The 65,505-nt window shown below is 45.4% G+C and overlaps 1 protein-coding gene and 1 non-coding gene across 3 annotated transcripts; one reads left to right on the forward strand and one right to left on the reverse strand.

Annotated features, from left to right (window-relative positions):
- Positions 1-5,267: 5,267 nt before the first annotated feature.
- Positions 5,268-60,687, forward strand: Etv5 (ETS variant 5). Of its 2 annotated transcripts, XM_028779682.1 has the most exons (13): positions 5,268-5,388; positions 5,532-5,619; positions 5,748-5,795; positions 5,888-5,938; positions 18,550-18,603; positions 27,896-28,025; positions 28,926-29,213; positions 39,002-39,261; positions 41,674-41,733; positions 48,157-48,225; positions 48,391-48,560; positions 55,283-55,384; positions 58,258-60,687. In XM_028779682.1, exons 1-13 carry the CDS (start codon positions 5,344-5,346, stop codon positions 58,477-58,479), a joined length of 1,587 nt encoding a protein of 528 aa, XP_028635515.1. In that variant the 5' UTR covers positions 5,268-5,343; the 3' UTR covers positions 58,480-60,687. The 2 variants fall into 2 exon arrangements, with proteins under 2 accessions (XP_028635515.1, XP_028635516.1); XM_028779683.1 differs by lacking the exon at positions 18,550-18,603.
- LOC114631384 lies at positions 33,226-33,332 on the reverse strand. Its single transcript, XR_003712949.1, has one exon. It is a non-coding gene; the product is annotated as a U6 spliceosomal RNA (small nuclear RNA).
- Positions 60,688-65,505: the final 4,818 nt, after the last annotated feature.

Consider the following 65,505-nt stretch of genomic DNA (forward strand, 5'->3'; position numbering starts at 1 on the left):
CCCTTGGATCTCACTCATCTCTATAACTTCTTATTTATTTATTTATTTATTTATTTATTTATTTATGGCCCAGCACAGGATCTGGTTGAATATTTGGTACAACCTAAATGTTTGCTGGATGACTAAAATATTAATTACCAACAGCTTTAATGAAGCATAATTCCCACATAGGATACTGTAGCTATCAACTTCTCTCTTTTCTATGGTGTTGGGACTATAACCCAAGACCTTGTGCCTTCTAAGCAAGTTCTCAACGATCTTCCCAAACTACCATATCCACCCAGAACTGCTGGCACATAACTGCATTTCCAGCACTTAGGAGGAGGGGAGAATAGAGAACTAGAGCTGAGTTTGGGCTACATAGTGAGTTCCAGGCCAAACTGGCTACATATCAAGGTCCTGTCTCAAAAAGTAACAAATAAATCAAGTATGACACACAGTACTTCTCCTCATTCCAGTTAGGCCCTGTTTGTTGATACACACCCTATAAACTTCCAAATTTCTCTTCCCAAGGAGGAATGGAGAGCTCTGGTCTGAGGCAAAGGTCAGAAGAGCCACACTCCAGGCATGGAGTGTGGGCATGTTAAGGAAACACTGTGATGTGGCCTGCACTGGAGCTTATACAGCGAGCCTCGAGCTTTCAGAGGCCTGAGACCGGAGACAATTAAGCAAAGGGGAGTAGTGAACTCTTGAAGAAATTTCAGCCAGACAGGAGTTGGCCTGGGATAAGAACAGGGAGGGATGATGGTGGGAAGTAGACTAAGCTGTTGAAGGAGGATCTGGAACTAGTGTGGGCCTTGCAAGACGCTGGGTTGAAAGTCTTCAGGAGATCAGAAACAAGCTGGGAACACGGGTACAAGAAGACAAACTCTCCAGCCACCAACTAGAATAGGAGCGAAGGGAAGCACAGTGCGCAAGCAGGAAATTAAATACCAAGGAACTGCTCGTTAAAAGTTCAAAGCACCTGCCCACACTTCAACTGTGCCTTTCCGGGTCTCCGGCAAAACCGATAACTTAGCCCGCTGAACCTAGGTCCAGGGTCTCATCCAAGCATTCAAACTGGTCAAGGGCCGCAATCAACACACCAATTGCCGGCTCTGATACACAAGCGTAAGGGGGAAAGACCTCGGACACTAGAAATCCACACCGCGTGTTCCACTGTGGGACACTGCGCACCCGTAGGCTAACAACTTAGAACCTAATTTGCTGAGGCTCTCCGAACTTTGACACCCTACTCCCAGGATAGTAGAGAACAGAACTCACTCCCTAGCATCCTTGGGGAAAAAAAAAAGAGAACGGCCGTGGTTGGTGGCAGGAGCAGGAGGAGGTGGAAGGGGTAGAGGATTGTTTTGTTTCCTGGAACATTCTGTTAAGAATCTCAGCAATTGCAGTCGATGCCCGATCCTTTGGCAAGCAACGCTGCTTCTCCCAGTTCCCAGCTGCACGGGATCTAATTCGCAAACACACCATCTTGCATTCAACACTTAAATGGAAAACAAGCAGCCTGGGAGGGAAGCAAGCGGGATTTGTGCTTCCAAGGCCCTCTACCGGTCCGGTGCAGTCCACGAACCGGATTTCTGGCTGTAGCCTCCTGCCTGCAGAGCTCGGAGCAAATTAGCCCGAGGAGACGCGATCGGGTCGGGCCTTAGGCTTTGCCAACATGAAATATCAACTAAGATCTGGAAAAGCTCAGGTTTTAAAAGGAAGATAACTGCTTATTCTTTCCACTGGAAACCTGGTTTAAAAAAAAATTAAGGCCTCTCTTCAAGGTAGCTAAGATTAGAGGGCTCGGTTTCCGTTTTTTGTGTTTCTATGGGCCGAACGCCCAGGCGGGTCAGCGAGTTTCTGTGTGTGGAATGACGAATTCCTCTCGCCTGAGTTCTAAAATGATAACTTAGCTCGCTGCTGCAGCTGCGAACGCCTGGCGCCAAGCGGCCCCGCGCGGGGGTGGCGGGAGGAGCGGCGCAGGCCGAGGCCAGGGGGAACTTCGCGAGTGGCCCCTTTAAGAGCTTCACTGACTCAGCTAAGCTCCCCCTCAGGTCGCGTTTTTTATGAATGAAAAACGTCCTTACATTCATTATATAAACAAGCCGGTGCTGATTGGTCAATGGCGCCCAGCGCATAAATTATGTAAAACAGATCTCTGAGGGCGTTGAGGGAGGCCAACCGTTAGCCAATGGGGGCCGCAGTTGATGGGGCGGCCCAGCTGGATTTGCCTGAAGACAGGGTAAACAAGAGGTGATGGGCAGCCGCGGGGACAGCTGCGGACCAATGGGGACGTGTGTGCTCTGGGCCGTGGGCCAATGGCGGCGGGCGGAGCCGGCGGGGGCCGGGCCAGTGCTGCAGCGGGTTGCAGGGCGGCGCAGAGTCCGGAGGCCGGCGCGCGGAGCGGTCCTCAGCCCCGATCGCTGCGGCCCAGCCCGCCACCGAGGCGCGCAGGCGGGCGCGCGGAGTGGCCGCTCAGGTGCGGGCTGGTTCTGGGTCCTCAGTTGGGCGTGCTTGGGGTGACTCCCGGAGCAAGCCGCCCCCTCCCCCCGAGGCCCGGTTCGGTTCGATTCCTGGGAGGCATCGGGCGGGGGCGGCTAGCGGTTCCGGAGCGAGCGGAGAGCGGGTTTCCGCACGTCGCGGAGGAGGCACCCGGGGTGCTGGAGCGGATGCAGAGAGCAGGGTGCGGGGCGCAGGCTACAGAAGCGGGGTGCAAGAATGGGGTGCGGGGCGCGGAGTTGTGGGCCCCTGAGGGCCCTGGGAGGCTCGCGAGAAGAAACGCTCCGCGACTCTTATGTGGGAGGGGGGGCGAGCGGCAGTTTCAGGGGTGCTGCTTCAGAACCCCGAGAGTTAAATGACACCGACGTGTGCAGCCTGCGGGTGCAGGATCTGCCCGAACTTCTGCAGGCCTGGCAAGTTGGAGACTGGGCAGGGGGCCCGCACCCCATCCCCCGCCGGGCTGAGGGTGTTGGGGCCGCCTGAGCCACGGCCTCGGGAGGAGAGAACCGGTTCCGAGTTGGCCGAGAGTGATGCTGGAGCCTCGTGCACTATTCTGCACTATTCGGGGTCTGCTTCGCAGAGAGGGTAGTGATTGAGTGGGGGGGGGGGGTGATGAGGAGAGAAGCGTGTGGGATAGGGAGTAAATTAGAGGCGGCTGGTATCGCCCAGTGCTGCACCTCGTTTTCTGAATGTGGGTGACTTTATGAATGAAGCAGGTTTCTTTCTTGGGCTCTGAGCTCTGAGGCTTTTTTTTCTCCCTTTTTTTGTGAATGAAGCATTGAGCTTTCTTCCTAAAACGCTGGGGTGAGGGGCCTGCGTCGGAGGCTAAGCGTGCGTTGGGAGTGGGGGCGGGGGCGCGGGCGCAGCTGAGGAGTTTTCATGAATGGGAAGGCTGGGAATTGGGTGGAAGTGTGTCTTGTTTTGTGAATGGGGCCCGGCGCGAGGGATCCAGTTACAGCTTCTACCTGCGGTGGCGGCCCCGGCTCGTTCTCCCATTCATAAAACCAGGCTCGCTACGCGCCACGGGGAGGGGCCTCGATCCGGTCGCTGCGCCCAGTTAAAGTTTTCCTGGGGGCACCCGGGATTTGGGGGCTGGGGGGGGGGGGCGACTACGACGACACAAAGGAAGTGGTTTAAACTCCAGGATGAACCGAAGCCTTCCCTGCAGGCTTTTAAAAGATACTTTGAACACGATGTTTCCAGCTCTTGAACTCTAAGGGCTACTTAGAAGATCCTCGATGCTGCTTTTGGAATCTCTTAGGGCAGTTTCTTTTTACCAATTTTTTCAAAGGATATTTTTGCGCATCATGAGAATCTAAAAATATTTTACCCTCTGGTTTCCTACGCGTTGTTCTTTTAACCCATAACAGACATTTATGAATTTCTGAGGCCACAATTTAGTCAGGCAGATTTAAAAACAACAACAACACAGAATTCTTTCATGCTTCTCCACTGTCTACTAAAGCTTCTCAGATTTGGGTACTGGTTGGTGACATTCAAGAGAGGCCTCATTCTGAACGATGTTTGCACTGTGTGGAAGGCAAGCTGGCACGAATGTTTTTCTAGGAAGTTGTGAACTCTCTTTCCTTTGACTTTGAAAATATCTGATTACTTGGGCCAAGTGCTGGCTGTGAAGGGTTTTCTTGTATCCTACTCACTTACGAAAATTTGATACGGTGCTCACAGCGTGAAAAACAAGTCAGATAGAAATGGCTGCTGTAAAAAAGTTCCTTCCTTTGTGTACAACTTAAAAACTGCCAGTTAGGCCTGTCTATTTAGAACTGAGGTGAATGAATTCTTGTTATGCCCCATTATTTTGACCTGAGTTTTTACTTGGAAAATTAAATGTTTAGGAAGGTAACACCTAAACTTACTAGTTAATCCCTCCCAAGTTAGAATCATGTCTCCCTGTTGATTTAGTTATCCTCTTCCAAGCCCAGCGCTTACCAGTGTTTGACTGGTTTTGTTGAAGATTTGAGGTCATTGAAGAACAGGGAGTTGTCTTTATGGATCTTTTTGCATTGAAAGGTTTTTATGGTTTTTGTTTTTGTTTTTGTTTTTTTGTTTCTTTTTTTCTTCCCTTTTTTTTGCCTTTTGGTAGAGATGTTTAAATATGTGCAGTGGAGTTGAATTTCCTTTATCTCTCATTTTTATAGATGTTTTATTTTAGAAGTTGAGTAGATGGCAGCTAATCTTTGTAGGTTGCCATGGAGATGCTATGTCATTTCAGGTATACACACCTGTTTGGACAGAAGGTTTGGGGTTTAAATAAAGAATAGTGTGTGAAGAAAGTATACTTTTGATCAATTTGTTCCTGGAACTGTACCTAGTATTTTTACCATAGACCTACAAATAGACCTACAAAATGCTTTAAGAAACACCATGCTTGTTAGTTTCTTAATTACCAATAATTTTGAATACTTAATACCTAACTTCTCTAGTTCTTGTCACATAGTGGCAAATCTTAAAAACTTATCTTAAAAAAACAAAACAAAAAAACCCTGCAACAAATGTCCTGGAGGGTCATATTTCAGTGCAAGTAAGTTGAGGGATTTGGTTGGTTGGTTTTGGCTTTTGTGGTAGACAATACTAAAGGCAATACTAAAGAGTGTGTGTGTGTGTGTGTGTGTGTGTGTGTGTGTGTGTGTGTGTGTGTGCACACATGTATTGTTTAGAGATCCCAGAGGAGTGAGGTGGCTACAGAGGCAAGAAGGAAAGAATTGTATAAAATTACTCTACCCTACCCCCACCACAGTTTAAAATCTCCCCAATCCATGTTACAGGAGGATCTCTCCCACCCCCAAGAAACTACTCAATGCTGAAGCCTTTCAAAGTGATATCAGAGACTTTGGAAGCACCATGGATGGGTTTTGTGATCAGCAAGTCCCTTTTATGGTCCCAGGGGTGAGTTGGCTTCTGTCCTGTTTTGTCCTTGACCTCTGTGGTGTGTGAGTCTTCTCCTCACTGGAGAAATGGGTGAACTCTCTCTGCACCTCTTTCCTTCTTGCATATGAATCTTCATTTTTTTTTTTTTTGGCCTCTTTCAGAAATCTCGATCAGAGGACTGTCGAGGGCGACCTGTGATTGACAGAAAGAGGAAGTTTGTGGACACAGATCTGGCTCACGATTCTGAAGGTAGTGGAGCTTTCCCTGTGCGCTGTGGCTTCCTCTGATCACAGAGATCACTGATGTGCAGACTCCTAGATGCTCCTTAGCACAAGAAATAGCCCCATTTTGAGTCTTTTTTTCTTCTTTGTTTACAGAGTTGTTTCAGGATCTTAGCCAACTTCAAGAGGCTTGGTTAGCTGAAGGCAAGTTTCTTGACTGTTGTATTTTCCATGCAAAACATTTTACTGTGCCTGTTAGTAAAATGCAAAGATCTAAAACAGAACTCTCTTTCCAGCTCAAGTTCCTGATGATGAGCAATTTGTCCCAGATTTTCAGTCTGATAACTGTAAGTACCTTTGTGTTGGTGGCACATTTGTTCTGAAATTGTTTGGCCTTGGATTATTTCCATCTACGATATGTTCATTCTTCAGCAATAGCCAGAAGATTTGGGCAGTGGTATACATACATTTTAATAATTCAGGGTTAGTCCTGAAGACTTGTCTCGTTTTTTTTATTGATATAATTCCTGGCTCTGTTGAATGCACAACTTACTCAACATAATTTCAGTAAAATATCTTTTTACCTAAACAGCTTGAACTCCGGAATTTCAGGTTGAGATACTAGCTAAGATTCTGTGTCAAATATCTGCTTGCTTTTAGATTTGTCTAGGTTGGACACACACACACACACAAATACACACCGAGAGTACTATGTGGGGTGTAGGTTCTTGCAGAGCCCAGAAGAGGATGTCAAGTCCCCAGGAACTAGAGTTACAGGTGATTATGAGTGGCTTTTTGTGGGTGCTGGGAACCGAACTCAGGTCCTCTGGAACCAGAGCAGCAAGTGCTCTCAACTACTGAGCCATCTCTCCATCCCTCAGTGTCTATAAATCAACTTTTTCTTCAAATCCTTTTTCATCCTGTTTTTTAAATTAAGTCTTTGGGCTGAGGATATAGCTAAGTGGTATAGAACCTGCCTAGCACACTCAGCCCACTAGTGCTACAAAAGAAGAGTTATAAATTAAGGCAAAGCCAGTGATGAGTCAGACTTTTTTTTTTCCCCTTTGAGAGGAACTTCCTGGAGAATTCCTGTTGATCATGGTTCCACCTAACATGTTGGTTCTGTTTCTTCTAAGCTAATAATGGGTGGGCACAGAATGACTTGACTTACTCTCATTTTTCATTTGGTTTTTTGGGACCTTACTGTTGAGTAAAGCCTTCTTCTTAATCGTCTTTGGGTGCTCATTTCTTAAGAGAGGTAATGGGTGCCTCGAGGAGTCCTACAGATGGCTGGCAGGGCATACTTAGCTTGCCCTGCTCTGTCTGGGCTCTCCTCAGCACATCCAGGAGCTTTATGGTCCAGGCACAGCTACCAAGGACAAAGCTGGATGATGAAATTGGAGCCGCACAGGGCTGCTCTAGCGAGCATTAGTCACTGGCGAATGAGCAGGTTTAAGAGCGGTCTGGAGAACGCTGCCTCTCTAGAGAGTTGCATCATAGAGAAATTCATGTCTCTTAGTCATAGTTTATAATAGCAAGCACCTGAGCCAGGCTGGGATTTGATTTCTCAGTTTTTGCACTAACAGATTCTTCTCAGCTTTGTTTTATCTCTGGGGTGTATGTGTGCATGTGTGTAGAAAAATGTCACCGGGAGAGAGGGAGTATCTGGGTCTGTTTAAAAGCAGGGTATTCTAAATCTATTAGCTAAAAGAACAGAGATACCAGCTACGCATTCTGTAATGATAGCCCTCGGGTTCAAGGGCCGTGAAACTTGGGAAAAAAAAAAAACCAAAACGGAATAGGCTGTAACCATAGATGAATGGCTTCTTTAGCTTGTTCTGGAGATTGTCTGTACAAAAGGAAATGCATATTATTGTCTTTTGATTACTTTCAAGTGATTGGCTTGCCATTGAAAGGCTAAATATCGAAAACCCGTGTGGCCGAGGTGGGGGTGAAGGTGGGGGGTTTGGATGATGACCAAATCTAAACTCAAACTTGTTTCTGTCTTAGCAGCTTGGCTCTGCCCTTTGAGTTCTTATCCAGAGCCTGGGGTAAGCTGCAGCCTGCTGGGGAGGTGGCTTTCATGACAGAGCTTCTTTGAAATGCTTTTATTACACTGTTTGTTTCTCTGTGGCCCACAAGGGTTAAAAGAGGAGGTGAGACAGCTGGGCTTAGATTGATTGCCCACTTTGCCTGTTCTTCAAGGAGAGGGATGTCAAGGAGCCTAGCTGAGGTTCTGTCTGCAGAGATTCTTATCTGTGGGAGGAGGCGGGAGCAAAGGGATCAATAATGTGTCTTGGTGCTCTAGAAAAAAATCCCTGCTCAGCAGATAGAATGTGCTAGGTTCTTTAATTAAAATACCGTAGCTTAAATGCAGGTGCTTTGGGAGATCCCCTTGTGTACCAGATATGATGGGTTGGTTTGTTTTTGTTGTTTTATTTGCTTGCTTTTTTTTTTTTTTGTCATTAACTGCTTAAGGTCAAGCTTGTCTGTATTTTAAAGATAAAATGGACACTTGAGTAGCCTTAAAAAGCCTCTTAGTAATTCCCTCCCTGACTCTCCTGGAGGTCCCGAGCTTGGGGAGGGTGGGATCACATAGGCTCAAGATTTGAGGCAGGACCTTCTGTCCCCCAGGAGCCCTTCATTCAGGCTGCTGTGTTTAATTATAATTGAGGTTCAGACTGATACAGGAACCCTGGAGGAGCTGGTCGAGCCCACAGATGTCAGACTACATACCTCGCTTCCCTATGAGCATGTTCCATGTTCTTGTGTGGAGGACAGCTCTCCCAGGTGTCTTCTAGAAAAGCCATGCTGGGGGATGGGGAGACCAGTATAGGCTAAATTTCCAAGAGATTATATTAACGCTTCTAGGTTTGGGTAATATGCCTATAAACATTTACCTATAAATATGATTTAAAGAAATAGATCCATTGTAAGTTTACAGAAACGGCCAGCCTACCCCTAGCTATGCCGAATTTACCTCTGTCTCATGGGTACACACGGTACAGGATGCCTTACCTAGAAAGGCATCCTTATATTTTATTTATTTGTTTGCTGGATGTTTGCTCGTGTAGCGTGTCCATGTGGCAGACTTTCTTACGGTGGTTAGAGGATAATTTGTTCGGTTGGGTCTCTCTTTCCATCCTGTGTGTGGGTCAGCAGGCTTGGTGACAAGCACTTTTATCCTCTGGGCCGTCTTGCTGGCTCCTTGTTGGAAAATTTAGAAATTAAAATCAAGAGGACAGAAAGCGCATCCTCTGTCACAGTCCCTTCCTCGTGATATGGTGACCCAACCTCCACATGCCATAAAATCATTTTGCTACTACTTCATAACTGTAATTTTACTACTGTCTTGAATTGTGATGTAATATCTGATATGCAGGCTATGTGGTATTTGACCACGCCCCCCAAAGGAGTTGTGACCCACAGGTTGAGAACTGCTGCTCTGGCGCCTGGGAGCTCTGTCAGTGCTCCCAACCCCCAATAATAATCCATTGTTTCTAAGATGTGACTTGAAGATATAAGATTGAACTGGAAATCCCTTGAAGAGATGGTTTGAAAATACCGACATGTAGTTGGGTGAAAATGGAAGAATTTGGTGAGACAGACAGAAAAGTTTTTAATAATCCAGTCCTCAAGGAAAGCTGTAGCACTGTTTAGTTTAAGGTCTAGGAGGTGGGCTTCAGGAAAGTATGTTCTGGGGAGGCCGCTGGCCCTCCTGCCCACACTTCAGAGAAGGCTATTGCGCAGAGAAGCAAATAGAGGTTTCCATTTAGGGCTTGGAAGAGATACAGAACAGAAACATTGTTAAAACTGACATAGTTCCTTAAAGGTGCCTTAGTATATAGAAAGGTGTGAAACTGGGAATCCTATGTCTGTGTGTGTTTGTGTGTGTGTGTCTAAAACAGCATGACACAGACCACATGTTACACCACCCCATGAGCTCTGGCGTCTCTGTAGATCTCCCCACCCATTTCCTACATATTTTCACAGAATTCGGTCAAAGCCGCAGGTAGGATTGACACCCGAGTACTTTGGTACTCTGCTGTGGAGATGAGCCAGCTGCCTGGGTACTAATGAGTTTTCTTCCAATGCAGGCTTCGAGTCTGGTTGTTGTTGTTGTTGTTTTTAACATCTCATTTATTTCAATGATGGCATTGTAATAATGACCAGCATCTTGAGTAACTGAAATACTTACTGCTAAGGAGAGGGAGTGTCCAATCTCGTTGTAGAGTCATAGCTTTGTACCAAATTCACAAACTTTGTATTAAAATTCAGGTGACCCCATTTTCCCCTTGAATTAAAAGAAGGGGGAGGGCTATGACTTATGAAATACAAGTAATTTCCCAAGGACCAACTAACTAACGGTTAAAAATCAGCTTCTCATAAGTACAATGCTGTGGATGGCTGGGTTAATGCTTACGCTAGCCCTGGGGCCTCAACAGGAGATAGGGAAGTGATACTGGAGCCCTTACCACAGTGGTCTAGCCATGGCCTGTGGGGACAGCTCTTATTGTGTGGAGTGAGGCCATTTGGAGCTAAAAGGAATCCTGTATGTGTTGTTAGAAGGTAAGAAAGGAAACTGTGGGTGCTCTAGGAAGAGGCCCCTTGGCAAAGTGAAGACTGTTGTTGTGTTTTTCAGGAGGCAGTGGTACTGAAGCTGGGTGGGGGGATGGAGGGGGGAGAGGAAGCTGATGGAGAAGTGTAAGAGAAAACGTAAAGCATGGAGGAGAGATGACTGACCCCCAGGCTTCGTAGAGGCTCTGCCAGCTAGACTTTGCTGCCAACAGGGCCCTAAATGATTAGTGGTCATTCCTAGTTTCATAGCCTCTAGCATCAGGAAAATTGTTAGTGACCTAAGACCACTAATGTAAACGAGGGCCATATGGTATTTAAAACAATGGTTTTTCTCTTACTCTTGTCCAGTAGAGCCCGGAAGCCTTTGCGGTCCTTTGTATTTGGTGAAAAAGCTCTGAGAGGGGGAAATTAATCTGCCTGACAGGCAGATCAGCCCTGTAGGTGCCAGGAGTAACAAAATCCTGGCATCCATCAAGAAATCGCCATTTAGCCCGTGTTCTCCAGCATCCTTCCGTTTTACAAGATGGAGAGGCAGGACTATAAAGCAGAGACCTTGTGCTATCTGCTGCTGCTCATACTGGCCTTATTGTGTTACCAGCTCCAGTAAAGAGTATCCCTCCGAGTGAGGTAGGTTTGGGTGTGTGCGAGACTGTTTCTCATGCATTTCTTGAGTGTTTGTTAATGGTAGTGAAGAAGCAGCCTCAGGCTGACATCCCCCTCTTGGGCATACGCTGCCCTTGAGCAGCTTGGGCCCCATCTGTGCCCTGGCACTCACTGCTTCTCCATTTGGAATCCAGGGAGCTCAGAGTCTCGTCATGTTGCGGCTCCCAGCTCTTGGATGGATGCCAGGCTTGCTGATGCCATTACCGGATTAGGTTGCTTTTTAAAAAATTCATTTTGTGAACCTCATCAAGCTCATTTAACAGAGGCTTTGGTCGTCAGTTCCTATATTGTCCCCTCTCCAGGCTTTTTTCGAAAGAATGGCAGACACTAGGGCCTTTGGTGTGGGCATGTCATAATAAGTCTCAGGCACATAAGGTGAGAGTGGACTGGTGGTCAGGCTTTACCTGGAGAAAAGCTCCCCCCCCAACCCCTTCCCATAAAAAGAGAAGCTGTTAGAGGATTGATTGCTGCACAGGGGAGAGGATCTCTAGATAGGCTAAGATCTAGACCAGGAGTTTTAAGACTCCTCTCAGACAAGCCAGGCGTGGTTTGTAAATTTGATACCCAGGAAGATCTCAGGAGAAGTTGGGACAGGCAGTGAAAAGCAGTAAACATAAGATGTTTAAACATACATATGCTTTGAAGAAAACAGTCTACAAGCTCAATATTATCTTATTCAAATTTCCTGAAGAAATATACTTTGCCTTGAAATCAAATTTGGTTGTCAGACAGGTTCCATCCACTCACCGTTGGGGTAATTACTGAGTGTTTAGGGGAGAAAAAAAAAAGCCAAAGACACCAAACCAGTTTTTAGCCCTGTACCCTGTGACATCTGGAGAGATTTTATCCTCCCAGGCTAGAGCTGCATTCTTCCCTTTTGCTGCCTGGACATCCAGGAGGGTATGCTAACTGCTTCAGGGCCACTCAGAAGCCAAGAAATTGTTGAAATTCGTAGTGTTTCCTAAGACCCTCTGCCTGGGGAGGAAGGCAATGGGCTTTCCATGTTGGCTACCAGGGATAAATGGGGGAAAAGAAGTCTGGTCAGGCTCAGCTCTCAGAGAGATAGAACTGCCCCTTAATCTAAACCAGTTTACCAGGGCAGTAGAACTAGGAATTCTCCCCTGGAAGCCTACATGGATTCTAACCAGCAGCTCAATGGTCCTGCTTCTTTTTTCTTTACTCTTTCCCCTGAGATCAGGTCCCTGCACCTCTTCTCTCAACCTTGCACAGTGCAGCAATAATCTTGGCCATTTGGATCCCAGGGAGGTTGCAGACCCAGCCAGCGCCCCCTACTGCGTCTGAATTTCTTACATAAATATAGCATACTGGGAGAGCAAGCTTCTCCGTGGCCACAGCTGAGCCCTGGGCACCAGTAGTAGGTCTGTCCCAGTTAGCTGGGTTGCAGACTGACTCCCCCTCTTGCCTGAATGGAGCATTCCAAATTGGTTGTGAATGGAGGGCGGGGCCCACTGGCAGACTTTTTCAATGAATAACCAGACCCCATTGTGCAGCCTGTGGAAAAACAACCAACTCCAACAATGCTCTGACTGTTAGAAATCTGCGTGTGATTGGCAGCTTGGAGAGCCTCCAGAATTAGTTTCCTTTGGCTTCCTAACTGCTCCCTGCTCTCCAAGCCTGAGCTTAATGGGGTATGAGTTTTCTTTTAAGGGCTGTCTTTTAACTCTCTCCCTGCCAGGCTGACAACCTGGCCTGAGAGGACTGGTTACCATGTACAGTGGATCCTGGAGGCCCTGAGTCCTCCCTCCCTGCTTTGCCTGCCATTTTCTAGTGTAGCTCTCTAAAGGCAGTGGTGGTAGAGTCAAGGGCGGGCTAGCATCTCCAGAAAGACTTGATTTAAGGATCATCTTTTTATTTCCTCTGGTGCTGTTACTTTAGCTGTCTAGTCAGCTCCACCTCCACTACACCCCAAAATGGCCACCAGCTCTTCCAGACTCAGTTCTTTATTCCAGGTGTGGAGGGTAGGCAAGCCACAAACAGATATATCTTGCTAAGTCTTTCCCAGGAGCCAATAAAAATGTACTTTCTACCCCTTGGTCTCTCAGTTTCATTCTTGTCTATGCTCAGAAAGTATTACTTTCAAATGTTGTTTCCCAAACTTGAGCACCTGGTTACAGGCTACCCCTCTCACTGGCTTCCCTGTTTCCCAAATACCAAGAAGAGGAATGGCCTCCCCAGATGAATACCCATGAGGTACCAGAAAGAACTCCACCTTGGAACAACTCCAAAGCCAGAGGAACCTCCTCATGCAGGAAGTACTTGGGGCTTTAGGAATGCCCAGCTCAGTACTATGCACCCTTAAATATCCTCCAGCATGTTGGCTAACAGCCAGCTCCCAGGACACCCCCAAAGAGCAAGCTTAGTGTTGTAGAGTGCATAGTTAAGGACAAAACGGAACTGGTAATGATCAGTGTGGTTTCCTCGGGATTCTCAAATGCTCATCTAAGCTTTTGCCTTTTTGTCCTCACAACCAACATAAAGTTCTTTATGCTTTGTTATAGGGCTCTTTACCCCGGGAGCTTCCCTGGCAGTTGGCTCTGCGGGTTGTCTCCTTTCTCCTAAGAGAATAGACCTGGGCAGATTGTTGGTAGATTGACAGAGTTGAAACCTTTTAGAAGGTGACTCCCTGCAGGCTGAGGAGGCTGCTGTGGACATCAGCAATTCCACTGCAGCCCTGGAAATACATCCTGATGGTCTGAAGAGCAATTCCCAAGGCCAAGGATACATGCCCACGCACACACACACACAGAGAAAGAGAGAGAGAGATTTATATATTATATATATATAATATATAAATGTATAAGTACATACATTTGTATACTATATGTAGTATATTTATATACTATATATAACATATGTCTATAACAAAGAGGGGATGGGTGTCTGGTACAAAGTCCCCTGTGTTGAAGACCAGATTCTGGAGCCTGCCCAACTTTCCTAATCTGAATCTTAATGGAAGGCAGTTGAGTGGCGATAATGGCCCTGTGTTACATTGCAGGGGTGTGTGTGGGGGGGTTAACTTGTCCTTTATTTTTATGAATATAATCTCAGTCCCTGCTTTCCATTTTCATTCCTGTTCAAGCTGGAACTTCCTCTAGTCTTAGTGTCTCCACAGCAAAGTACTGTCATGTTTCTTGATTTGTTCTGCAGCCACAGACTGCAGACCATCCTCTACATGGTCAGGCACTTGTCACACAAGCAAGAATCCCTGTTCCGTTCTCTCCCACCCCTCCTTCCAGTGCGGCCTCCTTACAGAGGAAGTAACTAGGCACTCCCAAAATCTATGTTCCAGTGATGGTGACCTTAGGACAAAAGGAATGAGGTCTGTTTCTTATTTTCGGTTTCCTCTTTGGACTCATGTAGTGAGGTGTTCCTTGGTTTAGACTGAGCAGCTGATTCCCTCTCAGGAAATCTGTGTGTGCTGGTGAAGCAGGTCCAGCATGGGTGCCTAGGTGCCCTGCCTGTGGGGGAAAGTGCCAGCTGACACGAAAGAATGCTTCTGGGGAGAGACCACTTTCCTAAAGGTGAATTTAAATACAGCCTTGAAGACTTAAGAGTTTATACAGGCCTTAGTTAATACACTTCAAATACTTTGAGCATTCTTGTTTGTTGTCGTTTTATGGAAACAGGGTCTCTCCATATAGCCAAATTTTAATATTTCTCACATTTCACTTCATCTCAGTTTAGATGAGAACTATATAAATTGAGAGAAAATTATTGAGATGGTAAAGCTTAAGGTTCAAGCTAAAGGTTCCGTTTGAGCGCCCCCCCCCTCCCCAACATGCTACGCCATGCCTTGATGCTGTGGGGGCACTGAAAACAGCCTCACAGCCAGGCTTGCTGAGGTCGGTGCGGCCACACTGTTGTCTCTGACTCAGCCACACCAGAGCCTGGAAAACAGGATGCTCTTGAGGCCTCTTTTTCTGTTGTATACTGGTAAAGATTGAAGATGAAATTTCTGGCATAGTTGCTGAGGGAAAGTAATAGTCTGCAGGCCGCTCAGATCCTCCTTGGATGATGAAGCTCGGGTCACTCTGATGCTCCACAAATGCTGTGACTGGGTGCCGTGCTGTGCACTAGGTCCAGATGCTTTAGGACAAGACGTGCTTCCTTTCCTTTTAAAGTGCTTTGGGGTTTGGGCCTATACATTCTGGTAGGTTAATACTCTCCGCTACATTTTTCTTAAAGATGTTTATTATTTAGTTTTTGGGAGTATGTGTGTGTATTGAGACCAATAAAAGCCATGGGATCCCTGGGGTCTGAACGGACCAGGAGGTTGTGAGCTCCCTAACTTGGGTGCTGGGAACCACAGTTAGATTCTCTGGAAGAACAGCAAGCGCTCTTAACCACTGAGCCATCTCTCCAGCCTGCGCAGACTGGTATCTGCCCTACATGTGATCCCTACCTCAATCCAAGTCTCTGTCCTGCTCCCTTTCTTCCCTTCAAGTGTGACTTTCGGATCTGAGGTCCCTGAGTTCACGATTTTAGACCACTAGAGCACTAGTTCTGCATGTTGGTGTAAACACATCCTTGAACGAAAAGGAACCTCACAGGTCCATTCTGTCTTGAGAGATGCTGAACCGTGCTGATAGAGGACAGAATCCAAAACTAGTTCATTTGGGTCCAGCTATCACTGGCTTGGGCAATTGTAGCCCTTGTCATTCATTTCCTTCCTTATTTGAAAACATGTTTTCTTCTTGGAGTTATAAATGATGAAGTTTGATACCAAGAACCAAAGGCAGCCATTCGGTGTTGACCGCAATGGTCTATGAGTCAAGAGGTGCTTGATTTAGTGCCTGTGCCCAAGATGGGCTCCTCTCACTTCCAAGACCAACTTTGAGGAAGAGAGGAAACACTGATTAATACGATGGGCTTTCTTTGAAAATCTGTCATTGTTGGTACTGAAAGAGTCAAAGAGAGACAAAGCCAGTGTTCCCTGATCCATAGCAACTTCTAGTAGATGGCCACGGACAAGACTGGCCAGGTTTTCTACTGTGGCTGCTGCACCTACTGAACCTGAATCTCACCCATGCTAAGTCCTGTATCACTGAGCTATAGCTTAGTCCCTAATCCAGACCTTTTCCCTCCCATACGCAGCATAGTGTCTTGCTCTTAACTACCTGTGGTATTGGTTGACTGTTAAGCCAGGTAGAGGAAGGTCTATCAGGCGTCAATTCTGTGTCTTGGAAAAGAGCCCCTACCCCAGGCAGCTTCATGGGACTATCTCGGACTGTTCTGCTGACTCAATAGGTCTGGCTCAGTTCTTTTATCAGCTCATTTTTTCTTCTTCAAAGTTCTAACTCGTGCATCAGGAGACATCAGGTGTCCATTTTCAGAATGCTAAAGCAGTCTCTCACTGTCCAGACACTTGGTGTGTTTCTGCCATCCCACTTATGATCAGAGTAACTTCTCTGCCCTGCTCCCACACTCCCAGGAATCACTCGGTTCCTCCTGGAGCAGATCTGGCTCTAGTGGCTCTGGTCACTTCCCTCTGTGTGACCTCCTCAGTCTTAGGTGAGTCCTGTTCCTGTACCTATGTAGCCTAGGCTCTGTTTGTTGCCTTTTCTGTACTCCATGCTTTTACATTCAAAGCCTTTCTTTAGCCAGTTTTTATTACCTGGTTTCTAAGTCTGAATCCTGACATTTTTGGACTTCCACTGTTGTTTTGTTCCGAGATAGGGTTTCTCTGTATAGTCTTGGCTGTCCAGGAACTCACTCTATAGCCCAGGCTGGCCTTGAACTCAGGTCTGCCTGCCTCTCCCCACAACCCATCCTCAGTGCTGGGATAAAGATGTGTACCACCAACCACCCCTTAACATCATATTTGTTTTCTATCCATACACTAATTCCTGAAGCTGCTTCTGTTTTCTCTGCAGCAGAGAAATCTGACTCTCAAAGTCAATCAAATGTTCCAGGAACTAGCTTTATTGGTTCTTGATTTGACTATTATGTTATTTATTGTACGGAGTGTCCATATCACAGGGTCTTCTGCAGTTATTCATTGATGAATTTATCCTCTATCATGAGATCCTGAACCATAGCAGGAGGTGACAGTGAATTCTGTAGTACTTGCTGAAATGACATACAGGACAAATAACCCATCTAGCTATGGTGTCAGACATCTGTCATCTTAGTATTGAGGAAGCAGATGCAGCAGGATCATAGATCATAGAAAATCTGAGGCCAGCCTTGGCTATGTAGTTACAATAGGCCAACTGAGACTACATAGTGAGACTTGTTTGGGAAGGAGAGCGAAGAGGGGAGCTTCAAAGATGAAGAGGGAGGGAAACATACAGAGTATATAAATATGCGGTAATAATGAGTACTAAAACTCCCTCACACCACCATGGTTGATCACCAATCTAAATTCCTGAACAATGCACCCAATCCTGAAGCAGCCTTTCCCAGTGCACACAGAGAGCAAATTCTGTCCCAGAGCGGAATCTGTGCTTTATCTGTGTGAGGCTTCATTTGGGATAAATACATCTGTCCTTGTAGTTTCTGACTGCAGAGTGATCCTGCTTAAAATCACAGCCCTTGTGTGACATATGGCCACCTCAGTGCTGATTGGACCAGGTGATTGTCCTGTCTCCCGTTAGTTATGTAGAACCTTGCTGCCATACCAGGAACCCACCGCCATCCTAAGATGTAAATACGCCCTAAGGTGTCACACCTGATTTTTTGATGTGAGGGTGTCTGAGATAAAAATCTCACTTTGTGGAACTGCCTTGCTTGGAACTCTCTATGTAGCCCAGGCAGTCCCCACTCTGCACTTCACTTTCTTGCCTCAGCCTTCCATATGCTGGAGTTGTTAAATACAGCTCAGATCTCGGCTTCACATCTTTTTCTGATCCCCTAGCCCGGTCCATTAGGCTAGGCTAACCAGGGTCCTTAGTAATGCTTAGGCCTCTTGTCTCAAGCTCCTTGAGGGCTCCTTGCTCTTCTGGTCCTAGCCTTGTTCAACCTTTATGAGCAGAAGGGGCGGGCCAAGCCAGCTATTTGGAAAGAGCTGAGGAGAATGTCAAGGAAGAGATTCTGAGTTTTAAAAGTCTTTTTTAATTATCACAGGCTGGCAGTGGCTGTCTGTGCTCTCTTGGACTGTGGGCCTGAAATCTACTGAGCTGTCCAGCTGGTCTGGCGGTGCTAGGAGTCTGTTGTATATATGTCTCACAAGGAAAGGAGATTCTTGTGAATGCTTGTGCTTCTGAGTCGGACATATGCTTTAGTTCCTGCTCTACATGGTTCCATATGTGTATGAAATCACCGATAGATTTTATTTCAGTCATTCTATACTTTGCACCAGGGCAGCAGAGAGTAGTGGTGACAGTGGCGATTTTCATCTTGTCCTTTCTAGGATATCTTCCTTACTTTTTTTCTAAGTGGGTTGGAGCCAACAAAATAATTGAGAATCACAGTCTTAAGAATTAGAATATGATCAACATTTGTTCTTATGTGATTTTAGATTCCTAAGGTTACACTATGCTTCTAATTTGGTGACATACCAAGGTTGGTTTTCTTCATGTGTAAATGAATGGGCTTCAAGGTTTTTTTGTTTCCTCCCTATGTGGATGTGGTTGTGGATATGTGTTGTGTGTGCAGGTGTGTATGTCCACACATACATCGATGGAAAAACAGACTTCAGCACGGGCTATCTCCCTCGGTTGCTTGGCACCTTATTTATTTATTTTTCTTGAGACAGGCTCTCTCACTGAAGAAGCTGGACCTCACCAGTTGGCTAGAGCTGGGATTGCAGGTGCGTACTGCCACGCCTGGCTTTTTACATGGGTGCTGGGGATCTCAGCTCAGGTCCTCCCAGTGGTACAGCATTTTTACCTAATGAGCATCTCCCTGTCTCTAGGTTTAAAGTTCTTAACTCTTGGCCTGTTAGTTAACCACAGATAAAAGACTGCCTCTATCCCTTTCTTTGGGGAAAAAAAAAGATACTTATTCTCTTGATTTATTTTTAAAAGCAGATTGCTACAGTTTTACTTTTGTTTAATTGCATGTGCTCACTCTGCCCTCTTTCTACCTCTCTCTCTGTCTCTCTCTTTCACACACACACATACACGTACACACACACTGAATTGTTTAGAAAGTTTGTAAAAACTGACATTTTCCCTCCAAATACTTTAGTAATTTCCAAAAATTAGGGAAATTCTTCCCTATAATCCAAGGAAAGTAATATCCTAACTCTCCAGTTGTCCATAAGGATTTTTTTTATAGTTAATATTGATACTGCTTCTGATTTAGGATTCACAGATTAACCACCACCCATCAATTGCATTTGTGCGCGCCTCATTTGACTGTTTAACCTGGAACTGTCTTCCTGATTTTTTTTTTTTTTTATGAGGCAGGGTCTGGTGTATCTCCACCCACCCATATTTTCCCCTATAACACCCAATTTTTAAAAGACACAGTCTTGTTATGTATCCGAGGCTGGTTTCAAGTTCCCTTGACTCAGCCTCCCAAGTGCTAGGACTGTAGGTGTATGCCACAGCAGAGTGATTTAAGTTGCTGACCTGGTTAAGGGTGTATTTAAAAAGAGTGTGTAGACTGAAAACAGCCTGCGAAATGCTCATCTCAGGTTCGGACATTTCTGTTGATCCGATCACTCGCACTCCCGTTACTGTGGTGAACTTAGAAGAAGAGCATTAGATGCTGTGACCCCATCAGAAAGAGCTTGTGCATGCTTGAGGAGAAGGCTTTTGGGAAACTCATGACAGATTTCAGCATGAGACTGGGGACATTGCCCAGCTCGCTGTGGGACCACGAGGACCTGAGGTCCCATAAAAAGCCAGGTGTGGCCACTCGTGCCTGGAACCCCAGTGTTGTGGAGATAAGAGAACAGCTGGGCTTGTTGGCCGCTAGTCTAGCTCCAGACAGTGAGAGAGTCTGTCTCAAAGGAGTCAGGTGAAGAGGAACAGAGCAGGAACCCCAGTGTTCACCTCTAGCTTCCCTGTTGGTGAGTCTGTACACACGCACGCATGCATGCACACACGCTCGAGCACATAGATATCACACATACATAAGAAATCAACAAAATCAATTTTTAAAAGTTCAGCATAGCTCCTCCAGTAATTGACTTCACTATATTAAATTTGAGGGCTTGTGCTTACAGAGGTTAGCTATAGTAGATATGGAAATGGTACACTCCTGTACATCCTCCAGTTCTGCCCTTGGGCTTCTGTGCTTCCTAACTGTAATTGGTAATGCCCCAGGCTTTTATTTTTTTAAGACAGTTGACAGACAGAATGAGTATCAGCCACTCTACCCATCTGGAAATGCCTCTTACTGGGTTTGGGAATCTTAGGTGCCTCCTTTTCCAAGTATCTTCATTCAAGTGACAGAACCTGTCTCCTTAGCTCATCTTCCAGTGTGAGGTGTGGTCCACTGTCTGTCATCCACCGGTGCTGCTGCAGCCAATACAAAGTGTGTAGAGGTGATGTTAGTTGTGTTCTGGATAGCCATTGAACTCTGGAACAAATAGCTTTGGCTATCTGCCTAATACCCTCACAAGATCAAGCCAGGCAGTAGTTCCAGCTTGGGTAAGGTAGGGCTCATGAGGCCTCACTGCTACCCAAGGATCTTCGGCAATGATGGCTGCAGTGGAAGGGGGCAGGGATATCCCTTGGAGGTGTAGCTACTGGTAGGGTACAGACCCTCACACAGGACGCACTAGCAGGATTTCATGGGTCAATAGAAAGAAAAACATGAGACTGTGAGAGGCACATGGTGGGAGGGGAGGGAGCAGGGGAGTTTAAGGTAGGGTATGCTCAGGATGCGTTGTACATATGAAGTTGTCAGAGTGCGAGCGCAAGTGTAATGCCCGAGGCAAGTTTCTAATCTGCTCATTCCTAAAATGGAGACATATTTCTGACCTTTCCTGTAATATAACTGAGAAACAAGCCTCCTCCCAACGCTTTGCTAATTAGCGATATGACTTGTGTCTCCTTTCTGACAGTAAGCTCCACAGGTTAGCTTTGTCTTCTAAAATTCTTGGTATGTAGATTGATACAGCGTGTCTGCCTTTGTGCCAGGGTTATTTTGTTTAGCATATTTCTGAGTTTCATCTCTGTGAATAAATGTAATTGTTATATATTCATTCTAATCTCTGTACAGAGCTAAAGTTTAGCCTAGGGTTACATTGAATGCATTGATAAATTTGAGAATTGATGTCTTAATAATATTAAGTTTTTCCGTCCATGATATATCCTTTCATTTTTGCTAGTGGTTCATGGGAATCTTTCATTAGATTGTATTTAAGTAATTGATATTTCTGTTGCCATTGAAATTTTCATTGCATTTTAATTGTGGGGATGCACATGTGCTGTAACATGCATGTGACAATTTTGGGAGTCAGGTCTCTCCTACAGTATGGCTTTCAGGAATCAAATTGAGAGTTTCAGGCTAGTTGACTGGCAGCTTTGCCCAGTGAGCCTTTTTCACTGCTCCTAAATGTATATTGTTTAATTTTTATTAAATTTATTCCTTTTTATGTATGTTTTACTTGAATGTATACCATGTGTGCTTGGTGCCCTCAAATGGAAGAAGAGGGTATTAGATGCCCAGAAACTGGAGTTACAGAGGGCTGTGAACCACCATGTGGGTGCTGGGAATGAAACCCAGGTCCTCTGCAAGAGAAACACGTGCCCTTAAAAGCAGAGTTGTCTCTCTCTAGCCCCCTAAGTAAATTTTCTTATTTCATATTGCTTTGGCTGCTGGATGTAGAAACAGTTCTTTTTGTGTATTGAGCTTGTAACAAAATGACCAGGCCCAGTTAGCTCATCACATTTTGTTCTTTGTATGTTTATATTGTCTGTGTACTCATCCCGTTCATCCGTGAAGAATTACAGTTTAATTTTCTCTGCATGTGTGGCTTTTGTTGTTTTCCCTTCCTCCGTTGTTGAGGACCAGCTGGTTTGTTAATCCTGTGTTCCTTGCAAGGAATTTACTAGTGTGATAGGACAAAAAGCTATGAGCTTAAGTTGGTTGACAGGGAAACACAGTATTTATATTTCAAATGGGGTTGTGGTGGGCTCCAGAACTGCTGAGTTGTAATATATGCCCAGGTGTGGGCTTAATTAAATGTCGTCATCTAGTTTTTATCTGTGTTTGGGCATAGATCTTTATTAGAGTTCTTGTAGTCAAATTGGAAGCCGGAGCACAGATTCAGTGTTCTCGCCTCAGAGGTGACTTAAAGAGAGGGTTGTTGTTGAGATACACTTCTTCCAGCATGTTGGCAGGTATCTAAATGAGCAGAAGGCTTTGGCCAACTGGACTGTAGGAGGAACACTAGAACAGAAGGCACGGATTGCAGAGAATGAAGACTGGGGCCGTGGGGAAGCTTAGCTGTCGCTGGGCGGGTAAGAAGAAGGGTCCTGGACGTTGTGTGTGGTAGTGGCTGGGGAAGGTGTCTGCTCCCTAGTGGGTTAGGTGTCAGGTGTGCACCACCTGGAAAATACTTTTTTCATGCTTTCTGATTTGGCTTTCTTTTCCATCTCTATTTTCATCTGCCTCTCAGCTCATGGTGACCTTGAACCCTCTCCTCCTAACAGAGTGCTAGGACTACAGGCACATCCCACCATGCCTGCCACCATGGCCGACTACATGACTGGCTTTCTTCACCAACAACTAACACCACCACCATCACCCCACCCCTTTCTTGATGGTTTCATACAGCCCAGGCTGGTCTCAAACTTGCTATGTGACTGAGGATGGCCTTGAACTCCTGTTCTTCCTGTTTCTACCTGACAAGTGCTGGTATTACAGGAGTGAGCCACTATGCCCAGCTCCATTCCTTTTTCAAAATAGTCTGTTTTGTTTTTTGTTTTTTTTTTCCTCTGATTACCTCTGAGACTATAATAGGATGCTTAAGAACTGCTTGGTTAGAAGTCCTGGAAACTTACTTAGCTGAGAGACCATAGCAAGCTCCAAGAGCTTTGTTTTCCTGTCTAAATGGAAAGAGTGCAAATAACATTTTCCATTGGAAAGACTGAACGAGGTGAGCTCAGGCCTCTGCCACAGAGGAGGGCTAAGAGCCTGACTGGCTCTCTTTCTTGGTCTGTCTCCTTTATTCTTTTCCAGAATCACTGCTTCCTCGCGTCTATTTTCCTTTGCTCACGAGTACCTTGTGGGGGAGGGGAGATGACTCAGCACTTGCTGAGCAAGCATTAGGAACCAAATTCAAACCTCCAGCACCCAAGTAAAAAGCCAGGTGTGACTGTTTTTGCCTGTAACCCCAGGGCTCTGCGTGCGTGTGCCGGGGTAGGGTCAGAGTTGCTGACTGCCCGCCTTGCTCGCCCCAGGCTCAATAAGAAGATTCCACTCAGCCGAGCAGTGGTGGCACATGCCTTTAATCCCAGCACTTGGGAGGCAGAGGCAGGTGGATTTCGGAGTTCGAGACCAGCCTGGTCTACAGAGTGAGTTCCAGGACAGCCAAAGCTATACAGAGAAACCCTGTCTCAAAGAAAGAGAGAGAGAGAGAACCTCAGAGAAATAAGGCAGAGTGATTGAACAGGATGCCTAATGTCCTTTCCCCTGCTCTCCACGTGTACCCTCATGTACACGTAGCACATGCGTGAGCACGCACACAAGTCCTTTCAGCCAGATATGATATCATATTTTTATTGTTTTTAGGTTGAAAAAAAAAGTATGTCCTCTATTTGTTTCTAACAGACAAAGGAGGTGATTGGAACGCCTCCCATTTCTGACCTTGTGGTAGGAGGCTGAGAGAATGACACGGAGCTGTTGGCTCCTTTTCACCTAGGGCCGCTGCTCTAAGACCCTGAGCCAGTCCCTCAACTCCTTTGGGTTTCAGGGTTCTACATGTAGAGGATTGGACAAAGGCCCCAGCAGCCTCTCAACCACTTCTACAAGAAAAACACTATGGCGTGGCAGAGGTGGCGCACACGTTTAATCCCAGCACTTGGGAGGCAGGGGCAAGCAGATTTCTGAGTTCGAGGCCAGCCTGGTCTACAGAGTGAGTTCCAGGGCAGCCAGGGCTACACAGAGAAACCCTGTCTCGAAAAACAAAACAAAACAAAACAAAAAACACTATGAAAGTCAAATGTAACTAGCGAACTAACTGGTAATTGTGTACCAGAGGACGTGATCTTCCTGTTGTCTCATCTAGTTAGTGCTGAGAGAATATGGTCTCACAAGATCTGAGAAGGGAAGGCAGGGATGAGGCGTTGCTGATGGTGAAGGTGGTACATATTCGTCGGGAGTTATTGTCGAGGTGACTGACTTTGTGGGCCCATCTTCCCGTCCTCTAAACACAGTTTTCTAACGGTAGGTGCTTATCAGCTCAAACAGCCAACCCTTTGAACATTTCAGACTTCTGGGCTTCGAGATCCTTCCCGAGTCTAATCCACTTCTATCCTTTACAGGCACAGATGTCTGTCATTGTTTACGTAGTCCACTGTGGAAAGTACGAGCATGCTGTTAAAATTATGCAACATCTTCACTCCATCCAGGAGATTCTGTGTCGTTTCCTTTACTCAGGGCAGGCAGCATGGCGTGCATCATTTTACATCAGGAAACACAAAAGCAACTGCGTTGGGCTTTGGAACTCCTGATTAAGTTGCCTGGTTTCTGAATGACACCCAGCAGAACTGTGGAGAATGGGGCTTCTTACTTCTCTCAGGGCTCACCTCTCTCCTGTTAACAAAGATCTGTGATCTCTCAAGATGATTGATGGGGGTAGGAGGGGATTTATAGCCAAATTGTACCTAGAATTAAAGAGTAAATATGGACCATGCCTTCTGTGTTAAAAGCTGCTTTGTAATATAATCAGTTTATAATTTATTATGATGGAGGTGGTGTGGGTTTTTTTTTTTTTTATTGGGGGGGCGTGTTCTGTTTTTGAGAGGTTTTGCCATGTAGCCCAATTTGGGCACAAACTTCTGATCCTCCTACCTCAGCCTTCTGGGTCCTGGGTCTGTAGGAGTGTGCCACCGTGCCCGGTACCATTGTGCCTGGCTATTCATCAGATTTCTTAAAATTTATAGATAGAGAAAGTGTGATTCCATTACAAGACAACCAGATGTAGAAGACACTGACTGAGGGAGAGACAGCAAGCAGCATGGATTAGTTCTCCTTGTCAGGAAAACTGATAATTTTAATAAGATTGTATAGATGGAGACATTCCTTAAACCTGAAATGAAAAAAATTGAATATCACCCCATCATTTACTTTCCAAATTTAGATTAAGCAATGATTATAAATGACAATTTTTAGACAAAGAAAAGTTAGGCTTTAAAGGCTACACATAACTTTTGTTTAAAGGGGATTTGGATACTGTTCTGATTTGGTAGAAACTTTTGGCAGCAGGAAAGTAATAAAACAAGTGGTCGTGACTAAGGGGCCATCCTGGGCTGCCAGAACTTCTCACTTACTAGCAAAATGAAGACACAGAAGCTTAGCTACTTTTTATGTCTGAGTATCTGAAAACATTTGATAACAATTGACTCTCGGCTGCCATGATGTCACCATCAAAAACTCATGACAGAGACTCTAATATTAGACTTCTAAATATAATCTGCTAGTTCTCAACTTATTTCATGGATTCAGGAAAACACAGTTGGTATTATGTAAGAAAGGAATTATGAAAACCAGTCTTCTCCAGTCTGTTGGCAAGGCAGCCTTTTCTTTATATATATGGGCTGGGGGTAGACTGCAGACACATACGGGGTGCATACAAATGGTGGAGGCTTGAGGGACACACACGGGTGTGAATACATGTGGAGCCTGTGCATATATAATGGCATTTGTGTGGAGATCGGGGGCAACTTTCAGAAGTCAATTCTCTGTGCACCATGGGATGTGGGGGTTGGAGTTAGTTCATCAGATTTGAAGCTATAAGAGAAACCAGTTGTCTGGAGGGTGGTTCAGTCTTCCTAGATAGAAAAGGATGCCTATGTGGCTAAGTCTGACTAGTAACATCACCAGATCTTAGAAGCCAGAATCTTACAAGTATTTTAGGGATAAACACTTAAGTTAAGAAAAAATTTGGGGAGTCACCAGAGCACTGCCTCCTTTGGTTATGCAGTGAGCCATGTGATGAGGTGGTTAGGTAGTGCTCAGAGAAGTTACCCCACACCCTGCAGCCTGGTAGATAGGCAGAGAGTAGCCATTTTAATATCCTTGTCAGAAGGGACAGCCCTCATGGTACAGTGTTTGTGTTAGGGTTTGTTCTACTTTAGGGAAAGGGGCCTCTTTGAAGCAATTTAGTATCTAGGTAAGGACAGACTTAGCTTTCTGTACTTGGGAATATGGAGGCACTATAACTTCTTCATTTTGAGAAATCTTGTTTCTCTGCCCTTGAGGAATCGGTAGTGGGCTTCTGAACACAGCCCCAGCCACATGGACTTACCTCATGAATTCAGGAGAAAGCATTAGCATTGTCTTAGTCCATTTTCTGTTGCTATAACAGAATACCACAGACTGGGTAATTTATTAAGAATACATAAATATATGTGTGTGACTATATGTATATACATGTGTAGTTTGTAAGTTTATTTTGGTTATGGTTCTGGACACTGAGGAGTATCTGGTGACATCTTCATGCAAAGCAGAGGGAGAGGGAAGTACGTGGGAAGAGACAAGACTGAAGTAGCACACTGTAGAGACGGAGTACAGGGCCTGGAGAGATGGGTTAGCAGAGTTAAGAGCACTGACTGTTCTTCCTAGAGGTCCCAAGTTCAATTCCCAGCACCCACGTGGTAGCTTAAGATGTTTGTGACTCTAGTTTCATGGGATCTGACACCCTCACCAGGACAATTGGGCAAAACACCAGTGCACATGAAATTAAAAACAAAACAAACAAACAAACAAACAAACAAAAACCCAAACTGGAGACCATGCTTCATCCCTTTTCATGACCCAAACACCTCCCTTCTGCACCATTACATTGGGAAACAGATTGTAACATGAGTTTCAGGGGGAATAAACCATCGTTGGGTACCACGAACTGGAGGACTGCTTATGGAAACCTGCCCTTTCTGATAGGTTGCTGAGAAAGGCTCAGAGCAGATACTGTGGACACAAAGTCCTCCACAGACTTCCTGGGCAGTTAGCCTCTGCCCAAAGGGCCAGTAAGTTGTTTTAGTCCTTCACTTTGAAGTGTTTTGTAATTCACCTAAACTCTTAGATCTGAGTGGTTCTTACTCAGATCTACTATTTAGTGATACTTGAAAAAAGACTTCAAAAATCATACTTAATTTGGAAAGATGCTTCTGAATAGTATTGCAGCCAGGTGGTGGTGGTACGTGCCTTAGGGAGGCAGGCGGATCTCTGAGTTTGAGGCCAGCCTGGTCTACAGAGTGAGTTCTAAAACAGCCAAGGCTACAGGGAGAAACCCTGTCTTTTGGGGGGAAAAGAAGAAAAAAGTATTGCCACAGGCATTTGAAGTGTTGAGAAGCTAATGTGCACCGGCTGCCACAGCTTGTTTTCTCCTTGGAGACAGGATTCTGGGTGTCCACACCTCTCAGCGTCTGTTGTCTTTTATTTCATCCTTCAGGATTTTTAAAAACTTCAGAAACTGGGAAACAAAACCAACAACTAAAGAAATGAGAATGGGGGTTGCTCATTTAAAATGTCAAGGGTTCAAAAAAAAAAAAAAAAAAAAAGCCGGGCGGTGGTGGCGCATGCCTTTAATCCCAGCACTTGGGAGGCAGAGGCAGGCGGATTTCTGAGTTCGAGGCCAGCCTGGTCTACAGAGTGAGTTCCAGGACAGCCAGGGCTATACAGAGAAACCCTGTCTCGAAAAAACCAAAAAAAAAAAAAAAAAAATGTCAAGGGTTGATTTCTGGATGAGTTTCACTATGTATCCCAGGTTAGCCACAAGCTCCCATAAGTGCTGAGGTTGCAGGTGTGCACCACCAAGTCCTGCTAAGGAACTTCAATTGTTTTTTGACAAAAGGTTGCATATTTAGATGGGATGGTTTTCCTTGACCTTGAGCTGTAAGAGCAAGATTAGGAAATAGAGTGGTTTAGTAAATAAATGGTGTTTCCCTCCCTCCCCATCCCCCCACTTCTGATTTCAGTGGTGCTTCACGCTCCACCTCCCACCAAGATCAAACGGGAGCTGCACAGTCCCTCCTCTGAGTTGTCATCCTGTAGCCACGAGCAGGCTCTTGGTGCTAAGTATGGAGAAAAGTGCCTCTACAACTATTGGTGAGTGTTGGACCTGGGGTGGGGGGTGGGGGCGTGGGGGAGAGATGGAGGCGTGGGGGGAGGGGTGGAGAGCTGCCCCAAAAGGCTCTGGAAGCAGCATCAGATAGTATCTAGCATGCCCTGGGGCAAAGCATGGCTGCCCTGTGGTGTAATCTAGGTGTAGCCCATTACACTGGGCCCATTATATGCTATGCGTGAAAGGCAAAACTTTCATTAAAATGCTGCAGCTCCACAGGGAGCCATAGACAGAGTCTCGGCCAGTTGATCTATGGCTTTGAGGCAGGTGATATACACCGTCTTCCTGTCTATCATATATGTTAATGTGAACTTTAAGCAGCAAGGAAATAATCTTAAAATCAGAATAAACAAAAAGGCCCCCACGCTTTTGCCCTTTACTTAAGAATATCCAGGCCCCGGGAATGAGGCTTTAATTTTAATCATTCTTTGCACTTAAAGGTAAACACAGATCTTCCTGGAACCAGCGAAGTCTTGTTTAATTTAAGCACTGTTACCTTCCACAAAGGTTTTTGACCAATTGCTGGGAACCCTGGAATATTTTGGAGAGGGGACCAGAGAAGGCCCATAAATCCCCAGCTCCCCCCATCCACCCCTGCACACGCATACACAGAGAATTCTTTTAGAAGGAGGGAAAAGGAAACCGGAAGCAGAAGCTAAAATTATCTTGGAGAAAAATCACACGAAGTGTTAAACAAGTCCTTTGACGCCCCGCGTTTGTCACATTTCAGAGGTACAAATATTCCCCTGGGCTTTAGCAATTTCACTGTGTTAATGATGTCATTTCCTGGCAACAATGGGCTGCAACTGGTGTTCTGCTGGGCCGGGTTACTATGCAAATGCTTCACTTCAGCTTAATGGACCCTTCTGTCTTTCTTTTCACAGTGCCTACGAGAGGAAGCCTCCCTCTGGGTTCAAGCCATTAACCCCGCCTGCCACTCCTTTGTCACCCACCCATCAGAATTCCCTATTTCCCCCACCTCAGGCAACTCTGCCCACCTCAACTCTTGCCCCTGGAGCCGGCCCAGTTCAAGGGGTGGGTCCTGCCCCAACCCCTCACTCACTTCCAGAACCTGGATCACAGCAACAAACATTTGCGGTTCCCCGGCCACCACATCAGCCCCTGCAAATGCCAAAGATGATGCCTGAAAGCCAATATCCATCAGAACAGAGGTGGGTACCACTCTGAACTAACGCTATCTTCCTCTCTCAGCCTTTTCTCACCGGAGGAGAAGCAGTTAGTCATGTTGGCCAGGTACCTATAAAGTTCTCACTCCACTGACGCATCGGTGAAGGAAGAGTGCGGTCGCACTGTGCGGATGGGCTGGTTATATAGAACCCTGTTCCGGAGGTTCTCAGAATGGTTTCTAGGATAGTAGCTTCCTTAGGAAGCCTGTCTTCCTACTTCCGGCCAGGGTGGAGGGATGGCTTGCCCAGATGCACAATCAACCCACAAGTTTCTGGGCTCCTCATGAGATACAGCCTGTAAAACTGAACTTAGTTTATGCTACTCCTCATCACGGTGTAACCATTTTGTTTGCATCCTGGGAAGACTGTGAGTTACGGGAGCCATTATTCTTCACATTTTGCCATATTTATACAATAAATGAGCTAAGGATGTTAATGATAACATCTGCCTTTGAAGTAGAAACTTCCTGTTTTCCCCGTGGGTCAGTGTATATTTCTAACAGTTGAAACATCATGGGAAGTTATCTGGAGTCCTTCATTCATCAAAAATAAAGGTAGAGAGGGAATCCCACTTTCTGAGTTCATTGTAATATTCTAGAAATTTGGCCAGGTGTGGACTTACTCATTGCATGTCAGATGTTCTTCATCTGTGTTGGTAGTGAGATATGGTGACTAATCAGTGGTGTTAGTAAGGACGGCAGGATGGAAACCACCACTCTGTATGTGCTTGGGGGATAGGGGGAGGCGGGTATGGAGAAGGGAAGGGGCAGATGGGTTCTACCCAGTGTCTGTCTGGAGGTTATTTTGCTTGGTTGTGGTCCTTTCCCCATTTCTCCTAACCTGGATGATACAGCTGGCTGATGGTTTATCCCATAGTCAACCCAAGAGCCACAGAGAAGCAATTGTGCTATATAGGGCCCTAGAAATGATCACCAGTTTGGGGATACCTGAGATTTGTGATACGGCAGAGATGCTGGTTCATGAGTTTCTCTTGCCACAGAGGGCAAATCTGAAAGAAAACAGGCTTTGGCAGTATCATATATGTTTATAACCTTGTTCTCTTTCAAGAGAATTGGTATTTTTATGAAAAAAAAAAACAACAAGATTTTTGGCTCAAAAGTTGGTGGTTTTTGCCATTTTTATTTTACTAGTTTGGGTACTGTGTTTTTAAACATCTCACTGATTCCTGCAGGAGTTGTTAATGGAGGAGGGGAGGATGCTGTATTGAATTTGTTCAGTATTTGGAATGTCTGGCAAATGTAGGCATAGGGAAATTGCCTTGTTAAATCTGTTTGATTAGTACTTTCTTCTCAACCCTCATTTCTTACCCTTAGTAATGTGACAGCTTACATGAATTAGTCCGGGTTGAGGGAGAGCTACCTCGCTGGCATCTTGGTCTTGTATCACTGTAACACTGGCTGACAGAGGAGACCAAGTATCACTTGTAGAATAGACAGTTCTCCTGGCTGCTTACCCTTGAGAAAGAAGGAGACTCAGGTCCCCGGGAGTTATGACTATCTGCCCTCGGGTCCAGAGGGAAAGCGCATAGGTATCTTTTCCAGATGAGTCTTTTGTGAAGTGGCCTGTCTTGAACTTCCTGCTTCTTTTCTCTTGGCCTGTAGTAATGATGGTTCAAGACCTCGTCAGGTGACAGAGACTGTGTAGGCTTCTAAAACAACAGAATAAGAGCAGTACTGGGGTCTTGGGGCCTCCCTAGAGTGCACACTCACGTGTACACACACACACACACACACACACACACACACACACACGAGGACACGGAGATAAACAAGCAGATTCCAGCAGGGAGGGATTGCTCAGTCTGAAAAAGCATAAAAGCATGAGACCCTGAGTTGGATTCTGAGATCCCCTGTGAAAAAGCCAGGAATGGAGGTTCCTGTTTTTAATCATACTGCTGAGAAGGTAGTGACAAGCAGATCCCTGGGGCTTGCTGGCAGCCAGCCTAGCCTGCTTGATGAGATCCAGTCAGAGACCCTGCCTCAAAACAAAGTGGACAGAGCCTAAAGGACGACACCTGAAATTGACCTTCTGTGTCCACCCACGCTGTGCCTGTGTGTGCAGGCACACACATTCGTAGGTCCCTTGTTTCACTGGAGACTGAGTTGGTGGATCTTGAATGTGACTATGTACATGACTTAGATATATTGTGAGGAAGGCTCTTCCCTACCTCATCGTGTCATGCCCTTGTTAAGTGTAGGTTATTTTGTAGGATAAAGGGAATACAACTCTTCAGTTAAAGCAGAAGTTTGTTGTCATTGTATGTTAATTTTACAGTGAGAAAGCAAAGCTTGAAATACTATTTGCTCTGCAGATGGTTGTCTTTGAATTGCAAATGTCCACAAGGATCCTTGGAAAGCTGAGTGCCCTTGATGAAGCCATTTGGTCCTTGAACTTTGCTCCTCTCTTGAATAGCAATGTCTGTGGAGTTCTGCTTTATCTCCTCCAAGCCCACGGGACAAGATGGTTTTGTTTTGGTCAGGATAGGTCTAACCTGTTCAGGGTCTGCATCTTCTTCCATAGATGGAACCGTAATTGCCTTCAATATGTTTGTTGATAGTGGTGGCCATTTTCTGTGGTCATACTTTAAACAGCTAAAATATAACATAGTCAGAGTATATTCTTGGCATTTTGTGTAATCTGCCTATATAACTCTTCACATCTCAGTTTATTTTTGGAAGATAAATACTGTATTTGAAAGCAGTGATTTATATTGGTGGTTCCTCCCACATTGTGTGGGAGGGGATCCTGTATTTGGCGTGCTACATCGTGTTCCATTTATACTCGTTAGAGCTCTATGTTTTTTCTTTGGCCAGACCAATCTTGATGGTCATACGTGTCTTGTTTTGGTTTTTCCTTTCCTTGTATTGTATCTCAACTTGAAGAAAGCAATTTAAAGAGGCTTCACAGAAAAGGAAAAAAAAAATCCTCCATATATGAATTTTGAAATACTGTGCTGTCTTCCACACTTGACATCAAGAAAAACAAAAACTAAAGACAAAACTTAATGTCCCTAGAGTAAGGAAAAACAAAACAAAACTGCATTTGGGTAGTATGAAAGAGCGCCCATAGTATGGTGTTCCGTCAGCGAATGAAGTACCCAGGCACCAGGAGGTCAGCCACGTGATGAACCACAGCCTTGTTAGTCAGGACTTTTTGACAGAGGAAAGTACCAACTCCTGCTGTGTGGTCTGGGCCTAAAGCCTGGCGTGAGCTGTTTCTTCTAACTTTGATTGCATAGAAACTATGATGCTTGATAAGTTACAAGGCTGACTTCCTCTTGGAGTCCGCCCCTGACACACTGTCGTTCACCATTGCCCTCCAGGTCTTATGTGGTTACAGGAAAGGGTTGACTGAGTCACTGTAACTCACTCAGCTTGTTATACAGACTGTGCGTGTCCACTTCACGTGGCTAATAGCATGCTTTGTGTGGGTTCTTTTTGGGGTCTGAAACCAAATTGCTTGGATTCTTAATGAAACTTTCTTGGACATAGTAACTTTATCCTAACAGTTGATTCTGAAAGCTAGTTTCCAGCATTTCACTGTTTATTGGTTGGCTGGCTGGCTGGCTGTATACATGTCCTCTGTCAAACTAATGGAGATTTCCTTCTACTCTTCATGAAAAGTTTTGTTTTGGTTTGTTTGTTTGTTTGTTTGAGACAGGGTTTTTCTATGTATCTCTGGCTGTCCTGGAACTCACTCTGTAGACCAGGCTGGCCTCGAACTCAGAAATCCACCTGCCTCTGCCTCCCAAGTGCTGGGATTAAAGGCGTGCGCCATCACTGCTCAGCCCCTTCATGAAAAGTTATCAATGAATCAATGTTGAAATTTGCCAGACAGTGCCTTTATCTATTAAAAAATGATCAAATTATTTTTTCCTCTAATAATGTATAAAATTATGTTTTAAATTAAACTCCCCTTGTATTCTTCTGACCTTGTTTGTTGCTTAGTATCTTCTTTTTTGTTTGTTTTTGTTTTTTTTTTAATGGAACGCTTCACAAATTTGCGTGTCATCCTTGCGCAGGAGCCATGCTAATCTTCTCTGTATCGTTCCAATTTTAGTATATGTGCTGCCGAAGCGAGCACGTTTGTTTATTTTTAATGTATGTGGTTTTGTGCTTGTGTGACACAGAATGTGTATGGAGGTCAGAGGTCAAAGGCCAACTTGCAAAAGTCAGTGGGCTCTTCCACCACGAGGAAGGATCATCTCAAGTTGTCTGTCAGGCTTGGTGCAAGCTCTGTGCCCCCTGATCCCTGTCCTGCCTCTACGGCCTGTCATCTACATTGCTGAATTTGCTTTCCCTGACTTGTTTAAGACCTCTGCATCAAGTTTGTGATTGACAATGAGGTGGTTTTCTTTTTGACAGGGACTTTGCTGGGTTGAGCATTGAGGTTGTGCTCATCAAATGAGTAGAGGGCATCTTTCCATTGGGAATATTTAGAACCTTGAAGCCTTGGCAGACACTGGATTTCTTAGCAAATAACATCTAGTCTTACGAACCAGTTCTCCGTGTCTTATTTTTGATCCTTCTGGCCTGCGTAGTTCTGTTTTCTGTAAATGTCCACCCATTTTAGACCTTAGTCCTGAGTACTTAGACAACCCTCCTGGAGATGTCTTGCCTAAGTTACGGTTTGTGGTGTTTTAAGTGTTTTGCTGTCATAGCTTTCAAGCTTTTTTTTTTTTTTTAACAATTTTTCTTAGTTCCTAAAAACAGATTTTTTGGGCACATTTGTACTTCTGTGTCATCGATAAGAGTATTGAAAAGTGGTTATAGGAACGGTTTAGGGGAGGCAGGAGAGATGGCTGTGAGGTTGCTGCTCTTCAGAGGACATGCTCTTCAGTGTTCTGATCCCAGCGCTCAAGATAGGCAGCTCATAATTGCCCATAACTCCAGCTCCAGGGGATCTGATGCCCTCTTACAACCTACAATGGCACCTACACACAAGAGAAAAATATTATATATGTATTTAAACTGTTGGCTTGTGGCTCTTATACAGACTGACAACCCTGAAGTCGAACCCCAGTTCTGCTATTTAGGGGTGAGGAGTGCTAGACACCACGTGTGTGCTTCCTGTGTTCCACAGATTCACCATGCCCAGCTGTATTTTACTCAACATTTTTTTCCTTCACACTTTTTAAAATTTCATTTTGGGGAGGTGAGGAGTGCTTCTTGTGTCTCAGAAACCAACAGAGTTAGGCCTCTCCTTCTACCAGGTAGGTCCTGGAGAACACTCAGCAAATGTCTTTACTGCCAGGCAGTTTCACTGGGTGCATTTTAAGTTTTAAGCATCAAGTGTGCTACCCAAGCCTCACAACCTGAGAATCTGTCCCTGGAAGCCACGAGAAAGGCTGAAGTAGGTCCTGAAGCTCTGCTCCCATGATCCCATCCCGTCGTGACATATCCCCATAATAAATAATTTTTTAAAACATAACTTAGGAAAGTCCAGTTGCTTCATTTTACAGGGCTAACAGTGTAAAGGCCTTCCTGTCCCTTTACTGTTGGACTTAGGCTTGTTTGTGGATGCTGTCCCAGCCGGTGCCCTTGCCGCCTGCTGAGGCTGCAGTACCTTTCAAGCAGGCATGACTGAGTCACTCAAGAATAGAACCCAATAATCTGTATCTCAGCTCAGAGATTTTACTTTGATTGGTGCATATGGTAATCTCCTGACCCCAGGAGGTCTTTATAATTTCGCAGCCTGGGACTTTAGCAGGGAGACTGAAAGGCGTGTATGTTGAGAACTTGATGCGCTATGTTCAGTTATGTGCACTCTCCTATGTAATCTTTGTAACAGACCTGTGGGGCAGTCATCCTGGTCATCCATATTCTGCCAGTGAGAAAAATGAATGCTCAGAGCTGTTACGTAACTTTCCTAAAGTCACGTGGCGAGTCAGTGGTAAAGACTGGCTTTCAGTTCAGCTTGTTCTGATCTCAGAGCCAAGCTTTGGATTTGCCTCTCTTGTGTCTCTGGTTTGCATCGTGTTCTCTTAGCCATCACAGTGAGTGAGATTTAAGTGTGTGGTGTGGTTCTCGTTGAATCCTACGGATCATCTCGAAGGCCACCTCTGAACTCTCACTGTTTGACCTGCCAGGCATACACACCCGAGTGCCTTGCCTTGAATCTCCCACCCTTCCCCTTCCATTTCTGTTGCCATTGTGTTTACGCTGTGTGTTGGCAGCTGAGACCAAAAAGGAAATGCAGAAAAAGAATCTAACAGTTTTCATAACGTAAACCAAATGTTGGTGGTGTGGGTGTGCTCTCGAGAGGAAAGGAGCTAGCTCTATAAATCTGACAGATAAATAAATAATTTTTCCTTTAAATAAACTGGCTCTCAGAAGTCTTGCTCCATAGTGTTTCCCTTTGCTCCCTAAATGTGAGTGCCTTGCTCATGGGCTGCACTGGGGTCTCAGGTGGGGTGGAGGAAGAGAGACCCGGTCAGCCTAAGCTGCTACTCTTTGGGGAATGGTCCCAGCAGCATCTTGGTGGTAATTGTTTTATGTGGACAGAGCATTCTTAGATACTTCAAAAACATTGCTGAGAGGGGAATGAGGTTCAGTTGAAGGCCAGTGAGTAAAGTTCACAGGATGCATTTTGAGGACAAGTGCTGAATTACTTTATTAATCTCTGCAAATAGCAAACACAGCAGCAGGCTCTGAGCCATTCTTTCTCCCAGATAGGTTGGTCTTGTGACCTACTCGGGATCTCCTTTGCCACTCCCCAGCATGCAGTGCAGAGCAGCACTGGTTAAAGAGTATGTCCTGGGCTTTGAGAAGTATCCAGGCTTCGGCTTCATGAATCCTAGGACTCACTGTGCAGTAGAGGGAACACTGGGGCATGGGAGGACGACACAGGGAGGTTCGTTGCTGGCTAGGGCTTATGTAGAAGTATCCTTTCCTAAAGAGGCCATCCCAGGTGAACTCTAGAGTTCCCTTCTGGAAGATGAGAAGGCGAACATGAAGCGGAAGAAGACCATTGGCCATGCCAGCTGCCGAGGCTCTTGTTACCGTACTGCGTGGTGCAGGTCACCTTTGAAGCACTGCGTGGTGCAGGTCACCTTTGAAGCGGCACAGGGGTTTGGGCAGCTAATAAGAATAAAGCCTCTGGGCTATCTCTGCTTTTCTGGAAGGTTCTCCTTCAGGTTGTGAGCCTGTGGCTGATGCCTGTATTCAAAATATCAAGCCCAAGCCTAAGTTGCAAGTGTATGGAGAGACCCTTGAAAGGGTCACTTTAAATAGCGACTTTAAACTCAGGTTTCTGCTGAAGTGATTCGGCTGCACCAGCTAAGACATTCACCGTGGTGGAGATGTTCAGAATGTTGGGCTGGCAAATGAGAGTGCTTCTGTGTCTGGGACAAAGGGACACCCAGGTATAAAGTTGGTCAGGGATCGTGTTATAATGTGGTGATTTTTATGGTGCTTCTTGCAGGAGAATAGTCAAAAACTCACCCTGGAACAGTTGGTACACTGATCTTGACGGTTTTATCTGTACCCAGATCTCTGGTTTAAGTCTTGATGTTCTAGAAATCTGTTAGCACCTGTTGACACAGATTGATTCAAATCTAAGTCCAACTACTTGGTTAAATCTGTTAATAAGAACTGTGTCTTTTGTTTTCTTAATCGTAGCAATTCTGATGGGTGAGATAAGCCTCTCAAAGTAATTTAGTTTGCCTTTCAGTGACAGCTAAGGAGAGCCAGCGCTTTTGACGCTCTCCTTCCTGCATGTAGTCTTTCTAGCCCACATTTGATGGAATCATTTGTTTTCTTGGTGTTTCACTTAGTTTTTGTTCTTCCTATATTCTATATACTACTCCTCTGTCCGATACAACCTAGCAGGTGGCCTCTTCAGTTGATAACAGTTTTGCTGCTGTACAGAAACTTTAAATAACTGAGACCGCCCCAACCTCGCTCTCTTCCTCTTCTCTTTGCTCGCCATCTTCCTGCTCCTGTCTCCCACTCCCCTCCCTAAATAAACCCTCTCCGGTGGAACCGGATCGGCCTGTGTTTTCTGTCCAAACCATGCTGGAAGTCTAACAGTGCTCCCTACTTTTTCTTGTAGAAATTTCAGAGTTTGGGGTCTGACATTGAGATCTTGGATCCATTTAGAGTTGATTTGAGTGCAGGATGAGAGGGAAGGGAAACGTTTCATTCTACATGTAGCTATCTGGTTTGACCAACACCGTTTATTTGCTTAAAGTGTCTTTTCTCCCATGTGTTGTTTTTTTTTTTTTTAAATCTTTGTCAAAATCCAGGTGCTATGAAACAGGGACTTAATCAAAGGTTCTTCATTCTATTCCATTGATAAAGTGTCTGTTTTTATTTTACTAACATGCTGGGTTTTATCCTTACAGCTATGCCTAACGTGAAAACAAACCCTGTGTGTGTGTGTGTAATTAGTATTTCTTTACTGATTTTCCTGTTTGTCTTAGTCATTCTTCTGTATGTGAAGAGACACCATAGCCAAGGCAACTCTCATGGAGCAAAGCATTTAGTTGGGGCTTGCATATAGCTTCAGAGGTTCGTTATTATCATTGTGGCAGGGAGCATGGTGGAAGGCAAAAGGTGCTGGAGAAGTAGTTGACACCTACATCCTGACCCATAGGCCTAGAGAGACTCTGGGAGACCTCAGAGCCCGCCCCAGTGTCGTACTTTCTCCATCAAGGCCACACCTCCTTTTTGCTTTTGTTTGTTTGCTTGTTTGTTTTTGTTTTTCCAGACAGGGTTTCCCTCACAGAGGCTACCTGTCCCTGCCTTCCCTCTGCTGGGACTAAAGGCCTGCACCACCGAGGCCCAGCGGAGGCCACACCTCTTAATCCTTTTAATCTTCCAAATAGTGCCATTGCCACTCCTTGGTGACTAAGCTTTCAAGTCTGGGATCCTGTGAGGGCCATTCTTATTCAAAATGCCACACTAAAATGGCTGACCTTCAGCTACTCTTTAGAAGCTGTGGTGATACTCACCTGTAATCCTAGCACTCAAAAGGAGAATCTGGAGTCATCCTGAGCCTCACTCATTGCGGCATCTCCACTTCCGCTCACTTCTGCTTCTGGCGCTCTCTGGTTATTACATATTCTGTTTTCCCTCCCACTTTGATTCTGTCCGTGTATCTTGATGGTTTCTGTTCTTAGTAAGGTAATTTAAAAACATCTTCCACTCCAGAAATTATACGTAAGTTCTCATATACATTTGCTTCATGGTGTGAAGTCTTTTCATCCATAACAAAATTTACGTTAGAATGTAGTATAAAATGGAACCTAACCTTCCCTGCAAATTTGAAATGTTTAACATGTAATAAAAATATTAACGGTTCCCGACTTTTTCTTTTAAATTCAGTTTCTTTGATCTACCAATCAACTTTTTATTTCTTATATTATAATTATGGTCATTTTATTGTATCAATACCAAGTAAGTCATTGATTCTTTTCAAAATTAGTTCGTACTTAAAGGTACTGTTGTATGAACCTAACAAGACCTGAGTTCAATCTCCAGAGCCTGTGTAAAGGTGGAACAGACTCCACAGAGTTATCCTTGGACTGTCACTTGTGAGCTGGGGCACAAGTACCCATCTGCTCGCATGCATACACATGCATGTGTAAGCGCCCACATTGATAATAAACATTTTACACTAGTAATAAACAACTTTTTTTCATTTAGGAATTAATTTATCTTTTAAAACCCAGATGTTGTGGCTAATCCCCAATGCTGACTCATAGTGAGTGTTCATTTTGTATTAAACAATGTGATTTTTTTTCCTTCCAGATTTCAGCGACAGCTCTCTGAGCCCAGCCATCCCTTCCCTCCTCAGTCAGGAGTTCCTGGAGATAATCGCCCCAGCTACCACCGGCAGATGTCAGAGCCCATTGTCCCTGCACCTCCGCCACCCCTTCAGGGATTCAAGCAGGAATACCATGACCCACTCTATGAACATGGGGTCCCTGGGATGCCTGGTCCCCCAGCACATGGGTTCCAGTCACCCATGGGAATCAAGCAGGAGCCCCGAGATTACTGTGCTGACTCAGGTTAGCATAAACTCGCTGCATTGGCCTCTGTATTCTCATCCAGCTGTCTGATGAGTGTTGATCTGCTGTCTCTGATGCTTTGGGGAATCATTGTCTAAGTGCCTTCAGGGACTGAAGTTGTAGCAACACAGTATCCTAGAGTTCATGCCCAGCACTTCCAAAACCAAATAAACTACCCTCAAAGAGCTTAATGAATTAGTTAATGGTATTCAGAAGTGTGTAAAATACACCTGAGGTGAATCTAAAGCCTGCTGGGCCCACGCTTGGGTGGTGCCCTACCCTTAAGTGTGCTAGGCACAAGGAACACAGTTTGTGTGTTTTAGCTTTGTGGCTTTGTTTTCAATACAGCAGACGCACTATAATCATAAGGAAAGAGTTCACCTCTCAGACACAGTTCTGTGATTGAAATAAATGTTCTGAGAAGCACCTGCTGTCCCACAAATGTGCTGAGTTCTGGACCAGATTCTCTGAGGCACTGTTTACATTGGGCTGGTGCTGTGTCCTGGAGGCTGCTAACCTGCGCAGGGACATGTGTAACCCTTGACAGTCCCTGCTGTTTGCCTAGGAGCTTCAGCATATGAAGAAGTTGAAGCTGGTTGATGTCCTTTGTGTCTTGTGGGCCAGACCCCTGGAGGAAAGCAGACCTGGGAGCTTGCAGGCTGGAGATTGAAAACTTTACGGCAATGTTCCCACTCTTTCCTTACTCTCAGGACTAAAATGACCTGAGCGTAGTTTATAGGTTTTCTGCCCGTCACTGTGGACTTTTCTTAAACCCCTTTGGAAAGTTGGAGCAGTCAGAAGCTGAATGGCTCTTGTGGGTGGGGCGAGGTATTGACTCTGCTCTTGGTCTTTGAGATGACACCAGCATTTGGATAGAAACGAGTGTTGGGAAATTACAATAGAAGAAATTAGCTGCTAATAGCTTATGCAAATAAGTTGTCACTGAATTCTTTTTGAAGGCTTTGAAACATTTTTCTTTTTTTTTGTTGTTGTTGTTTTTGTTTTTCGAGACAGGGTTTCTCTGTATAGTCCTGGCTGTCCTGGAACTCACTCTGTAGACCAGGCTGGCCTCAAACTCAGAAATCTGCCTGCCTCTGCCTCCCAAGTGCTGGGATTAAAGGCATGCGCCACCACCGCCCAGCTGAAACATTTTTCTTAGAAGTTCATGATGGCAGTATTTTTTCTTTAGGACTGGCATTGACTTTAGTATGTATAATATATATTATATACTATTAGCTTAGTTATGTATATCTGTCAGTGTATGTGAGTGCCTCCAAATCCCCCTGAAACTGGAGCTACAGATAGATGGTTGTGAGCTGCTGATGTGGGTGTTAGGAAGTGAAGCTCAGGTTCTCTGGAAAATCGGTACTTAACCACTGAGCCCTCTCTCCAGATGGCTGGCATTGACATGTTAATTTGGCCAACCATTTTTAATCTCCCATTCACTTGAAGAAAGGCAGTCAACAAAGGTTTACCTCAGAAGGATTCCCAGTGTGCACCCAGGTCACTGAAGAAGAGATTGCTTGAGTGTTAGTTTCAGCATAACAGATCCAACATGGCGAAAACATGCTTGCCATACTACAGTACCCACCCAGCCAGTTGTCATCCTGGCTGCAAAGCTTTGGTTCGACTAATCCCTCTGGCCTTAAATACCCTCACTCCAGGCAACAGAATTGGATTTGACTATCAGTGGCCAGAGGAGCAGATTGAGAAAGATCTAGGGCAGTCACCCTTCCCTTCCCCATTTGAAAGTCAGTTTCTTGTGTTACCATTAGCTTGACCACCAAGTGCATTGTTGATAACTGAGTCTAAGAAGAATGAGAACTTTCTCTCTTTCTCCTGTGCCTATTGATGAGAAGGGTCTTATTTGCAGGTGGTGGTTTGTAGTGTTTGCCTTGTTGTTTATTAGCTTGGTCCATCTCCACAGAGCAAGGCCCTAAACACTTGACCTTTGTCTTAGGTGATTCTTAGTTGCTGTAATAAAACACTCATCGAAAGCAACTTGGCGTTTTCGGGGTGGGACTGGGGTAGTTAGGGATTACGGACCATCACCATCGAGGGACACCAAGACAAGAGCTGCTGCAGAGACCATGGAGGAGGGCCACATACTGGCCTGCTTTTTCCGTGGCTTACTCAGCCTGCTTTCATACACACTCCAGTGCATCAGGCAGGCACTTCCCACAGTAGGCCAGGCCCTGGCCCTTACAATGCTTAATCAAATGCCCCACACGTGTACTCACCAGCCAGTCTTACAGAGACCATGGCTCAGTGGAAGGTCCCTCTTCCCAAGTAACTCTGACTTGTGTCAAGTTGACAAGAACTAAGCAGCACATCCTTAGTTGTGAGGGTGAGGGCCTTGACTGCCCAGCGTGGTGTAGGAACCATTGCTAAGAATGCTGTGTTTCATTTCAGAAGTGCCTAACTGCCAGTCATCCTACATGAGAGGCGGGTATTTCTCCAGCAACCATGAAGGTAAGGAGCTTGCTTTGCCCTTTACAAATGAAAAGGGGAGTGGAGCTTGAATGTACAGCACACGTGCAAGAATTTCCTCCTCCTTCCTCTCTTTTGTTTTAATTTTTGTTTTCTTGGTAATGCACATGTTTAATTTAGGATTACCATTTCTAAGCTCAACTGTAAGGTCAATGGTTAGACTTTCTGTAGTGCGTGGGTAGAGCTAAGTAAGTTGCTTTGTACATGGGCTTTGAGTCAAGACTGTGAAACACTGAGAATCCACTCATTGTTTTAAATGGCAATAACCCTAACTTTGCAGAGGTCATAGGACAACTTGAAAAAAAGGGGAACTTGGCTGTATACTTCCAGCTACGTCAGCCTAAACTGGGCCTTAGTGCTTACATCAGGAAGGTTTACGTGGGTCCATGGACATCTTAGGAAAGAAATTATGACCAAGTTTCTGATTTTCAGTTAGTCTAGGTGGGTAGCACTTGATTGTAATGATTTCATAATGGGCGGTTGTCAGTTTAGAGCAAGAAGGAATCTCTCGGGAGTTCTTCACTGGCCTGAGAGCGTGCGAGATGAAGATGGGTGTCAGCTAATGAAGGATGGGTGGGGATGGGAGGGTCGGTAGAACTATGCAGAGGTGAACTGGCTCACAAAACACTACAGGACGAACAGCTACGAGGAAAAATACAAGTGATCTGCCCACATGCATTAGTTAATGTCTTGATGTTTACTGAATGTATTCAAAAAGCAGAGGTTCACAACCTGTGAGTCGTGACCCCCATGGGTGCGGCATAGCAGATATCCTGTATAGCAGATATGTACGTCAGGACTCATAACAGTAGGAAGATTGCAGTCATGAAATAGCAATGAAATAGTTACATGGTTAGGGGTCACTACAACATGAGCGTCACAGCATTAGGAAGGTTGGGAACCACAAAAAGCTTTAGCGACAGATGATATAAAGTATTATAAATACTTCATATTATGAAGTAATTACGTATCAGTACTGTATAACAGGCCTCTGACTTCAGATTCCTGTACCATGGGAAAGGTTAGGCATGGAAGTGCCTGCCTGTAATCCCAGCACTGGAGGGAAGGTTGGAAGATCCTGGGACTTGCTAGCTAGCCAGTCTATTCAGTTAGTGAACATTGACTTCAGTTTGAGACCTTGTCTCAAAAACTAAGGTGAAGGTGGTAGAAAATGCCTCTGGCTTCATGTACACACATCCTGTTGCATACAGTACACTCATACATAAAAGATGAGTGTTGTATGCTGTCTGTGCAGGTTCTTACACACTGTTCCTTAGAATCAACTAATCGATCAAACAGTGGGCACAGTTGGACCTGTGACCTTATCTTTCCTAGCATTACCTAATTGGAGTAGGAATAATTTAGAACAGTCACAGCTGGGCTGGGGGTGGAGCTTGCTTGGTAGAGTGCCTACCTGCCTGTCAATCAGGAAGCCCTGGGATAACTTCTCAGCGCAGCACGTAACCAGGCACGGAGGCCAAGTGCCTACAATCTTAGCGCACCAGAGGTGGAGGCCAGATGATCAGGAAGTTCAAGGCCATCCTTTGCTACATAGTGACTTTAAGCCTAGCCTGTGATATATCACACCCTATCAAAACAGAGTCAGCAAGATGGCTTAGAAGTTAACGGTGCTGCCAAGCCTGCCTGCCCATGTGAGTTAGATCATCAGGATTCACACAGTGTGGGAGGGGGATAGTTGAGCTGTCAGACTGCAAAGTGCATTTGCAGAACACAAGCCCCTATGTGAATGGATGATGTTGGCAAAGCAGTCAGTCTATTTGATGGGCAGGAGCCTCTCGGGGTCTCAGAGGATGTTTGTGTGATCTGAAAAGCCCTGAGAGGTAGGCTCTCTGCCAGGCAGTAGGTAGGGTAGGACCACCTTTCCCAACGCTGAGACTGGGAAGTGCTTTTCCTTAGAGTGGATCCCCAGAAATATGCTTTACTTTCTATCAAGCAAACACATCTGTCCATATCAGTGTCTTACCATCAATCTGACTCCCCTAAACCAGTGGCACAGACTTCTCATGGAACTTGGATCAACAGATTCTCAGGAGCTCCAAGGTGGAGTCCAGAAGTCTCAGTTTTCAAGTTTGAAAATCACCCTCAGTCTCAGCTATACCTTAGACTCACTGAGGGAACTTTTTAAAGTTGTGATGCTGAGGCTTCGCCCTAAGACAGCGGTTCCCAGACTTCCTAACGCTGAGACCCTTAATATAGTTCCTCAGGTTATGGTGACTCCAACCGTAACATTATTTTTGTTGCTACTTCGTAACTGTGATTTTGCTACTGTTATGATTTGTAATGTAAATATCTACTTCCTAATGCTCTCAGGTGACCCCTGCAAAAGGATCTTTTGACCCCCAAAAGGTCGGGACCCGTGGGATGAGAGCCACTGCCAGAAGTGATTAGAGTCCCAAATTCCAGTGTACCTGGGCTGAGAGCACCTGGCTGCAATGGTTTAGATACTTAAAGAAGCATTGGTTGTTCCTTACAAGTGACTAGTTGTTCAGAGGGCTTTCTTGGGTAGGCAGCATCCCCCAGCTGCATAAGACCAGTGCCGCTTACCCCGCTGTGTGCCCTATGATATTCTCAGAGAGTGTCCAGACGTGACCAGGCGGGCTGTCGACTGCACTGAGGCTGTGTGGACACAGCTGTGCAGGGCTGCTTCCAGACTCCTTGTAGAGGCAGTTGATGCTGTCTGTCTGCAGCGGGCACATGATGAGGGAGCAGAACAGAGAGGCAGGCAAGCATTTTGTATAATTACAACATTTAGCAAAGAGTATGCTCTTAAGGGAAATATTTTTAGTAAGATTTTGGGTTGCTTACTACACAGAGACCATCTTGTGACGCCACCTCCACCCTCCAACCTATTCCTTTGCCCAGTTGACCGCACACACTGAAAAAGTAAATTTCAAAGAAGCCAGCATTTTAAACTGCTTTAAATCATCTTGGCCTGGTTTTTCTCTCCTTCCTCTACAGTCTTGAACCACAGATGCCTAGGAAACAGTTATCAAAACAAGCGTTTCTGATTGGCATCTCTGATTGCTAAGATAGCTGCCCCGCCTGAGGTCCTCACCTGGAATCCTTGTGTGATATTTTGAGTCTTTGCGTTTCACTTTGCCCTTCCTTCCTATACCTTCATTTGAGCGATCAGATGGTGTGTGGCCACAACAGAGATAACTGTTGATGCAAACTCAACTGACTGATTACCAGAAACATCTTCCAGGTGTTTTAGAGGACCACGTGTGGCAATAACTAGAAACCGCAAAATGTCCCCAAATGGTGTTCCTTATAATCCTTTAAAAACCAAAACAAGAATTTAATCTGGTCTTGTGTAGTTGTGGATAAATTATCTTTACCTTGGGGGGGCAGTGCACTGAAAGTTAACACAGCACAGTTGACAGGTGTGTAAACTTCAAAGTGGTTCACTTACAATGACTTTATAACAATACCATTTAAAACAGTACTGGGATATCTAAACCCATATGGAAGATGGGAAACAGATCACCTCCTGGCAGCTAAGGCTACAGAGCATGACGCAGAAGGAATTATGTCTTGCTGATAATGCAAAGTACACCGGGTTGTCATAAAAGTCAGTTTGCCAGGTGTTGTGCACACACCTATATGGTCCTAGCACTTGTGAGGCAGGGGCAGGAAGATGGGGAGTTCAGGGTACCCTTTAAGACTATGTCTTTTTTTTTTTTTTTTTGGTTTTTCGAGACAGGGTTTCTCTGCGTAGCCCTGGCTGTTCTGGAACTCACTCTGTAGACCAGGCTAGCCTCGAACTCTCGAACTCAGAAATCCGCCTGCCTCTACCTCCCAAGTGCTGGGATTAAAGGTGTGCGCCACCACCCTCTGGCTAAGACTGTGTCTTAAAGGAATAAAAAAAAATCAACATTCTTTGCCTCAATTGTGAGGTATTGTAGTCTCTCAGATACTAATTGAGCCTTTATTGTATGCAAGGTGTTGAGAGAACACTAAGATGCTTACGGTGTGACCCTTATCCTTGAGAAGTCCCCTCTGTGGCAGGCAACAGCAAGATTACAGTTCTCAGACTCATTCAGGGTTGTTTTGTTTGTTTGTTTGTTTTTGAGGCAGGACCTCACTATTACTGCTCCTGTGTAGATGAGGCTGCCTGGAACTCAGAGATCTTCCTGCCTCTGTCTGCCGAGTGCTGGGGACTGAAGGCATGGGCCATCAGACCAGCACAGTCATCCAGCTGCTTTAACACTGCTTGCTCACAATCTATAATTGTTTGTTTTTCTTTAAGTGTTATTTATTACACACTTGTACCAAAAGCCATTCTTACATTCTACTGTAAAGGGGGAACTGTTGGGTCAATAGAGCAGACTGCACAGTAACTCATTAAACTCTGACCACAGCACCAGGGAAGGAACCCGAACACTGTGGGATTCATTTGTTCAAAATCACACAGCTAATTGGGGTCAACCTGTCTGGCTCTAGAGCCTGCACTCTTTAATTCCCATGCTAAACTGACATGTGTTTCTTTTTTTTATTGTCTGCTTCCTTCTTTAAGTTGAGATGCACACTGGTAAAAACGAGCTCCTGTCTACCCGCACTGGCACACTATGAGGCCTAACTATGTACTGGACTCAATAAGAAGAAAGTGTCGATTAAATATACTTCTTTCTTAAATTGTGTGTCTGTCTGGGTGCTTTGTCTGCATATAAGCAGAGCCAGAAGAGGACAGTGGATTCCCCAGAAGTTAGAGTTACAGACAGTTGCTGAGCCACCATGTGTGGGTGCTGGGAATCACACCTGGGTCCTCTGGTACAGTAGTCAGTGCTCTTAACAATTGAGCCATTTTTCCAGCCCATATATGGTGTAGCTAATTTAAACAGAAAAACCATGCCTAGGACTAGAGACAGAAAGACGAATGACATAATAACATCAGAAGAATCTGCCTTCTTTCTCCATTGCACTGAGTTTTTGAGGCCCCGGTACATTCAGATGGTGCCAGCCCTGCCGAGCTGATTTTGAAGAAGGCTGGGATAGTAAGAGAGGGATCCTGTCTGGGCTCGCTGACTTGTGAGGTTTTCATGTCCCTGACAGTTCCCTGTCGCCTCTTCATCCAGCACACACAGACAGTACTCACCAGCCAGGTAACTCAACCAGGGACTAAGCTAGAGAAGAGAGCTCAGGGATGAAGGACTGTACACCAAGTGTGGCATCTTTGTGGCAGGGAATCCCTATCAGGGAGCTGTTAGCTGCCTTGGGCTTGAACCACTAATCTGTTGAAGGGTGGGAGGCTGGCGACCTGATGGCCCACAGTCACGCCTGCCGGCGTCATGGATGTGGTGGATGTGTGGCCATCCTTCCTCATAGCCCGTTTACCTTCTGCTTGAGACATCCAGGTTTTGATGTGTGTGTCTTGGACCATTCACTTTCCACTTCCCTTTCTCTTTCCCTTTGTCCCCCACTTTGGTTTTATAAAACAATGTTTCTCTGTAACCCTGGTTGTCCTGGAATTTGCTTTGTAGACCAGGCTGGCTCCAAACTCAGAGATCCATCTGCCTCTGCTTCCTGAGTACTGGGATTAAAGGTGTACGCACTGCCACCCAGCCTCAGTTCCCACTTTTTGACCCCTTCACTGTCCCTCTCCCATGAGTAAGGCTTGGATTCTTAGCGCTGTGTCTAGGGACAGTGCTCCACGTTGTTTAGTGTATGCTGCTCTTAGTCTTCTGTGGGCTGCGTCTTTGTCCTTTCTCCTTCGGTGCTTAATGTCATATAGCCCATGAAGTATGTGGAGAGCTTGGACAAGTCTGAGGAAGGTTGAGTTAGTATTAGCTGAGAGAAAAATGCCAGTACGATACACAAATGAAACAAAGCTAGCAAGCTAGGCTGACCAGAACAGACACTGCCCCCTGCAGACTGCATAAGATGTGGGGGGGCCTACTGTGACTCAGTGGTTCCTTCTGCCAGAGCCCTTTTAGCAGGAACTGATTACTCCCTCACCAAGAACAAGGTAGTGACGTCAGAACTCAAATACCGAGTCCTTTGGAAGTCTTCGAAAATTCCACCTGGCATAGGTACTGTGGACTGTACCTACCTAGGTAGGACTGTGGAACCAAACATGGAACAATCTGGGCCGGTGAGAGGGTTCCACAGGTAAAAGTACCTGTGGCAAAAGCCTTGCATCCTGAGTTCAAGTCCCTTGAGCCCCTGTGAAAGGGAAAAAGAGAACTGACCTCAGAGAGCTATCCTCTGACCTCCGTGTGTGTGTGTGTGTGTGTGTGTGTGTGTGTGTGTGTGTGTGTGTGTTCCGAATACATTGTGCGTACAGGATAATAATAAAAAAGTTGTTGTTTTTTAACTATAGTCCTTAGTTTTAATACAGCATAGAACCTGTTAAGCAGTATGGTCTTTCTCTTTAAACTCTTTCAGGATTCCCATATGAAAAGGACCCCAGGCTATACTTTGATGACACTTGTGTGGTGCCGGAAAGACTGGAAGGTAAGATGCCCATCCAAGATTCTATGCTGAGAGGGTTGGTAATGTCAGAGCACCTCATCTGGTCCCACACATTTGATAGCTCAATCACCAGTAGCCACTGCTTCCCCTGCAAATCCCTGAAAAACTTAAGCCTGAATGATGCATGCGTACCCGTGTCCCACACAGGCAAAGTCAAGCAAGAGCCCACCATGTACCGAGAGGGACCCCCTTATCAGAGGCGGGGCTCTCTGCAGCTATGGCAGTTCCTCGTCACCCTTCTGGATGACCCAGCCAACGCCCACTTCATCGCCTGGACTGGCCGAGGCATGGAGTTTAAACTCATCGAACCGGAAGAGGTGAGTCCGGGTGTCTCTGGTACTTTCCTGTTGATAATGTATTGGGTCCTATGGTTTCAGAGAGGTAAGAGTCTGCCATGGCAGGGAGGCAGGGCAGCAAGGAGATGGAGACAGAGTTCACGGTTCAAGCACTGGTGTACCACAAGAGAGCAAGCATTGGGGATGGCTCGCTCTTCCTGTCAGCAGGACAATCTTCTGCATGTTGCTAAACAAATAGGCAGAATTCTCCATTGTAGAAAACATTACAAGAATTTTGACAGTCCTGGGACAGGGAGACAAGGGTTGAAGCCATGAATTGTTGCACTTATACAAGATGTGTTCTTCCTCTTAAAGTTTTGAAAGTGTATTTCTATAACAGACTTGTGACGATAGAGATTTTGAATACGGCACCTGGTCTGGCTTGATTCCGGGCAGCCGCCAGGTTCCTGCTGGTTCTCGGCTATGACAGGGCTTTGGCTATCTAGAAACATCAGCTCTGGCACCCATGAGACCCCAGCGTGGGGGATGGCTCTGCCGATCCACCATGCTTTCTTCACAGAGCTCAGCTGAACCCCAGACAGTACCCTTCATCCTTGTGGTACCCGGTAGAAATGAGACTCTTAAAGCTTAGTGATTATCTAAAGGATTTATATATTTGAAAATGCTCAATCAACAAGATGCCCACACAATTAGAATTGTTACCCAGTATCTAACCTTTTGATAAGTTGCTACTCAGGACAGCTCTCAAACCATCCATGGTTCTCCATGCTGCTAGCCTTCTCTCCCTCCCTCCCCCCTTCTTCTCCTCCGGACTCCTCACTCTGCCTACCTTTCATACAGCCTAGTCACTGAGTCTTATTGCAAATTTGGGGGGGGGGGGGTGGCTATCCCGCTGTACAGACTTGCTGCCTTGTTCTCAGGCCTGGTCTGTTACAGCCTGGGGCTGAGGCCAGCTAATGCACTGTGTGACATTTCTGGAATGCATTTACATTACTGTATATTCCCTTTCTTTTTTAACATTTAATGTGTGTTTGCATGCACGTGCAGTAAATTCATGGCGTGCATCTGAAAGTCAGAGGACTGCTTGTGGGGATCAGTTCTCTCCTATATGTGGGCCTCAAACTCAAGTTGCCAGGATTGGTAGTGTCAGCAAGTGTCTTGACCTTACAACATACTTCAAATGCCTCTCTATCTTAGAGAAATAGAATTACCAGACATAAGTCTTTGTTTGTTTGTTTGTTTGTTTGGAGACAGGGTTTCTCTGCGTAGCCCTGGCTGTTCTGGAACTCACTCTGTAGACCAGGCTAGCCTCGAACTCTCGAACTCAGAAATCCGCCTGCCTCTGCCTCCCAAGTGCTGGGATTAAAGGCGTGCGCCACCACTGCCCGGCGACATAAGTCAAAAAGCTTAAAAATTTTAAAATATTTATTCTGTGTGTGTGTGCACGCACGCGCCTGGCTGTATGTAAGTGTACCATGTGTGTACAGTGCGCACAAAAGCCAGGAGAAGGCATTGGATCCCCTGGAACTGGAGTTTTACCGGTGGTTGTTTTACTTTGTGGGTACTGGGAATCTAGCCTGCATCTTCTGCAAGAACAGAGAGCTCTTAAGTACTGAACCGTCTTTCTAGCCATCTCTCCACAATATAGATGCTTTTTCAAAAAGTATGTCTTGTAGGATCTTGGCAGTTGTAGTGAGGGTTACTACTGCTGTGTTGCTGTGGTAAGACACCATGATCAAAGGGTATTGGGGTTGTTGGTGTTGGTTTTGGCTTATACTTCATATCATTAGTCATCATCCAAGGAAGTCAGAACAGGAGCTCACACGGGGCAGGAACCTGGAGGCAGGAGCTGACACAGAAGCCATGAAGAAGTGTTGCTTATTGGCTTGCTCCCCCTAACTTGCTCAGCCTACTTTTAAAAACCAGGGGAGTCCCCACCCACGATTGAATGCGCCCTCCCACAGCAATTAAGAAAATACTATACAGCAGGGGTCCTCAACTTTCTAAATGCTTCCAACCCCCTAATACAAGGCCTCCTGTTGTGGTGACCCCCCTGGCCATAAAATTATTTTTGTTGCTACCTCATAATTATAATTTTGCTACTCTCAGGAATTGGAATGTCAGTATCCTCTATGCAGATGGTCTTTGCCGACCCCTGGGGAAGGTTGCTAGGCACTACTCAGCAGGCTCGCCTGCAGCCCAGTTCTTAGGGAGGCATTTTCTCCATCTCTCCTCCCTGACTAACCTGTGTAAAGTTGTCAGGGAACTAGACAGCACATCAGTAGTTAAAGAAACTTCCATTGGTTGATAGAAAAAGAAACTTTGTTGCCATCTTTTTTGTCCAGAGCTATTAACAGAAAGGCCTAAGACAGAACCACCTCCTTGTCATCAGTGAAGATGCCACCATAGGTTCCCCTTTCTGAACACATACAGCATAGTGTATTTAACCAGGTTACTAGTGTAACCCATTTCAAAGGGAGTAATTTTAACTTCTGTTTGGTTTAAAGTTTTAAAAAGTTAAAGATGGAAAAGATACACACACTCTGCACTCTCACTGGCTGACATACCCTTCTTTTAATAGTGTGTGGTCAGACAACCGCTATCCTAGATTTGGGTACAATAAAAATGGGAACAGCACTCTTGGGAAGCATTCCATTAAGGACTGCAGCGTTAGCAGCAGCAGGTGACATCCTGACACTCTATTTGGAAGAAGGACATGGTCTGAAAGTTGATAGGAGAGAGAGAAAAAAGTGGATTAGAAATGGCGTGGGGGGTGGGGAGAACAGCCTTGCAGTGGCTCAGTATGGCAGGCTTCATTTAAAGTACTGTAAAACATACAGTTATGAGAGTCAGGGGCAGGGAAGGCTCAGTAAAATGCCAGCCACACAAGAATGAAGGCTCCAGCGTGTATCTCCAACACCCATATCTATAATGATGCCAACAGTCAGGGAGTCAAGACAGGCAGAGGGACCCCTGGAGCTCATTGGCTGTCCAGTCTGATGACTAGAGAGAGGGTTGATCTCAAAGAAAAAAGAAGATAACAGCCGAGGATTGGCTCTCTGGCCTCCGTATGAACACAACACCGCATACACTCTTGCTTGCACATGTAAATACGGTACTCCCTGTCGTCTGTTTATTTACAGAAATGCTGTCAGCCTGTAATGCTGCAGACAGGCTCTGATTGGCCTCAGCTGTGTCGCGATAGAGGTTCAGCCTCCAGTCATGATGGAGGGCTACTTCCCCCGAGTAGGCCCATCCTCCCTCTTTGCCTGAATTATGTGAGGCTCAGTGACAGGATAGCACCTTGACTCATCGAGGCTCTTTGAAAGGAAAGTAAGCCTGTCTTGTGGGCAGCCCTTATTGATTCATCTCGTTTCCACAAACAGGAGCTTTTATGACTTTATTGCCACCGCCTCGGGCCTGAGCGCAGGCTGTCCAGCTGCAGGTAAAGCTGGTTATGAGCCTCCGTCAGGCAGTTATTGAATCTTTCACTCTCCTGCCCGAGGGAAGGGAAGAATGAACATATGGTAGAGGGCTCCTGCTTTCTTACTTAATGAAGGAGCTAATATTAACCTAAAATGTTCATAAATACCAAGTGGCTCCAAGTCACATGTGTGAGCCTATGATGGCCTCTCTGTTGATTAAACTGTTGAAACAATTATTATTGTTGTTATCATCATCATTATAACTATTACATTTTTATTGTGGGGTGGCTCAATAAGTCTGCATTTGCTGCAACCCATAGGAGTGAATTCTCTCTATCATGGTCCAGGAGATGCCTCCTGGTGCCTCTGCCCACTGAGCCATCCTACCCCCCACCCCCAGCCTTGTTTCTTTAGGAGTTGCTTTTTTCTCCATACCCTGAGATCTGACATACATTTTTAAGCTCCTTCATACAGGGCCCTTTGCAGTCTTTGGAGCACTTAGCCTTGGCCTGCACAATGGGTACGTTATCTTCTGCTGCTCTTTGTATAGCTGTGAGGACCCTGTCCTCGTTAATGTCAGGAAGCTATCACCAACTCCTGGGAAAAGCTGTAAGAAGTTCTCATGGGGGAGCTTAAAGGGTGAAGCAGAGGAGGAAGCTGTTGGGGATGTAATTGTAGGCAGCTGTGTGGCTGAGTAGTGCACTCTGGGTAATTATCCATAATATCCATTACACTGTGCATGGAAATTGTGGTTTTAGAACTGCGTTTTGGCAGGCCCCCTAATCAAATGTCTTTTGATAGTCATCCAGCTTAGCACCCTCTCAATTATGACTGACTCGGCTTTAATCTGAAGCCATTTTAACTGTGAATCTGCAGCAGTGTGAACATGGAGGAGGTAGGGTAGTATGTTGCACGAGTGGCAGATTGGAGATGCTGTGGGAGGTTTTAAAGGCTGGGTTGCTAGAAAGAGCCTCCTTGTTCTGTGACTGCTTGCTTGCTCTTTGGAGAGGAATAGGTGAACCCTCTGTCCATCATCCCTCCGCCCCCCCAGCTCCCAAAATGTACATTCTCTAACTTAGGAAGCAGAGAGGGGTGAGCTGGCAATGTGTTCCTGCCTGCTCCTCCTACCACCAAATAGGGACGGCCTGAGTCTCCAGCTCATCATCACACATTGCTATAGAGGGAGCACTGTGGTGAGGCCACTGAATCACAGGGCACCAGCCTGGTGGGTGAGTCAGTAACCATGGCTACCGGAGCAGCTTTGAGATCTGCACATACACAAAACCTCTCCAGTAAGCTATTGCATGTGCTGACAGCAGAAAGAGGTCACCACTCAAGCCGAAGACTAGGCAAAATTGTTTTCTACCACTGAGTGGAGTAAAGAGACAGTCAGCTGCCTTGCTGTTCCTGTCGCTTAGGGAAGACAGGTTGGCAGTGAGTTTCAAAGTGTGGTTGCTGTCAACCCTGGCTGCAGTGTGATTGACTTAGCAATATCTCTTCTTATCGATATATTTCCATTGATTTAAAATATTTACCTTCAAGAGGCAAATTGATGCACACCTTTGATCCCAGCACCCCAGAGACTAAGACTGGGCTACCTGAGACCAACCTGAGCTGCACAGTAAGTTCCAGGCCAGCTACAGTTACACAAAAAGACGCTGTCTCAGATAATAATGACTTCTAACTAGGATTTAGTTTTTTCGAGGATTTGCCTTTTGGGCCTTTCCTGAAGATGGACTTGAACTGATGAAAAATGACACTCAGGGAGACCCAAGATGTGTGGTTATGTGAGATACACTTTAAAAAAAAAGTGGAAATTAAAGTCGTAGAGGGGGCAAAGGTGAAACCCGGCTGGTGGATTGCTCTGGTATAGTGAAGCCAGATGAGTTCTTCCAGCTCAGGTTGTCTCTGGTATTTGTTAGAGGTCTTTCAAGAGTCCTGAAATCAGGAGGCGTTTCTGTCACTGCACCCAAATAGTTGACGTGGATTCCTGCTGTCTTTCCACTTACCTACACGGTTAACCTTTGGCTTTTTTTTTTTTGGGCAGTGTGCGTGTGCATCTGTGTGCATGTTGCATCTCAAAGGAGTGAGTTGGGCTTGCTGGTGCATGCGTGTGATTAGACACCTGGGAAGCCGAGGTGGGAAGATTGCAAGTATAGACCAAGCCTGGGCTGTAAAGAGAGACCCTGTCTCTAAATAATACAAAATGGAGAAAAACATCAAAAGGATGTGGTTAGTTTGGCTTTTTTGAACTATGGTGGGTTTTTGTTGTTCTGTTTGGCGAGGGGTTGTTTGTTTTGATTTTGGTTTCTTTTGGTTTGGTTCGGTTTGGTTTTTGAGACAGGGTTTCTCTGTGTAGCTGTGGCTATCCTGGAACTCTCTGAAGACCAGGCTGGCCTGAGACTCATGAAATCCACCTGCTTCTGCCTCTTGAGTGCCAGGATTAAAGGCGTGCATGACTATGCCCAGCCAAAGTTTCTAAAGGTGACTAAAATGAAGACCTCAGACAGCTTACATTTCCACACTGGATCCACCCGACAGTCACTCTCAAGCAGGAGCACAACCATCTCCGTGCTGGGAACAGAACTTGATCGGCTACCCTGATAATCTAGTAGACTCTAGCAGGAAATGTCCCTCCTACAATGCCTTTTACCCAAAGCTCCAGTTACATCTCCTCATCCCTGCACCTCAAGTGGACCAGGTTGCTATAATGCACTTTAGAACTGTGCAAGAAGCCCCGTTAATTTTTCATTAAATGGATAATGGTGCTATGTGCTTTACTGTCCATTCTGCGGTCTGCTGGGAGCAGAGCTGGACGGCAGTAGGCTATAATGATCTGAATCCCCCTTCATCCACAAACTGCAATGAGTAAACGGCTCCCAGCCTCTCGCCAATCTTATTAGAATTGAACTTCTGCTCTGCAGTCCCATTAGCAGCTCACAGGCATGTTCCTAATGTTTCAGGAATGACCATCCTAATTATTCCTTATTGACTGCTACAGAAACCATAGCACGTAATGGCAATATGTTAATGGTCCATGAGTATTGGTCAATAATTCATAAATGGGGAAATAGTAGCGAGCCCGTATCCTCTGGGATGCCAACCGAGTTCTCTACAGTCTTACAGTGTTACAAGTCTTCTACCCCAGGTCTCACCTCCTAGGAACTGTGGCCGAATTATCACCTTTACTTAATATTTGATCTTGAGAGAATTGAATGCTTTCCTTTCCAAGTTAGAGAGACTGATCATTAGCCAGAGCCATTAAGTTACAAAATGTCCTGGGAACGTGTTTGGATCTTGGCTGTCTTGTCCCTCCAGGTTGCTCGGCGTTGGGGTATTCAGAAGAATCGACCGGCCATGAACTATGACAAGCTGAGCCGTTCTCTGCGCTATTACTATGAAAAAGGCATCATGCAGAAGGTAAGTACCTACAGATGCTGAGAACACTCTGCCGCTTTGAAGGAACATGTCCCTAACCTCTGTAATAAGGTCATTTACAGTAGCTAGAAGAAAACGTGAGTCTTGTAAATGAATCTGTGGTAGGAAAGAACCTGGAAAACACAACAGAGAATTACAAGATACCTATAGTGCCAGCACTCGGAAGGTAGAAATGAGAGGGTCAGGAGTTCAAGGCCTGTTTCACCTGTATATCATGTTCTAGGTCAGCCCACGCTACATACGCTCCTGTCTCCTAAAACTTGAAATAAAAAGGAGACACGTGTATAATTTAAAGTACCTTTAGGACTGGAGAGCACCGGCCTCTCTCCAAGACCTGACTTCGGATCTCAGCACTCACATCAGGCAGCTCACGGCCTTCTATAACTCCAGCTCCCAGAGATCTGATGTCATCCTCTGGCCTCTGTAGATGCTGTTCACACATGATATACATACATACACTCAGGCTCACACATGTACACATTAACAAAAAAAAAAAAGCTTTCTTTAAAAGTGCTTTTAATGTTGTTGAGTACATGCTGACAGAGGTGCTGTGGAAAACACAAGAGAAAATTGGCTTCTGCTTTTCTTAGGATGCCTCCAGTTACAAAAGACCCCAACACTTAGGTCAGCTTCTGTTGTGTATGTAAAGGAAGACATGAGGGAATCAACTTACAATCTCTATTCCACACAGCTTGAATGGAATAGCTTTAGTTGTTAAAACATTTAGGGCGCAACATCTACGCCTGTCATTTCAGTGGGATACCATCTCAAGGGGGGTTAGAAGACTAAGAAAAGCTATTTCTCTTTTAAACCTATACAGCCTAGAACTTTAAGTGTGTCAAATAGTAGGCATGTCATTCAATAAGAGGTTTTTCTTTGCAGAGTAGAAGATAAAGTATATTTCTGGAAAAGCCACTGTAGCGTCCTTATTAGAGTAAGGGGTTAAAGGACTTCAACCTTAAAATCCCATTGGTACGTGGAAGATGGGACTGAATGCACCTTTCTTAAATACCTCATATATGCGATACACCCCCAGACTCTAGCATTTACACAGTGACAGAGCCTACATGCACAGGTTGTGTTTCCTTCCCCAGAATGCTTGGGATAGGAAGCATTTGATGTTTTGAAAATTATTATTTTTGGAGTATTTGCATAGACTTTAGTTAATTTTATGGTATTTTATCCACCACCACCAGTCTCCCCCCCCCCAACACACACACACACCCAAAAAAAAATCTTGAACCATAAGCAGGAAGGTGCTTTAAACTGGACCTGGCATAAGCCCTCCCCCAACAAAGCCACATCTCCTAAGCCTCCACAACACTGCCACTAACTGGAGACTTAAGTGTTCAAATGCTCTGAGATTTATTGGAACGTTTCTCATCCAAACCTTTACAAGTGTCATTGTCCCTGTGTTATTCCCAGATCCAGGCCAAATATGAAAGAATGCAGTTCAAGCACAGGGGCACAGAACTAAGGAGAAAGGGCTGTCCCTCTTACTGACTCTATTTCTGAGCATAGGAAAACCCAGAATTGTAGCTTTAGCAGCTTCAGATCTTAATAGACTTATTTGTTATCCTGTTGTTGGTTATGTGACCTCTTCTGTCCCATACAGAGCAAATGCTGTCCTCTGTTGTAATCTCAGTGTGATACATCTGAAAATGTCCAAGTAACAATACTGATGTGGTACCTGTTGCTTTATTGTGACCATGGCTGAATGAGATAGTTAAAAGGGAAAATAGCCTATCAGTGTCAAAGGTGCTTTGTATCCTGTGTCCCTGAATGGAATAGAGTTAAGACCTAGTGATGACATCAGTGCTGGACCCCATGCTTCCCTTACATTGGTGCCAAGCCATCCTGTCTTGCTCAACTAAATGCCTTCCCACAGGAGGCTTTGACTTGCACAATTCTTTGGGAAGAAACTGGACACCTATAGGAAAGTCCATAGGCCAGGTTGGGAAGGCTCAGACCATTGAGGCTTGAGGAGGATTTTAGACCCATGTGGTAAGTAAAAGTGACGGGTGTGGTAGAGGCAGAGTCTGGGGCCTGGAAAGGACTGAAGTTCCACAGAGGCTGGCTTAATCAGGTTCATAACTTGGCTTGGGAGATTGCTCAGTGATTAAAGCTCCTTCCACACATGAGGGCTGGAGTTCAAACCCCTAGAGCCCAGGTAATTCTAGCCTTGGAAGTCAGGTGACTTGATCCCTAAACTATTTCAGCAAGTTCTGGATTTCACAGAAGGGTTCCTGCCTCAAAGGTGAAAACGTGGTGGAAGATTCTTGACCTCAACCATGGGTCTCTACGTACACACATATCTGCACACGCCCAGTCGTGGTACATACACACATATCTTCACACGCCCAGTCGTGGTACATACACACATATCTGCACACGCCCAGTCGTGGTACATACACACATATTTGCACATGCCCAGTCATGGTACATACACACATATCTGCACACGCCCAGTCGTGGGCATGCTTACACATGCACGTGAAGAAAAGGGGGCTCTGAACCCTTCAAAATAGCACATTCATCCTGGGAAAGCCGTAAGCTCTGGAGGTCACTGGAAATGTGGTCTGGCATCTGCACAGTGACTTAAGTGCCACACCAGCCCCCATGGCAACCAGGCTGCCTCGACTGTCCGTCCGTATAGGCAGAATAATCTTGTATGCATTTGAAATTCAAAAATTCAAATGCTAGCTTTTAAAATACTGAGCTATGGTGTTAACAAAACCCTTGGCAGGGAATAGGTCGCCCTTTGGTGCCTGACTCCCTGAGAGGTTCTCCTTTTCTTTCCTGGAGCTCCATGCCTTGTTCCAGCTGAGTCTTGTGTTATACGTGTTCTCACACAGGTGGCTGGGGAACGGTACGTCTACAAATTTGTCTGTGACCCGGATGCACTTTTCTCCATGGCCTTCCCGGACAATCAGCGCCCGTTCCTGAAGGCAGAGTCAGAATGTCCCCTCAATGAGGAGGACACCCTGCCACTGACTCACTTTGAAGACAACCCTGCTTACCTCCTGGACATGGATCGCTGCAGCAGCCTGCCCTATGCTGAAGGCTTTGCTTACTAAGTTTCTCAGTGGCTGAATAGCCAAACCCTAGAGCTAGCAGTCCTCATTCAGGCAAACAAGGGCAGTGGTTTTGTTTGTGTTCTTGGCTGTTCCTAAAGCTTGCCCTTTGAGTATTATCAGGAGAACCCACGCTGTCTCTGGATTTGACACCCTTAAAGACAAATACCTTGGCTAGGAAGGGGGAAAGGGGGAGGGCTAAAAAAAAAAAAAAAAAAAAACCACCACATGGCTGGCGATTCTGATTCAATTCCTGGGGAGACATGGAAGTAGATCCTCCTTGCCATCATGGCCAGTATGTGCAGAGCAGTATAGCAGTGTGTTCAGGTTAGCGCCCATGAAAGCGGACCGAGTGTATGACAATCTTCATTGATCACGGACTACTAAAGCCTTCCCACAGGAGGCTTTGACTTGCACAATTCTTTGGAAAGAAACTGCACACCCATAGGAAACTCCATAAGGCTGGGTTGGAGAGGCTCAGACTATTGTGGCTTGAAATTTGCAAAACTCTGTAGCTCATTCTGGAATCTTTCCCCTGTAGTCCAGAACTAGAGAGGCCAGGAGAGCTGTTACTCACTCCATGGTTGGTTCTCAGACCTCTGCTCCTCTTGGACCTTCCAGCTGAGCGGTCACCATAAGTGAACCAAGTCCCCTTCCTCCCAGTCACATGGCTGAGCGCAGGTGGCTTATTTTAGAAACATGATGAACATGACAGTATTTTGTTTTGCTTTGATTTGGGGGGATCATTTTGCTTTTGGTGGTTGTTTTGGGGGAAAAACAGTTTATATAAACTGATTTTTGTAGTTTTGGTATTTAAAGCAAAAAACAAAAAAAACAAAAAACAAAACCCTTTTTGGTACCTGCAGTGCATCCCTCAGGTGGGGTGGTGCCCACATCAGAAGACTGCAGCCTGAGAGAGGCTTTGCTGGGGCTTCTCCTTCACCATTTAGAAGTCTGTTTGGTGCTTTCTGCACCAAACAACTTGTTGAGACAGTTAACCTGATTTGTACATTTTTGAAGTGTGCAAGGCAGCCTGGACACAGCTTGCAGTTTCACGTGTACAGCTCGCCGTGCTCACTAACTCTCCTTCTCTGGGAAGCAGATGTACATACTCCATACATGTCATGTCCGTTAACAACTGGTCACCTGGTAGAAACCCAGGCATCTACCTTGCTTTCCTTTTTCTTTCAGTTTTGGACTTTCAACCCCGCACAATGGTTCCCTGGGGTCTGAGACTTACCTGTCACTTACAGGTAAAACAGTGCTAGCTAGCATTCTGGTCCTGCTATTTTTTTTTTTTATTCTGATTGCTGTATTATATTGGGAATTTTCTGAACAACCAAACTAAAGCTGTAAAAGTTGGGTAACTGGGTTTGGAGTGGTGGGAAAGTCAGCAGGAAGCAGCAATGCCTTGCTGCCTGACGCCTAGTTGGCAGGAGTTTGCTGTCCTTGACACTCCACACGTTGTGTGTGGACACAGCTGACTGAGGTGGGACATTCTTTGCTGTCCCACAAGTGAGGCACTCTGCAGCCTTCTCGTGACTTGTGAAGAGGCTCGTGGGGATGAGGGTCCTCTTTAGAACTATGAGGATCTAAGGTTTTCCTCTTGAAAGCTCGTCAGCCCACAGAGGCGTCAAGCCTGAAGCTTGGGCCTCAATTAGCATTGTATTCTAATGAAAGGACTCTTTGATAAGCATATTTATAGCTTTCTAATCGACACACGGTCCATACATAGATGCCTATTTTACCCCAGCTGGCTAAAGATTTATTTGTTGTAAATGCTGTATAGATTTTTGGGGTTCTTTTTTTGTTTGTTTTTCCTCTCTTATACTGGTTTGGGGGTTTGTTTTAGTTTTCTTTAATGAATTTATGCTGTTTGGGGGGGGGGTTGAAAAGAATTCTCTGTAGCTTGAGCTGCCCCTCCCCTGTTGTGATGGCACAGCCTGTGCCATCGAGGGACGCTAGACAGTAGCGCCACTTTGCATTTCCACATGGACTCATGTACCTCCCGCAGAGCCGACCCTGTCAAGGTGTGGGGCTTCTTTCATGCATTTGCTTCTTTTCCAGAGTGTGGAAAGTCTACAGTGCAGAAAGGCTTTAGCCTGCCAGTTGATTTGAACTACTTCCCCCTGCACAGGGCTGTATACATCCTGCCAAGCTGCGTTATATTCTGTACTGTGTACAATAAAGAAGATTGCTTTCCTTTACACACTCCTGGGACCTGCCTCTTTCTTACCTCAGTGTTTTAATTTTCAAGTAAGCAAGAGCCGTGGGCTTTCCCCCATCCCTAACCCCATCTTCAGCTATTGAGCCTTATTAATGAATGAGGGAGTTAAGTTAGGACTGAAAATCTGATCCAAGACAGAGAGAGATACTACCCCAATCCAGGGTGAGCCAATATTGCCCCTGGCCACTAGCCACTCCCCCTCCCCCCCTTAAATCATGATTTTGTTTGAACCTTGGATTCTGTGAAAAAATTAACTAGGCAAGACTTTTGAGTCCATTTTTTGCTGACTCAGCACCTTCGGTTGATCATTTGAAAACTGCTAAACACAAAGACCATTTCTGAGTTTTTCTCCTAGTAGGTTTTGCTTTGACAAGTGAAAATTTTTTTGATGGTCCCTCACAAGAGCTAGTTTCTCTTTCTTTTTCCTTTTCTTTTTTTCCTGGTCATGTAGCAGTAAATAATCTTCCCTCCATGTCATCACTCTTGGGAGAAATATATAACATGTCACACACGTACACGGAGGTGCAGGGAGGGAAGTCATTGGCAGTGTCATGTAGCGTCTTGTGCTGCACTCCTGTTTCATCCTTTTTAACTTGGGGTTTTCAAGACTCCTATTGCAGAAGAGAAACAAAGTGGAGCCTTTTAGAGCCTGGAACAGAAGGCTTTCTGTAAGGTATCTGCTATCTTTCTTTCACTGTTCTACAAGTCCTTAAGTGTAAAAACATCCAAGACTGAGTTGGTACACAGCCACTTGAATGGAAACGTGTGGGGGATGAGTGAATGCTACATAAACTGCATTAGCTCTGACAGATGAAGAAAAGATGCTCAGGGAAAACAGGCAGGGTGTGTGGGACAAAGGGGCTCTCCTCTCCGATTCCAGATGATAAAACTCTGACAGCCAGCTGCCTATTATCCTTACACTCACCATCTAGCCTAGGCTCAGACCCAGATCAGTAACCTAATGCCAGAGGTCACCTAACACTGTTGCCTGGCTAGAGTTGGATGCTGGGGTAAGGAAGCCAGAGAATGTGAAGTTTGTTCTTCGTGGTGTCCCCTTTCACGAGCCAGGTTAGGGGAACAATCCCCATTCAGCGTTAGATGACAAGTGCAGGAACAAAAGACTGGTTTTGAAAGCCCGAGCTCACAGTCTAAATTGTAATCCATCTAGGGCTTGAGTGGTGGAGAAAAAAAAAAGCAGTTGAACCTTGGGAAGGGCGGTTCACTGAACAGTCAGGTAGTTGAAGCACAGTATGTCTCAAAAGTGCAAGCCAAACTGGGTGGGAGGCCTGAAAACACTCTTAATACAAATGTAAAGTAAACACTAGCTCTCTCTGGTGTAAATGTGTGTGCTTCATATAAATACAGGGATCCATATTGGGACATGGACAGGCAGCTGTGTCCTGGTTCTGGCAAATACATAGACCCTATTTAGAAAGGGACCCTTGAGTGTCTGCCTTCCCGTAGCCCTTCCAGTTGAAGAGCTGGCTCTCACAGCCAGCCTTCAATTTGTTGACCTTGGCAGTGATCCTCTGCTAACCATTTGACAGCACTTTACAGTTTGAAGAGCATGGCTTTCTTAAATGGGAACACTTGGTCAAAAAATCAAATCTGAAAATAGGGCTCTCAGCCTCCAAAATTATTCTCTTCAGAATGTTCATAGTGGCAACCATACAAATCAGGTTCTGGGGAGCTAGGCGTGTATGTTCTGACCCCAGCTATAGGATCTTGAAGAGCATCCTAAGTCACTGAGGTAAGGTGCCACTTCCTAGAACTCCTAGAAGGCAGGAGACACGGGGGAATGGAAGGTGTATGCATGTGCACTTTCAGTTGGAAGGCAAGAAGAGTCACTGTTTCTCCTTTTTATACAGGACAGTCCATTCAAGCCTATGTTGTCTATTTTCTAAGCATCCACTGAGTACCTATTGGACACCAGTCACTGCTGAAGGCTTTAGAAATAGCAGTTTCAAATTAAAGGCCGCTTTGTGGCATGGTAATACTTAAGAAGACCCCTCAAATGTTCGAAGTTCCACTTCCAGATAACATTTAAAACACTGTTGGACCATCTTATTCGGACCACCTTGACTAGATGCCGGGTGGTATCGACTAAATGTTTACTCTTCTCAGTTGAATGTTAACCTGAGGATGTTAACTCTTTGGATGTACTCTGCCAGGAACAAGGGGGAAAGATAGATACAGGGCTTTGTGTGCTGGGAACCATTGGCAGATGCAGCTCACTCAGGTGCTCTCAGAACAACTGTGACGTGGCTCTGACACTGAGCAGGCCTCTCCTGGATAGTCCTGTTTCCATTCTGAAGAGAGATACATCTCCTTTCCATCAGGTGTCAGTTGTCACTCGAAAGACAACTGACAGTGGGGAGAATCACAATGGAGCCCACCCAGTCCCTAAACAGCTCTCAGGCTACTGACAAAACATTTCTCTAGACACATAACACACTGTCGCCTTCTGGCAAGGAACAGCATTCTGTGGCAGGTGCTGCTCTGGGATGTGGAGCTGAGGGAAAGAAAGCAAATACAAATCTTTATGCTCTGGACCTTATGTGGCAGAAGGGACCAAAAGAACAAAAGGAATAAACATGTGCTGGCATTTGCCAGAAGATGCTAGCTACAGGGGTGGGGGTGGGTTGGTTACTGCGGAAGAAGTGAGAAGAGATGGGATTGGGGATGCTACTGTTTAAGGAGTGAGAGGAGACCGGGTTCGGGGTGCGGCTTTAAATCTTGACATTAAAGAGGGTCTCACAGTTGAGCCGGGTAAGCAAAGACTTGAAAAAACTCTTGGTGATGAAGTGCAGCCACATGACTGGCAGCCATCTTTGTTACAGGAAAGTCATACCTTCACTGCAATTTCAATTTTATCCCTGTAAGTTTTGTCTGTTTCAAATGTATGAATGTGAAGTGGTCCCTGCATGCTTGTTTCTAACTTAAGTGTGTGAGAAAAAAAATGCTGTTTCCTTCTCCTGCCACCAGCTGCCTAGACTCAGAATTTACCTTTGGGCTTTCTAGACACTAGATTTATTTAATGAGGTCTCAAAATTGCACCTCCAAGCATTCATGCTAAAAAAAAATATGGGATATTTAATAATCAAAGTATATGTTTTTAAGGTTAGCCTAGGTTCTCTTTCTTTCTCCTCTCTGCACGAGCTCTTTCTCCATGGTGACTTCCCTGGTCTCCATAATACATACATGTGTGTGTGTGTGTGTGTGTGTGTGTACATACATACGATGTACATACATACATACATACATACATAATACAAGCAAAACACTCATACACATAAAATAATTAAATTAGAAAAAATGTATATATACCTGACTTGAATTGGCTCTTTGCAGTGGAGAAATAGCTTATGAGAAACTAGAGTCAGTTTATAGTCTGGTGGCTGTGGAAGGCCAGGACCACAGAGAGATGAAGGAAGACCAGTGCCATCATGATCTGCTTTGTTCTGGTTAACTGTTGAAACTTTTCTAAGCTGAGAGGTGACCTCATCTGATGTTTACTTCAAACAGTGTTCTTTTGATTTCTAAAATTGAAAAGAACAAGGAAGGAAGCAGGAAAACCAAACCTAGGCTGCTGCCGAAATCCAGGTGAGGGGGTGGGGGGAGGGAGCCATATCTAGATGCAGGGTTAAGTTGGACCCAGTAAGTTTTGGGCAGTTGTTGAGGCAAAACGGGTTTAATTACAGCTGCAAGGTTTGGAGCCAAGGAAAGCTGACATGGCTGTGAACTGAAACTAAGAAAGAAACCTGAAGAGAAATGATTTGTGACAGGGAAAAACAGGCCTTCACCCAAGGCATAGTTAACTTAGGAAACCATAAGAAATCAGGTGAGGAACTGGAGAATTGGCTCAGTGGTGAAGAGTACTTGTTGCTCTTGTAGAGCACCTGAGTTCAATTCCCAGCACTCATGTGGTGCCTAGCAACTCTGTCTAACTCCAGTTGCAAAGGTCTGGCACCAGGCATGCATACAGTGCACATACATACATACAAGCAAGCAAAACACTCATACACATAAAATAATTAAATTAGAAAAAAATATCAGCTGGGATGCTGGGTTTGGTGTTTAGAGGAACTCCAGGCTGCAGATAAAAATTAGAAGTCAAAAGCCAGACATGGTGGTGCATAGCTTTAATCCCAGCGCTTGGAAGGCAGAGGCAAGAGGATCTCAGTGAGTTCAAGGCCAGCTTGGTCTACAGAGCAAGTTCTAAGACAGCCAGGCTACACAGAGACATTTTGTCTTGAAAAACAAGAAGAAGAAGAGGAGGAGGAGGAGGAGGAAGAGGAAGAAGTGTGTGTGTGTGTGTGTGTGTGTGTGTGTGTGTGTGTGTGTATAGCTGAGACTGGCATGTACTGAGGCTGGAGACCATATGAACATCTGTGATCCATGCTTTTTCCAGAAACTGGTAGAAGTCCATGATCTATGTTTCCACTGCCAGTAAAAGTCAAGGAAGCTACATTTTCAGTGAGATCCCTGACTGCAGACTCACAGTTGAGAACTAGAGTCATAGAAGGCTTCTGTGTCAACTCCTACCCCTATCCTACCCCTCAAAAGAGTAATGGCCTAGACAGAGAGCCATTGAAGAGAACTCTCAGAAACTGTGAGAGGGTTGTTGAGATATAACCCTAACAATTGATGGCTTCTAGCAGGAGTGTAGGTAGGGAAGGACTCAGTTTTCTTTAAGGGGCTGACCACTGGGGGCTTAACCATGTTCTAGCTGGGCAATGCAAATTGGACATGTGGTCTCTCTCTCTCTCTCTCTCTCTCTCTCTCTCTCTCTCTCTCTCTCT

This window comes from Grammomys surdaster, unplaced genomic scaffold, assembly GCF_004785775.1.
Source record: "Grammomys surdaster isolate TR1022 unplaced genomic scaffold, NIH_TR_1.0 361, whole genome shotgun sequence".
Lineage (NCBI taxonomy): Eukaryota > Metazoa > Chordata > Mammalia > Rodentia > Muridae > Grammomys > Grammomys surdaster.

Bases quoted from the DNA above. Each gene is read 5' to 3' on its own strand.
- Etv5 (XM_028779682.1), top strand. From the start codon at position 5,344: ATGGATGGGTTTTGTGATCAGCAAGTCCCTTTTATGGTCCCAGGG. The intron at 28,026-28,925 runs GTGAGTGTTGGA...TTCTTTTCACAG, and splicing joins AAGTGCCTCTACAACTATTG to TGCCTACGAGAGGAAGCCTC. The intron at 39,262-41,673 runs GTTAGCATAAAC...GTTTCATTTCAG, and splicing joins AGATTACTGTGCTGACTCAG to AAGTGCCTAACTGCCAGTCA.